At 38.9% G+C, this 60948-nt stretch overlaps 2 protein-coding genes across 4 annotated transcripts; one reads left to right on the forward strand and one right to left on the reverse strand.

Moving 5' to 3' along the window:
• The first annotated feature begins 1164 nt into the window (after positions 1-1164).
• SERPINE3 (serpin family E member 3) lies at positions 1165-16178 on the forward strand. Its single transcript, XM_030947061.1, has 8 exons — positions 1165-1290; positions 2122-2416; positions 5084-5311; positions 5969-6166; positions 10581-10779; positions 11820-11920; positions 13986-14072; positions 16045-16178. The coding sequence occupies exons 1-8, from the start codon at positions 1165-1167 to the stop codon at positions 16176-16178; spliced, it is 1368 nt and encodes a 455-aa protein (XP_030802921.1).
• Positions 16179-19684: 3506 nt separating this feature from the next.
• On the reverse strand, positions 19685-58023 carry INTS6 (integrator complex subunit 6). Of its 3 annotated transcripts, XM_030969388.1 has the most exons (19): positions 57969-58023; positions 57494-57654; positions 57163-57240; positions 56291-56440; positions 41710-41799; positions 34603-34786; positions 33519-33644; positions 32549-32703; positions 29606-29758; positions 29337-29469; positions 28750-28844; positions 28236-28346; positions 26462-26677; positions 26227-26353; positions 24876-25018; positions 24071-24305; positions 22970-23341; positions 22434-22527; positions 19729-20311 (listed from the first exon to the last, which is right to left on the reverse strand). In XM_030969388.1, the coding sequence occupies exons 2-19, from the start codon at positions 57602-57604 to the stop codon at positions 20218-20220; spliced, it is 2667 nt and encodes an 888-aa protein (XP_030825248.1). In that variant the 5' UTR covers positions 57605-57654; positions 57969-58023; the 3' UTR covers positions 19729-20217. The 3 variants fall into 3 exon arrangements, with proteins under 3 accessions (XP_030825316.1, XP_030825248.1, XP_030825393.1); XM_030969456.1 differs by lacking the exons at positions 26462-26677; positions 57969-58023 and having other exon boundaries at positions 19685-20311; positions 57494-57928; XM_030969533.1 differs by lacking the exons at positions 19729-20311; positions 22434-22527; positions 22970-23341; ... (11 more) ...; positions 41710-41799; positions 57969-58023 and adding an exon at positions 47912-53996 and having other exon boundaries at positions 57494-57928.
• Positions 58024-60948: the final 2925 nt, after the last annotated feature.

Below are 60948 nucleotides of genomic sequence, written 5' to 3' on the forward strand. Positions count from 1 at the left end.
AGAGGTCCTCATTCAGCCAAACCCCTAAGCCCAAATGTAATTTTCAGCCTGAAGATACTGCCATTGAAATCTGTGGCAAAATTACGTTTCTGCCTGTTTTATCAGACTGTGACAGACCAAGCTCTTGCACTTCTGCAGTCCTTGCAGGAATGTGCTCTAAATCCCAGGATCCTGAAACAGACCCCAGTGCCTGCATCTGTTCTGGCACATTCTCCAAACAGCAGAGAGAGAGGAGCAGCACAAGAACAGAATAAGAGAGGCCCACTGCTTCATTCCCACTTGGGCTCTAATTCCATTGTGTGGCTGCTCCTTCCCTGCTAAGAGTGAAGCAGTAGCACCTGAATTATTGCTGGATTGTAATGGCCTTTTCCCCAATGTCTTCTTTCCCACTTGCAACAAGAATGAATGTATATTGTGAAATGGCCAAGTGTATAACACCAAACTCTGAAGATCAATAAGCTGCAGTTGTATGTTAATTTTTAAGTCAAATCTTGCTTCTCTTAGGTGGCATTGTGAAGCTGTGAGGCTGAACCTGTGACTATGATGAGCAGGATTTGATCTCATCACACAAAGGAAGGCATGAACAACTGCAACTGCTTTTAAAGCAGTCACAACCACAGCTCTTCTGCTTCTGGTCCATTCAAAGTGGCCCCTTCCTCATTTTCTCTCCTTCAAGTGCAGCACTTTGTTGTTTCTTTCCTTCTGGAAACTAAAGAGTGAAAGAAAATCTTGCTATTTCAGATAGCATTAATTAAAAAAAAAGGGAAATAAAGACATTTTAATTGCACAGGATTTCTGAATAAGGTTTCAAAGTGGGGGTAAAAAAATTAGCTGTGTGCCTGGTACACAGAGAGCCCTTTCTCTTCCCCTTTGTGGCAGAGGAATCAATGGAATTCATATAAAAGAAGGAGGGGGGTGGGAAGAGAGATAGGAGATGCCTTGCTCGGTACCAGCAGGTCACAAGCCTCATGAGGCTCGAGCAGGGCTTGCAAGGAAGTTGCTGGCTCTATGTCCATGTGTACCTTTTTGTTCCTTGCCTTGGATTTGCTGGTCAGTGGCATGCTGCTTTGCCTGGCTCTCCACAGAGCTTGTAGCCTACAGGAATTTGGACAGAGTGGTACAGACATCGCCGACAGAGACTCTGATCACTGACTATCCCTTTAAATGCAGTCTCATGACTTAGTCTTTGCTCCACTACCTATTAAAGAAGGAGACAAGACCTTCGTAGGCAGCTTCCATTCAGGCACCCAGAAGGACACAGAAAGGCAAGACAATTTAACAGAGCTAACTGTGAGTAAATACGAAGCATTAGAGGTGCTCTCTAGAGCAAAGGGCATGGAGAAAGATTTGTAGGAAATCCTGAGGTGAAAGAAGGTGCAGTAATTTTAAAAATATACTTGTATACAATCTTCCAATGTGGAATTCTGTAAGAAAAGCTATTCTCTCATTTTAACATTATTCCTTTAAATATGAATCTAAGTGTCTCTTAATAGAACATTGACCAGTGCTTGATTTCCCATAAAAATCTGATGTGGTGATTTTGTGCTGCAAGCACTGGAGCCTTTTGCAAATACCACCTTGTCCTTCACTGGCATAAATTTCACAGAAGGAATATCTGGGGGGAAAATTTGAAGCCAGCCTTTTGCAAACTTGGATCCAAAGCCCAGCCTGGAGCCTCCAATTAGATTTCTGCACTTCACAAGGGGTGGCCTCTTCCTTCTGGCAGTGCTGGGTGTGACCCCCTTTCTGCTGAGGACAGAAAGGAGCTCTGGGTGCTCAGCAGCATGGAGATTGCACTGGCGTGTCCCATCATTTGTGCAGGTAGCTAATTTTTAACCAAGAGACCATGTGTCTCTATGCTCTGTAATGGAATACCATCTTACATGCTACAGCATTCTGGAGAATTCAGTTCTTGTTAGTCAACAGAGTCATCAGCATGTCCAGACATATGAATTTTTTTTTTTTTTTTTTTTTTTAAATGACAGTAGCTACTGAGTAGACCTGGACAAGTATTTTAAGAGTAATCATTACTATTGCAAGTGATATCTCAACACTGATGGAAAGTTCCTCTGCCAGCTCAGCCTATTGCTTTTCTAAATATATCCATGTCATTAATTGCAGGTATTAGCTGGTGGAGACTGTTCCCAGCTCGTCTTCATGTTGCCCATTTTATTCTCTGCATTTATCCTGTCTGCTTGCTGCACAACCAAGGGGAACTGCATCTCCTATGATGAGCTGAGAGAGCTGAAGACTGAATTTGCCATCAGCCTCTACCAGCAGGTGTCTGAAGCAGAGAACAGGACCAATCTGGTAGTCTCTCCAGCAAGTGTGGCTGTTTCTTTGGAGCTGCTGCAGTTTGGAGCTCAAGGAAATACCTTTACAGAGCTGCAAGATGCCCTAGGATATAGCATTCATGGTAATGTACTTTGAAAAAATCCTTATTGTCTTACTTTTTGTAATAAATTCACAAGTTTAAAAAGGTGACAGGAATTGCACACATCATATTAAACTTCTGCTTTCTCTCTCACTGCAAGATGTAGTTTTCTCTGTCTTTGAAAGCCAGGTATCAGATGGACAAAGGAAACTCAAGGGAGTAGTTGACAAACAGGTTATTTTTCCTATTTTTTCTGAATCAGTACTTACTCTCTTATGACACAAAATACAGCTACATCTAGAAAAGCTACTTCTCTGAGCAGCAGAATTACTCCAGGCTTGCCAGAGGTCCATGGTGCCCACTCTGTCCTGGTCTCCTTTTTGTGCTCTGCAAAGAACTGCCAGGCAGAGAAGAGTGGTTTTCTCTCCCATCCCACTAAAATATTTTATGAAACTCGTAGAAGCTGAATTATATTTAAGACATTTCTAATGCTATTACAACTGGCCAAAAAGATTAATGCTATCAGAAGGAGACTGGCAGACAGAGATATGCATTGACAGATGAATGGTGCAATTGCATCTTTCCCTGAAAGCAGGCTAAAATACAAAACTCACTGGGAATTTGGAAGGGATATGGGAAAGACAGATGTCTTTAAATCCAGCATTAAGTCAGCTGAATTTAAGGATGCTGTTTTCATTTCAGGTCTGGATTATCCTACCATCTCAAATCACATGTCAAAAACTATTTTACATTATGGGCAGAATGTTTATGAAAAGCAGATGACTGCCTCATCTTCAAAATTTGCAGCTTACATACAATGCTTATGTGTAGAGATAACACTGCTATTTCTCAGCATAAAATTTACCTTCAGGGTATGAAGACTAAAACCCACAGAAATTTCATTGTCCTGTGGTGCAACCAGCCTCAGCCACCACCACCATTCTGGGCAGCATTGATATTCAACCCCAGCACAGCAGTAAGAGCTGGCTCTGGCTGATCCATACAGATACAGCTGCATGTACTGACACAGAGACAGTGCATCTAAATTATGAGCAGCTGATATAACAAAGTCTTGCCTACAGGACTCCTATTTCTGTAAGTTCAATTCCTAAACAACATTAATGCATACAAGGATTATACCTTGCTTGACACTTCTGGTCATTAGGGGCTGAGTTATTATGAAAGGACCTTACAGAATAACATTTCAAAGTGAAATTCAAGCACAGATCTTCACAGAAAATTTAACAGAGAAGTGCAGATGTTGTTAATGACCTGCTAGCTCTTTTATGCTCTCTTCTTCTCATGTGGCACATCATGGCAAGCAGACATTTTATCTCCATTTTAGCTGTCTGTGGCATAAACCACATGAGGTTTGGCTTTCAGCAATATTAATGCATGAATGTGAAAATAAAGTAGGATGGGATCTATTGTTATTGGTATACAGCATATTTCCAGTAACGGGGAAGGAAACCACTTCCTCAAATGGTCTAAATCAAATAAATAAATTAAATGCTTAGATGAAATTTCCTATAAGATGATTAAACTCAAATTGTGTGTGCATGCATATATGAAAAAATTCCTTTCTTCCAGTAGATGTTTGCATTAATGTTTATGTTGGTCTGCCCTAACCAATTATGAAGGATATGGTTAAAACCTTAGCAGGCTGAAAACATTGTTGGTCATTCACGGCTCACAGAGAATCTGCTCCTAGATGCACTTGTAAACTTCTCTCAATGTTTGGAAAATTTGTTCACCTTTATTCTAGTACTAACAAAAACAATGTATAATGGAATGTATCTCTAGGTAGCACAGACAAAATTACATGCTTTAAAATTATCTCTCCTTGCTGTTTAATCAAAGCAATTTTGAGCTGTTTTCAAAGTAAGAATTCGGGACTTTGGTTAGCTAAGAACATCAATGAAGTCACAAGCTTGGGATACCACTCCTCACATTCATCTCTGCTTCTAATTTACCATCTTTGACTTCTCACATCTTCCAGAGAGCTCACCAAGTGCTCCCATACTAATGCAAGACACACAAGAACAATATGTTATACCTCAGAACATGTCAGTTTTCTTAAAACAAAGAAAAAAGCCCACTGTTGTGGACTGTATAAATAAAGGAGTCACTTGAAACATATGAAACAACTTATCAGCTTGGTTTAGCCAGGGCTCATCAGCCATCCTGGGGCAGTTTGGGACACCATCCTTCAAGAAATCAAACAACACCTAAGGGCCAAGGGTAGCAGAGGTGCTGTCAGAGAAATGCCTTTCCTGGGATAGGTAGATAACATCAGGAGAAGGAGATAGCAGTGTTGTGGCATTGGCAGCTCAGCCAGTCATAGCCAGAGGCACTAGACCTCACTGGTGGGAACTCAGAGAGTGACTAAGAAAGAATAACTACCTTATGAACTGTAAAGAACTGTGTCTGCATAGAACTGTGAGCCTGGCATGAGATCAGCCACTTGACACATCCGCACTGGAGTGATTTCCACAGAGGACAGCTTTCCAGCCCCCAGTGCATCACTGCCTGTGGCAGCAGTGCTTGACAGGAATACTCCACAAAGTCAAGGGTGCTCCAGTTGTTATGGGGCTTTAACAGTCAGAGGACACCGGTGTCAGCACTGGACCTGAGAGCTGCAGAGCCCTGGGGCAACCCCTGCTGTCCTTAGCCTCAGCAAAATTGTTATTTCTTTCTTTTGCCTGGCAGATCAAAGTGTGCAGGATTTCATGCACACGGTGGAAGAAGCAGAGACTGACTCCAGCCAAGGCACAGTGGTCCAGCTGGGATGTTCCCTCCTTGTGGATGCAGGCGTGCAGCTCTCGCCCGACTTTGCCGAGCGTGCCATGCGCTGGGCCAATGGCAGCCTGCTCCAAACCAACCTCACCGACCCCAACACCACCCACGCACAGCAATGGATCACCTCTGACCTTGCAGGTACCATAGGGACCCACAGGAATGGCTGCACATGAATGAAATGTAAAATAAGAGTAATGGGAGAAATAGATTTTAACCAAGCATAAAGATTTTTGCCACGTTCCATGTTGCCCAAACCAAGGCTGAAAGTCAGGAAACCTAATTCTTGTGTTAACACTCATCTGTAATGTGAAGGAAGAGCTAGAATAGGTCTGAATCTGTAAGCAGTGTTGTCAAGCTGCTAACCACTTTGCCTTGTTCCCTTAATTTTTAAAAAGGCAATCATTTGCAGTGTTCTCAGTTTTAATTAGGAACAGCTAAATTCCCCTTGGACCATATTCATGGCCCTAAATGCTTCCATGGTGGTACAGGGGATACACAGGGGCATAAGCTCAGCAGTCAGACTCTGAGTTTAAAAAGTCAAAATGGGGAGTAAAAGCACTGGCCAGCTCAATCTCAGCTCTGGGGAGAGCATGGACCAACAGGCAGCTCCAGTGAGGTGCATGTGTAAGTGGGGAGGGGAAGGTTGAGGGTGAGCAGTGCCTTGTGAGTTGTGCCTCTTGGCCTTAGGGATAGAGGGTGATCTCAGCTGGCTTTATTTAGTCACATGGACCTGGCCTTTAGGCCTGGGCATGTAGGACTGCATGTGTCCCCCTCCCTTTTCTCTTTTCCATGCAGATGGGGATATGCATGGGATGACACTGGAGAGCGCTGGGTCATCACTCAGCCAGGTCACCCTAGTGAGCACCCTGTACTTCAGAAGCACATGGCAAAAGAAGTTTTCCTTTATGGATTCCCAGATGTTGCCTTTTACAACGCCAGAGGGCTCAACCCTGAAAGTGCCTACCATGCACCACACAGCTGAAGTTAACTATGGTAACTGTCCTTGATCTATATTTGATCTACTGTGCAATATGGAACAGATTTATTTCATTTCCACAGATACCACACTAAGATGTGTTGTTTTCCCAGCTTGGAGAGTGTCTCAGAAGAAGTCCCATCAAATTAAAAGACCACCCAGGTGACCAAATTGACTCCTCATAATTCCAGGCAATCATAAAACGGATCCTGGATTCAAAATGGTTTCTAAAATATCTACTGTCCCTGTCCCATCCCTCATAGACCAACAGCTCCCAGTACTCCACAACAAACTTGTCAGCTGTAGGAAATAGTCAAAAGGAACCAATACATTGTCCCAGGAGAAAGATGAGAGACTGAGGGATGACTGACTGATGACTGAGGTGACTGACTGATACACTGCAATATATAAAGTCCTTTACAACAGCATGGAGCTGGTTAAATAAAGCTGGCTAGGAAGGGGCTACAGTAGGAATCACATCTGACCCCACAACAGAGGGGCAATTAAGACTAAAATTATATCAAGCCCCTACCAACTTGATTTGCTGGGTAAGAAATTTCCTGGCTCCTCAGCCAAATCACTGCCCCTTGAATGTGTAAGCACCAGAGGGAGCAGAGTGTAACCAGGAGCACCAGCACTGCAGGCTTGCAGATGTGGTCACAGCCTGTCTCCAAGTCTTCAGGGAAAAACTGCAGATCTTGAGGGACAAATTCTAGAAAAAGAAAATAAATTCTTATGTCATGTATACCAAATCAGTGGATGATCTCAGCATGGGCTTAAACCAGTATAAATATAGGTCAAACTTTTATTTGTATAATATATGAATACAGTGTAGGCTACTTTCAAAGACTTGATGTATGTGGGCTGCTGACAGAAGGACTCATGCTGCAGGCTTAATTTTCTGCCACCAGGAATTATGCCAGTTAGCTACACAATCTCTTTCAAAGTATAAAAAGCTCTTTTCCCTCCTACTCTAAATTTCAGAACTGCACTTGGGTAAAAACTGTCCAAATTCCAAATTTAATTTTTTTCAAGACAGATTTATATCTCTTAAGATCCTGACTGATTTATCCTTTAAGTTAAATAGCTTCTCCTCAGCTTTGATATTTACTCCCAAATGTAATTGCAAGCCACCAAGTTTTCTCTCAATTTCCTAATAGCTAAGATGAAGATGCCAGGCTCTTCTAAACTATTCAAAAACCAAATACTCCAAATTCTCTACTAGTTCTATTTTTGAACTTTTCCAATTTAAATTAATTTTTCTTGAAAATTACCAGAAATATACATAAAACTCTCAATGAGGGCATACACATTCTTGATAAAATGCTTTCACAGTTTCTATTCTTGATAAAAATACCTCATGTAGTGTATCGCAGAACTGGCTCAGGGTGGTTACACAAGGCTGGCCACACCTGGGCCTTTTTCCTTTTGGAATTTTTTTCCTAGGTAAATCAGGGGGAGGGAAATATCCAGGGGTATATAAATTCTTTGTGTGTTTTTGACCCACCATTTTGTTTCCACCACTCCAGCCTTCATGGCAATCTCACTGTTTGTCTTTGATAAAATCTTGAGCGTTGACAATACTTTGGAAAGTGACCCTTTTCAACCTCTTGTACCTTTGCTCATTGTAGTTTCCCCTTCAAGTGGCTGCTTGCTGCCTTGCCTTTCTGGTTCTAAGTGCCACCATTTCTACCTGTAAATAGTGGCACAGTGAAACAATATTTAATGTTTCACCTAAAATTAGATGGCTGGATCTATGCCTTTTTATCAAATTAGTTAACAAGTCATAAAAGTTTATAGCTTTGTTTGCCAGTCTACATCATATTGCAATTTATTTCACTTTCTATTTCTCTCTGTGACCTGATTATTCTTTTCTCCAGAATGTCCTAAAACTTCTCAAAGACAGACCTAAAGTTTCCCAGATTGCCTTCTTTTTCTTACAAATGTACTCCTGTTCCCTAGTCATGGGGAAAAAAACTGAATTATCAGGCTGTTAAAAATCTTTGCTGACTCATTTGCAATTCCCCATCCAAGTTCTTCTCATATTCTGTGGTGGTCATTAAGGCCCCAGATTATTAAATGACAGAAGGCAGGATGCTGCTGTTGCTTGTACAAGCAGAGATCTCAGGTAAAGCCAATTACCAGGAGTTCCACAGCTGAGCTGCATTCTCTGACCATATATTTGCTCCAGAGTCCTTGCAAAGTTGGTGTGAAATCATTTGTTGTGCTCTTTTGACCACTTGCCAAAGCACAAGGTACTCCAGCCTATCATCCTAAAGTAGGTAGCTAGAGCACTACATTTTTGCACAGAAAAGGAAAGACAAAGTATTTTGATTACCTTTCATCCGGGTTGAAATGTGTGAGCTCTTTGCAGCTGGAAAGACTTTTGAGCAAAGCTGAAATAGAAGGGATCATTTAAAATTTGCTGGTTGTCAGATTTGATTGGGCCAATTCAATCTTTGTCACTAAAAAATCCAGTAACATTTCTAACAAATCAGTTTAAAATTAATGCAAAAGACTGGCTCGGTACAACTAAAGAGAGGACTGAGATGACTGTCCTTCATTCTTAAATGATAGCAGCTCTGTACCACCAGGATCCAAAACACAGAGTGAGAAAGATAAGCTGTGGCCTGCTATCAATTGCAGCATTTACAACATTGTTTATCCTTTTAACACTGCCATGCAGAACAAACCAGCCTGGGGACAAGTAAGACTGCTCTAAGAAAATGTCAACATTACTGTTCACATACACTTCTTAAACACCACAACTATTTTACATATTCATTTTTCCAAGCAATTTGTTAACGACGTTTGAATTCTAATTTAGCATATGTGTAATCCTTATGGGATGCTCAAAATTACTTCAAGCAACAAACACTAAATGTTCTGACTCAATGATCTAAAGTCTTTGATTTTCTTTCTAATTAATAAATAAGGACTGTATAACTTTTGTGCAGAATGTGCTGACTTCAAAATATCAGCATGCCAACAAATTATACCACTCATGCCCAATGCACTGCAAATATAAATCTTCCTTGCCTGGCCATTAGAAACCAGAACATCTTTACCCAGCAATGATCCACATGCTGGGAGTTTGTTTTAACAGAGCAATTCTCTCTCCAGATTGCAAGGCAGGAGGGCTAAGAGCCTAAAATTTAATCTAGCAGAACAGTCAATACTTAATGAATCCAATCTAGCCCATATCTGCAAAACTAACAAACACTGTACACAAAATATTTGAGACACCCTATAGCTATGTATTTATTGACAAATATTTAGGTATTATGGACATGAGCTATCTATACACAGTTATTTACAACCACTGACTCAAATAGTGTGAGCATCTACCCTTGAAGATACAACTGCTACAGCTGAGTGAAGGAGGTGTAGATTCAATATTTTGGATGGCCTGCAGTAAAGGCAGTAAGACTTTCACTTGTGCCTTGTACTTAAGTTGTACTCAACTCCTGGCCTGCTAACTATTGCTGAGTGTTCCTGAAATGCTACTTACTGGATTCTCAGATGAAAAAATAAGGAAGCAAAATTTGGACAGCAAAATCTGTTCTATTGTATAACAGAATCCATTAGAAATGCCTGGATAAATTTGGTTTCTTTTTAGTATGGGATGAAAATGGTACATTTAAATGGCTGTTACAAATCGCTGTAAAACTAATTGCAAGTTTGGAAGCTCTCCAGCTTTTCTCTCTCTTTTACTTTTGAGACTACTTTTTATGACCTTCATCTGACTGTGATAAGTCTCTGTGCCTAGATTTTAAAAAATTATAAATTTGGTGCTTAAATAAAAATAGTTAATGCTTAAATAAGCATATACTAGCTCTTGTTTAATAGAACTATTTTTTATTGAAATAAGATTAAATTTGATTTTTAAAAGTAGTAAAGATGGAAACATGAGCCAAAGTAGGCCTCAATTAATCAGCTTAGACACTCTGCATTTTCTTTTTGTAATTCCTATCTGTTGTAGTAAAATTTTAGTGAAAAATATGATCAAATTGTAAGTTTATTCAAAGAACATACATTGTGGGAAGAGTCATTATAGTCGCTGTCATTGCCTTGGTAGTCTTGGGTTTTTTGTCCCCAAACTGAGCAAGGAGGACAGCTGTTATATGGAAAAGAAATAAAACATTTCTTTTTTATAAAAGAATTTTTTCTATAAAAATGCTCTGTTGAGGTGGTTCTTCAGGTGCTATCAGTGGCATTGGCACTGCTCTGCCAAGATATCTGTGTCTCTGATACACTCAGGATGAGTTCACAGCAGCCTGAGCTGCCTACAGGAGCCCAAGAGCTGGAGACCACTCCCTACATCCCACCACAGCTGCTCTGAACTGCCTGCTGACCACAGCATGGGTTATGGGCTCAGGGTTTTCTTCCCACTTGAATGATGAAATAAGATCTCTCTTTGCCCACCCACAGGCCAGTTCCAGACTGCAGCTCTGGAGGCTTTCAGCGTGGTCGAGTTACCCTACCTGGGAGAGAAACTCAGCATGTTCCTAGTGCTTCCCAGCCACAAAAGAACACCTTTGTCCCAGATTGAGTCTCACCTTTCTGCCAAAACCATAACCCTCTGGGCCAGCAGCTTGAAGAGAACAAAGATGGACATTTTTCTGCCTAGGTAAGCAATGTTAGCACAATGGATTCACTACTTTAACTGTCGGAATTCCATGTGACCAGTGCTGACACAAGCAGTGTGTGAGCAAAATCAAATTACATGCTTTTGGTTTCATTATTCATCACATGATCAGAGATGCTCTAACCCTTTCTTAAACCACAAAGAGGTGAGCCAGGAATGACAAGACTTTCTGGTCACACTCTGTACTGTTTTAAAAAACCTAAGCATTTCAGTTGATCCTACAGCTTTTATTTAAAATTTGTTTGAGGTATAAATCCTTTAATGATCTAAACCACAGAAATGTTACTAGACCTTTCCCACACTCATTTTTCTCTTTGTTTAAGGAAGAACAAACATATAGCCTCCTAAAGACACACTATTTTGTCTTTCTTAAACTTGCCAGAGTAGTAAAAAGGCATGGGACAAAGAGCTTGGCTCCCCTCCAGCAGCCATAACCATCTTGCCATGCACAAAGCAGGTTTCACTCATCCATGTTCCACTTTAGTCAGCTGTTGTTTTAGCAAACACCTATGCTGGAGGTATTTTCTATCATCTACTCCAGTGAAATTGCATAGCAGGAGGAATTAGGCACAGAAGGCTTTATGAGGCTGTATCCATTGTATGGGTTAGTATGGAAGGGCTTCATTACACGTCCTACAACATATTCATTCACATTAACAGAGCACTGAAAACCAGTGTGTACATTAATATTTGTTTTCTTCAAGCTAATTTTTGGGAAACATTTCCAAGGGCCATTTGCTATAGCCAAAAATAATATTAGAAAGAGAACACTTCGTGAAAATGCAGAATTCACATGTCAAGAAGACTTAGTAGCAATCTGATTGCAACAGAGGGATTCCTTCTGTTAATGGCTTCAGGTGAAGGTGAGCTACTTTTCTGCAAATACACAATCAGACAATGCACTGGGCTCATACAGGAAGAGATGGATGAAATCAAAGGTTTGAAATAAATTGTATCTGTTAATGCCTTTTAATTCTACAAAACTCTACAAATTTAAATAAAGTCTATCATATTAATTTCAGGTTCAGTATTCAAAGCCTTTTTGACCTAAAGACGGTTCTTTCTGCCTTGGGAATTAGAGATGCATTTGATCCCATCACTGCTAATTTTAAAGGCATTTCAGGTAAGAGGCTTGACTGAATACAAAATGATCCTTGACCCAATAGTTGTAGAATCTTACATTTGAGTGATTTGTTAGACCTGAGTCTCCTGAATTGATTGTACTTCTTTATCTGTGAGACTCCAAAGCACAATTCACACTCAACTGCAATTGTATTTTGAGCTGTTTTGTAGGAAAGAGAAACCTGAAAAGGACAGATTTGGTTTTCGTCTTGAACTTACTTTTTTCTTGTCTATATGATTAAACTCTCAAGACAGTGTAGGCCTGGGAAAATGGTTATTTATTCAGAAATTTAGGACGCTTTAGTAAAACTTGCATTCTTGTTTGTGTTTTCAAATAGTTATTTAACAGTGAGGGATGCTGGTCTAACAAGTGTATATTCCAACTCCTGACACTGCAAACAATACTGGTTTATGCCCAGGATATATTGTCTTGCTAATCCAGTAATCAGGATACAAAGTTATACTTTCCCTAAGCATAACTAAAATACTGTTGTTATGATTAAATTCTTGGGTTTGGAACACTGAAATCCTTCTGCTCCTTGGAAAATTTGTCCCCATTTAATGTTAAATGAAAAATAAAGAATCCACATTATTTATTCTTTTTGACTCCTTCCGGCAACAAAATATTTCAACTTAAGTAATTTCTGCTCACAGAAAAGACTTGGGAGTGGTAGCTGCCCAGCAAGCAGCTCACATTCTTGTGCATGTGAGTGAATAAATGAAATTGCTCCAACTCAGACAAACCTGCTTTTACAGAAAAGTTGCTTTCCTGGGATGAACCTCAGAAGGCACATTTCTCATGGCGTTTTTTATGCTGCTCTGAAAATTGAACATAGCAATGTTCCATTGCAAAACAGATCTCAGACTGCACAGAGATGAACATTAAAATAATTTGTTACTGCTCACTGCTGCTTTGCTTATTGCAAACAAATATTAATATACTGATAAATTACACAAGGATGTATTTTATAAAGTTAATATCTATTTAAATAAGATAAACACTTTGGGGAAATGAATTCCATAAACAATATAATTTAGTAGCTTCCCTTTGGCTTTTGGCATACAGGATAAGGCTTGTAGAAGTATTTGATCCTGCCCTGGCAGGGTTATGGAACAAAGGATATGTTGAGACCCTTTTTAGTTCTAGTCTTACACCACTGTGTCATAGCAGTAGGGTTCTATGTTGTCTGAGAGTTATATAAGGCAGAGTTCACAAGGAAAATGTAGCTTTTACTTAACCAATAGACAGTTGAGGAAAAAAAAAATAGGTAAGTTTTCACAGGTAAGTTTTCATTTCCTCTTCTGTATGAAGCAGAAGGATAAGCTTCAAAATATTTAGTCTCAGATCACATTTAGCAAACAAATGTGTTACTTCATTTCAGACCTGAAATAGTTTTTTTGGACTTGAAAGCTTGTATTTTTTTCCCCTCAACAATGTGTAAGATTTATCTACTTTTTAAAATTCTTCCTCTCCCTAGTTTTGTCCTGCTTGATTCCCTCCCAGTTTTTCTGACTAGACCAAATTAAGACAGAAATAGATAAAATTCTCTTTTAGCATTTATTTGATTTGACCTACATGTTGGACTTGATCCTTGAATTCAGACAAGAAAGAAAAAACTCCTCAACCTTTCCTGCTTTCTGCTTTTGCAGGCAGCTGGAGAAAAGCAGACTTGTAACACTCTCTTCAGTGTTTTTCTGAAATTAATTCTTTTCCAATATTCATTTTTATGTCACAGTTCTATTATATCTTCCTGAAGAATATTTTTTCTACATTTTCCCTTCCGAGGGTTCTTCAGTTATTTCATTGCCCTCACTCTGTTAAAAGTTTCTATTTTCACTAAGTAACCTTGCCTTCCACCACAAAGTGGAGACCTCTCAAACTAGTAACTCCATTCAGCATTCAATCCACTGTTGTCCATATAGTGGGAGAACAGTCAAAGGCTGAAGTACATAACAGTTATGTGATCCTAAGATTCTGCATGACAGTAAAGGCAAAAGCATTCTGATTATTTTTAAAAAATGTTTGTAATACAGAAAATAACTTATTAATTTTGGGGGTTTTGCAGAGCAAGATAGTCTCTATATTTCAGAAGCTATTCACAAAGCAGAGATTGAAGTAACAGAAGATGGTACAAAGGCATCAGGAGCTACAGGTAAACCAAATATTCAGACAAACTTCTCACTTCTGGAGCTTTCCACTGTAAAACCAACTACTAGTCTTTTATTTAAAACAAAGCAAACAAGCATGGTAGATTTTACATGTATGCCTAACAAACTTTTGTGTTTAACACACTTCCATTTTACCTTTGTAATTGTTCATAAGAAACTTTAATTTTTGATGTCCGACTAAGGTGTAATGGCTCAAATGAAAAAATCAACTTTGCCAGTCCGGGGAAAATTCAGTTTGAGAAAATATATCACTTATTTTTCTGCTGGTTAAATATCTATTTGCTCAGATTGTCTAACAAAAAATGAAAAAGGGTTAGTAATATTTTATCTATAGCTCCTGAACTGTTATGTGATTTGAGGATTATCTCTTTGATAGCTTTAGTGGTAATGATGGGCAAGTTTTATGCAGACAAACTTGATCCTTACACACTTTGAAGTGTGACCTTCATGCGCAGTAGCCCTGCTAACAGATCACTTCCACGTGAGCAGATGGGACTGGGTGAGTGGGAGACTCAGAGCAAAGTCCCAGCTATGGACTACCCAGTCAGTACATGACTCATTCACCATTAACCACATGTCACCTTCCTGCTTCCCTGGGCTGTACCAAGGATAAATGTGCTCCATATCACAAGTGCTGTGCATCCTTGGCTGGACACCAGGGCACTACCACTTCTCCTCCTTGCTCCCAGGAAGGAATTCAAGAGGCATGTAGAGAGCATGGCAGTGCATGTCACTGTGGTGCCCAACCTGTTGCACATCCCTCACTCCAACATCCCACAGCTGCAATGCCAAAAAGGAACCTGAGCACACCTGAATCGATGTATTCAGTATTCCTCTAGAAACAACCCTGAATAAGGCACACATGTACATACAGGGGTGTGCAGAGCACATCTGGCATAACTAAGTTAAAACTGTACAGCTCTGCAGAAAGGTTAAGTTTTGTAAGAGTTTTAATCTCTATCAGAGCAGTAATATTTTTAATAACTTTGTGGTAAGGCCCATACAAAAGTAAAGATTTTAGGTGACTTCAATTACATACCAGACTAAGAGGAAAATACCTTTATCCCCTTGAAACCAATGCCAAAACATCCCTTAACTCCAGTTAGACCAAGCTGACAAGCAGATTTTAAAAACTGCAATTACATTTATTGTTTACTTAAAAAGTTTTGGATCTAGTCACATGATGACTTGACGCTAGGCATTTTGTTTTTTTACAAGCACCAAAATAGTGCCTTCTCAAACTAGTTTTATTGTCTTACTTGAATTTTCAAATTAATTCCATTGTTTTAACTGTTCAAAAATAATCCAGATCTGGTGGGTTTAGTGATGGGGTTTTTGACATTGTATTCTTAATATTATATAGCTAAAAGGAATAATTTATTTAAACAAGATGTATTTTAATAATAGCTCAGCCATCATAATTTTTTAAAAATCTTTATTTAATTGAATAATTAACCCACAACAGAAAGGAAAGACAGTCATAAATTGAGTTGAGGATACTTGAGATATTGTTGAGAGTTCTGATAAGAGAAATTCCAGGATGACGTAGGTATTTCTCTGCTGCTTGTCTCCCAATTGGATAAGGAACTACATTCATGCCTTGCTTATCTTTTTCACCAGAACAGCATAGCTAGGAACTGGCTAACAGGTGAGACAATAGGTATGACTTCAGCAGAGTTAGGAATGTGATGACAACAAAAATTACCTTTGAGATCCAGTGCCAGGCAGACACCCTTCAGCACTGAAATATGCACGAATCACTGGCATGTAGTCTCACAACTCCTGACTTGTTAATTTTGCCAGACTGATCTCACTGTTGGATAAAATTGTTGTTTTAGTCTTAAAGCAGAGGAGCAACTCAAAAGTCAAGGTACTAACCAGAGCTTGAGGGTACTGTATGGAAGATGGAACTAAAAAAGGATGTATTTTACTGATGTTTTCTTTGTTGCATTACAGCAATGGTCTTACTGAAAAGATCTCGAACACCTATTTTCAAAGCAGATCGACCTTTCATATTTTTCCTGAGACAAGCTAATACAGGTATGCATGCTCTGCCGTCCAGGAGCAGAATCCCACGCAGGTGGCACTGAAATCAATACAAATAGCACGCCATTCCTCAGTCCAGGAAACTTCAAACAACCACAGAAACAGTGGGGTCTGGGGTTTTAAACCATAGATTTTCATTTCCTTAAAAAAATGTATAATAGTCAAAGAAGTCTAGGAAGCCAGACTAGCCTCTTCTTTGGACATGCAGTATATGCTCGAAAAATTTCCATCAAAATTATAGGCACTAGAGAGATCTCACAGATGCTGAACATTCCAGCATCAGAAACTGATCTCTACAGAGCAATTCAAGTTACAAACGGGCTGGACCAGCTGAATTAACATCTGAAGTAGTTAAAATAGAAATCTTTCCCTATAAAGGAAACCTATCCATGCCCATACTGATAGCAAACAGACTTCTGCCAAAAAATGTTTCTTTGCAACTGTTAACTCTTTTCTTGCAAATAACCTCCCCTAGCCACCAAACAAACACCACCCAAAACCCCAAACAGAACTGCAGAGCATGCCTTAGAGTGCAGCATCACAGTGCTCCTTTAGCTTCAGTAGCAGATTATAAATCTCATTTCAGATATCCAATCACATTAAGTTACTCCTGCCAGAATAAAACACCCTTTAGCTTGTTGGCAATAATAAAGAACTGCATTATTCACCATTTAGCAGGTATTTGCTACTCTGAAGCATCAGGCCAATATCCAACAACTCTTATCATTCTGAACAATGCAGTAATTTTGCACCTGAAGTATTTTCCTACAAATCGTTCAAAAAACCACATTTCTCTCATAACTGGGGTCACAGCCATTTAGACCTTCAAAGAACATACAGACATTTACAGGGTTCAGTAAAACATTGGGGCCTAGCACAAAGGCAGAAATAATTTCCCTTGTCTGCTTCCAAGCAACAAACATTGTTCTCTTAAGTCAGTGAATAGCTATGTATGTAACATTTTGTTTTAAAAACCCATATCATGGATTTTGACCACAGTGCAAGCACACAAGGAGAAAATTACTGCCTTGGTTGGAATTTTGTTTTATATATGCTTTGGCAATCATTGCCAGTCAATGAATAAAAAGTATTTTACTTGGCAAATACAGAATTTTAAAATAAAAAGGCATTAATAAGCTCACCTGTGAAACATGAGCCACAGACTCTTCAGGATCAAGAACAAACTTACTTTGGTGAATAAAACGGTCAGTTTACAACATATATATAAATTATATAAAGAGGAAGGAAATCTGATTTTAAAACAGGATTTTTATGTGAAGCATGAACTACATACCTTCCAAACAACTCAAAATCAAAAATAATTTCTGTAATTCAAGCTTTTTAATGCAAGAAGTGAAAACATTCAGTCATTTCATTTGCTCAGACTTAATGATTCAAGTTTTTGAGGTATGGAAAACTTGAACAGGTAAACAAGGTCTATTTTTCATCCACCTGTCTAAAAGTGCTTAAAACTTCTATGCCCATAAAGTTCTTAATGAATCTTTATGTAGACCAAAAGTATTCATTGCATCAATTTTCTAGTAATAGTAGAAATATGTTTCCAATACTTAAAATAGCATAGTTCTGCTCAAAATAATTGAAAAATGTTAGCGTTTTTTAATCTGAATTTCAGGTTTAAGCACATTCCCTTTGAAGGACAGGCAAGGTAACATTACAAATAACCAAACAAATCCAGTCAATCTGAAGCAGTCATTTCATTCTCTTCTGTAACTAAAATATGGACACAAAGCAATGAACTTAGGTTCTGTTTTGCTCAGTGTAAGTTTCAGATTTCGGCAGGTTCCTGGTTTAGGCTACCAATTATTTGGAAAGGTGTTTTTAATACAGAAATGTTTAGATTATTTTAAGACAAGCATGCAATTGCAGTCAGTTTTTCCATCAGTGAACAATTCTATGATCTGCTAGCTCCATGCCTAACTTATGTATTTAAACTGTACAGCACCTAGAAAATGTGGCCCCAAACTGAAATAATGTTAATATTGTTTTCATTTACAGGTTCAGTACTTTTTATAGGAAGAGTTACAAATCCTTCATCATGAGCACTAAATGCATATACTGACTTCTGCTCCTCCTGTGATGAGGATTCCTCCAATGAAATTAAAGGCTACATTGTATGTATTTATTAAAACACAGTTTGAAGCATATCACTTTGCCAAGAATCTCCACTACCCTATTACATTGTAGACACTGTTGAAACTTACAGCTGTCTAGGATCATCAGCACCACAACTACAGCAAAGACAGTGTCCAAATAAACATTTGCAAAAAAATGGAACAGGTTCAGCCTCCTAAATGTTTAACAATATGAACCAACACCTTCTCTTCCACTTTATCATGGCTAAAGTCAGCTTGACTGTTGCTGAGTATGTAGGTGATTTGAATGAAAACAACCCACAAGAAAGCTTTGTGGTGTTATTTTTCAAGCACAATTTCATTTCCCTGTCCCGAAGTCCAAAGCTTAAGAATAAAACTGAAATTCAGTCTGACCTCAGCTGATATAGACTGATATAGCTGATATATATAACCCAGCTGATATAGAAGGTAACAAGCAAGCAGCAAAATGCTGTGAAAAGAAAACCAAGTTGAAAGGCATTTTCAAAACTGACACAGAATCAAGGAACCATTATGGTTGAAAATACTTCTTAGATTATAGAGTCCAACCATTAACTCAACACTGCTAAGTCCGCCACTAAACCAAGTCCCTAAACACCACACCTATACACTTTTTGAACACTTCCAGGGATGGTGATTCTACCACGTGCCAGGGCAACCTGCTCCAGATAGAGCAGGAAAGAAGCAGAAATACTCAGTGACCAAACAAATACTGCCAAAAGAGGCAGCAGCACTACCTCTACTGCCTTTGAATTTTACACAATATAGAACAGACATTCCAGAAGAACACTGAATGTGACTACTGGCATCATGAAAAATGAGGGATGGTTTTCAGCATCCTGACAAAAGCTGGCATATGGCAAGTGTTCAGCAACAGTGGCATAAGCATCAGAAACCCAGGCCCATAAAGATTTTGGGTGGAGACAGCAAACCACTGACTCCCAAGAAAAGCATCAGAGAGGACTGTTTTATTCACCTCCCACTGAATCAAACAAAGCCTTGTAGATAACCCAGAGCATCCAGCAGAGCTGAAAGATGTGGCCAGTAAAGCAATCAATGATAATTTGTGTCCAGGCAGCAGCACCCTGCGGCTGTTCCCATACTTGTAAACCCCTAAAATCTTCTGACACAGAAAACCTCTGCGCACCCTTCCTCAAGGGCTACTGACCCCTGCTTTACTGCACTGTATCCCTCAATAAAACCTGAGGGTTTGTCATGGCTACACATGTGCGTACAAAGCATCACTTTGTTATGCTGGCCACCAAGAGTGCAAAATACACAAGATATCCTACTGTAGCTGCAATTCAGCATTAACTCTCTTTCACTCATTCTGATTAAGAGCAGAATATCCAGTGATACAAACCCACTCTTCCTTCTTTAATACTGATACCAGAACACAGAAGCTCTGGAAAGGGAAGGGAAAACAAATAATTTCAATAGAAACTGTAATCAAACTTACACAAAGATTAAAATAGAGATTTTATTGATGGAATAACAAAAGTGCTTTTCTTAAATATTTTTCAAAATACATTTATACAACTTACAATAATATATCCAAAATAACTGTATATACAAAACATTACCTTGTTTCATGTATGTGCTTTTTTTTTTTTTTTTGAAAATTACAAAGCAACTTTTTGGCAAAGTTCAACCTTAAGAGGTGATAGTTTTGAAGGTTAGATTGAGAAAAATAGAACCTGAGGGAAAGTGACACATGTCCATGATGAGCAAGAAGTTCTCAATTTAGTTAAATAAAAACGGTTTTGTAGTATTTTTCACATTACAAAAATAACAGAAGTGAAGAAAAAAAAGGATGATTGATATTTCTCATCATTTTATTGAGCAGCTTCTCATTCTTTCAGGTATAGGAACTTGAGATAAGAGTGCATGTCAAAAATGAATGCAAGTAGGAACAGCAGTGCCCTGCTGTGGCTCTCTCATGTGCAGTTTCTTAGTTGCTCTTGATATGGTTGACCTGATTGGATCTGCGATGGATTTCTTCCAGAAAACTCTCAAGCTGTTCTATCAGCATTCGTTTCTTAAACCTGGATTTAAAAGAAAGCATTACAATGGATGCACAAAATAATACATGAAACATCATTGACAAAACTTCAACTGAACTCTGGAAACTTCAGTTATTACTTCAGGAGCCGTGCATGATGAAGTATACACATACCTCATTTGTATACATACACTGTCTCCTAACATTCTGGTAAACCACTAACTTGCTTTTCCATTTGCTGAATAAAAAACTACATTTATGAGAGTTTATTATAGCTGAACATCACTCAGCTCTCAGAAATCCAGGAAAAAGACAGTTAAGAGTTTGTTGCTTCCAGAAGTGAAGTTCTGAAGCACGGAAATAAAATATATATCAAAAAACTAGAATCCTAAAGCTGGCCAACAGCTTTGAGGGATTATTTGCATGCCTTCATGATGCACCCAAGTTAACAAAGCTGGTACTGGTGGAGCAACAGCCATTATACAGTGCAAAAGCAGATTTCCTGACAAACAACACAACTTTAAGAAATTAAAGGAAAATACAGACATCCAAACTCCACACCTCTGGAGTCTCTGCACCTCTGTTCTACATCAGTTGCATAAATTTGATCAGTAGGCCATTCTGTCACCTCTGCTTACACCCCTACCTCAGGAAGTACAACTCCTAGCTGTTTCCGCTAACCCCTCCCCCTTGCAACATTTCTGCACTTCTGAGAAGCCACTCCTGACCAATGCTTTGGGAGCCATATGTGTGTTCAAACACAAGCAGCAATGAAAATATTTTGAACTATATGCTAAGTTCAGTCCTGTGACTTCACTAAACCCCAGCAGAAGCCTCTAGTTCCAGTCAGGCATCCTGGTCCATGCCCTTGGCTCATAGAGACATGGTACCTGCACTAATTTCCAGATCACAAACCTCCCCACAATCCCTGATGCCTCCAAGAGCAACACTCAGCCACTGCCAAATTTTGTAGAATTATCAACTAAAGATACCTGGAATAAAGAAACTGCAAGAGAAATGAGAGCTACAGGTGATCTTAAAAGCCTAATTTTACAGCACAAAAATTCCAACCCCGCTAAGGGCTGCCACAAACTCCAAGTGCAACAGTATTATTATAGTGTGCTGTAACAGTGAGGAAGAATGTATAATTTGCAACATACAGAACAACTCTGACAGGCAATGTAACAATCAAACAAAAGCACAATACAGCAATGGTTGCTATAGGAAGAGCACGTTCTACATAAATTTATACGCCTCACCAAGCTGGCAATAGAAGGCTAGAGGATCTGTAGGAATGTCCAACATCCAGTATACCTTGAGAGGCATGGTTTTCTCCTAAAATTATTTTGTTTTTAATCATGAAATTTGCTTAATGCCACAGGATGACTACTACAAAACAGATTAGAGAATAAGAAGCTGCTATTCTCTGAGGTTTCCAAAATAAACCTCAAAGTTTGGGTTATATTTACAATCCCTGTAAGATCCTGGAATTAGTCATTCCCTGCAACTCAAGCACTACTGGTTCTAATACATTTCTCCTCTCTTCCTCTCAGTAAGCATATAGAAGGCTAAGTATGGATAGTCTAAAGATACTGTAAGGAACAGTTTCTACCTGGATGAAAAACACAGGGTTTAAATCCTTATCAAGTCACTCTTCTTCAGAGAAAAGCCACCTCCTTTTCCAAAGTCTCAGACAGGACTACGCTATCTCTGAATGAAGTATGCTGAAGAGTAGAGACATATCTTTATGAGCATACCTGAATTTAAAAACTATTTTTAGGACAAGATTTTGAGCTGATGCTATTTCTGAAAGCCTAATTCCAAGTAACTGGCAGCTCCATTACATTTTCAAATTAGCAGTACACTCACCTGAACTTTAATTGGAATTATTTTTTTAAAGTTACCTTCTCTTTCTATACCATTTTCCATCTACATTTACAGGGATTTGGCAGTTACAGTTGCCAACATCTTTAAGCCAAAATCCAAGGGAAAAAGGTAAGCTTTTACAAACAACACCTCAAGAAGCTTATGCATTTCTGCTCTTTCATGGGAATTATTTACTTGCAGTGCAAAGCATTGTTTCAAACAATTGCATGATTGTCTGGCAATTATACATGGCACAACATGGTACAGTTTTGTAAGAATAATACAATCCTGTTACCTACCTTGAAGCTTCTTTTATAACATTCTGTAAAAATATCAGTCGGGTTTGTAAGCTTCCTTGCACATGCTTCAGCAAAAAGAAGATTCTTTCATATTCTTAAATGTCAAGAGAACAGAAACACCAGTTATTTAAAAGATGCCTACACAGACATCTGTTGTAATAGATTTGAGTGAAATGCAAGATTCAATGTTTGTAAACTTTTAAGCTGTATCTCCTATTAACTGTAGCAAGAACATCTTGTTTAATGAGAATAAATATTAAAAAATACATGATATTGCACCATATGATATTACCAACACCTATCAAGTTAATTCTAGTATTGATATAAAAAACATGACTTTCATGAACACAGGTATAGCAATGTTTTAATCACTCCTACAGTAAGTTTTTAGCAGAGGTTTTAAAACAAATCTTTTCAGCTTTAAATTTAATTTTGTTTCAGTCTCATGGTCCAGTACACTTCTAAAATAGTGATCTAACATGAATTCTTTGTTTAACTCTCATGCCAATTATCTGAAAGAAATTCAGTATACTTACTCCTTCCCGGTTTTCGGATCTCTTTCATAATTTGTGCTCTTAGCTCTATATTAATCTCTCTGGAACTCCTGCAGTGCACCGGTTTTTTCCCTTTGCTAGGTGAAGACATTGTCAAGTTCTCTTCTGGACTTTGCTCTTTACTACCTGATTCCTCGTGATTCTCCAAAAACCCATCAACATTCAAATTATTCCCTAAATGTTCATGGCCTACATCCTCTGTATGAGCTGTTGGTCGATCCAATGAATTGAATGGTGAAGAGGACAGTGAAAACTCTGAATCCACAGCATTTGGGAAAACATCTGATGAAAGGGGGTCTGTATTGTGATTCTCAATGACATCATCAACTCCAACTTCATTATTTGTTTCTGATGCTGAAAAAACAAAAATTACATTTGCTAGGTTCAAATTCCTTATAATTTCATACAAGTCAATGAATCAGATCAGCATTAGACTCTTAAAACTATGCCCTAGCTCATAGAGTCCACTGTACATGCCAGGCATAAGAAAACTTGTTTGTGGATTATAACACTGAGCCTGTCACTATCTCCTGGCAATGAATGATGTTAAAAAAAAAATCACAGGTATATTATTTGTATGAAAAAGGAAATTACTATGTGGACTACCAACAAAAGAAAAACCACCTGTAATGAGTGTTTTATGACATGGCGTCTTTCCCCCTTTAAATCAAACCAACCAAATTTATTTTAGTACTAACCAGTGAATAAGAGAGTTATACAGCCCCTCAGCTTTACACCCAGGAAGTGATTTCACTGCTCGAGAGCAAATTCAAACTAACTTCATGCTGTGATACTTCTAGAGTATCTAAATTTCCAGGCAAAGGAAGAAAACTCTTCTCATTGTCTACACTGTCTCCTCAGGAAAGAAGAAATACATTGTTTATACTTAGAATTTATATGGAAGACTTCCATCCAAAGGACTATACGAACTCTGTAATTAAACCCAGACACACACTAAAGTACTTTATTTTCAAGAGGGAGGGATAAAATTGCCGTATTTCACAAATTAACCAGCAGGTTTTTTTACACAAAGTTTTTTCAGATAAATTAAAAAAACTTTAAAGATTTTGAAGATTCACTTACTTTTGTGAATAGCAATGGGTTTAATAAGGTCAGGCTGTGCTTGTGCAATTGGTGTTGGGGGCCCTTTTCCTCCAATGTGGTTATTGACAACTGGAAGAGTTGGTGGTCGCCCTCTGAGCAGGGGGGACATACAACGTCGCCTTTTTGGAATCCCTTGCATATTTGGTTCTCCCGGTCTTTTATGTTTATTTTGAGGTCCTGATACGAATTCATCTGCTTCATCTATCATCATTCCCTGAAATTATTTTAACGGGAAGAATTCTTAAGCTTCACACCAAAACCACGTAACATAAGGTACAATTAATGCTCTGATATTATGAGAATGTTTAGCATGTGCAAGAGTTACATACAACATGCCATTATGTTTGGAATTCCAAATTGTCAACCAAGACCAGATAAATGTGCTTAAGGCCCTTAACCAACACTCTGCCAAGTAAGGTAAGGGTATGGGCCACCAAACTGCCTTTTCAGTAATTGTAAAGAGACTCACATATTTAACACAAGAGCTCTAAATTTTACTAGCAGTTTGGTCAATTCTAAGAGATTTGGATAAAAGGGACAGCCAAGACTCTCAAATTCTAGACAAATATTTCAGTTATAATACAATTTAGACACATAATACCGGTTTTCCAATAAAGGCTGTCCTCCATAAAATACTACTGATAGAAGAACAGCTGAGACAGTTTGCAGCCATTTCTTTTACAAGTATTTGAAAGGGTTTCTCCAATCGACTACTCAAAGAACAATGCAGGCAGTAGCAGACACACAACAGCACATTTTTTAAAAAGCTTTACAGAAAAGTCACCTTTTTGTCCAATTTGAATGGATTGCCAAATGTATGAAGCCTTCGTGGCTGATCAGGATCAAGTTCTCGGAGTGGAGAAGGTATTTGTTTTAGATACTCCTGGTAGTTTCCCATTTGTGCTATAGGTACACTGTGAACTTGATCTATCGTAACAGAGGAGTTAATTAATACACAGTACTGCTCACATTATGAGAATTTAGTCTATATCCATTTCATATCTCCAGTGTTCAGACTTATCAAATGCATTAACAAAACATCTGTACAAAGCTCACCATTTTTCTTGCCTAACTGGTATTTATAACACTTAGGAGACTTGCTGAAAGGAATCAGTACATGTCTTGGGGATTTATCATTTTGACAACAAATAAGCCAAAGGTGTCATGCACAGATGTTAGTTTTCCAATGTGTCCCAACTTTACAACAGAGGAATGGATGGCAAAACAGACTAGGAACAAATTAGAAATAAAACATTACTACAAACAGAAGATATATTAAAGCGAAGTAGGAATGTCATGCTGCACACAGCTTTGACATAACTTTGTCCAATTTTCACAACCCAAAACTTAATTGTCAAGACCAGCATTTTCCCAGAGCAAGTGTGACTTTTGATCACCATAAATCACCAAATTCTTAAAAAAACCATAGGAGCTGATTTTAAACTTGTTCTAGTTTTATTTGCCAAGCCTTGGTCCGGAAAAAAACACACAAAAAAAATCCTAACGTGAGTTAATCCTCCTCCCTGAAGAACAACTACACTGATAAAGTGATAATGTAATGTGAAATGTACAGATGTTAATCTGACCTAAGTAGCGGCAGCACAAGCTTTCACTTGCATTGCCCTTCTCACTCTACTTATTTCTACATCTTCAGTTAAATGTTACAAAGCAGTGGCAGAAGACAGAAGAAAAAAGGTAAACAAATAAATTAGCGACTACTGAACCATTTGCTCTTGGCTCAACAGGCAAAAACACTCACAGCGGCAGCACCCAGTGAGCTAGCTTACTTTTCCACTGCTCACAATCCACTTCTACTGAGAGAGATCATAACGTTCAGAACTGCCCTCTGATTTTATCAGATACATCCATGAAAGTTAGGAAAAACAGTGAACAAAGGACCTTCTGTCAAAGCCCAAGTCTCCTCATATGGTCTTAAGAATAAAGCAGTGAATCAGCAATCTTCTGCCTTCACCATTTTTTCTTCCAATAAGGTAAGGAAAAAGCATATAAAAAATCCATGCAGTTTAATGCCAAGAGCAGACATCCATCAAGTTTTAAAGAACTACATTATTTGTTACACTGTTTTTTAGCAATAATCACATCACAGACAGACAAAATATAAACTGTTATCTAACCTTCATCTTGTCCTTTGAGGAACTTGCAAGTACTCTTCAATAAATTAGATCTCATTCGTGTTAACTGATCCAAAAGATTTCTTCTGGGTATGTCATAAGCATTTCTAAATGTCTGAGGTTTCAAATCCTATGGTTCCAGTAAATGAAATTCCAATTAATGCCATGTAAGAAACAATATCTAGCATTTCAATGGAAGTATATTGAAAATAACAACATTACACACAGTGGTGCTTACCTTATTCAGCAAAGCTATTTGGAACCCAGCATACTCCTTCATATTGAGGTCTAGAGGTCTATGAGGAATTTCCCCAGTAATCCCCTGTAGCAGATGTTGAAAATCGTTCCTATGTGCCATAGACAGGTTGTGTGATCTGCTTCTGACCTTAATTCCAGTCTCTTGCGCTACCTTTTTGCCTACAGAGCCAATGACTCTATCGGACTCTATTTTGGCCTTAATTTGAAATAAATAAATAAATAAAATTGACAATATGCTCTTAAAAGGATTAGTCAGACTTATTCATTTTAAATTCCTACCTACAAGATTCAACAATGTGCTAACACACTATGACGACCATAACCAGGCTGAGTGCTTAAGGAGTGCTTAATACACAACTACTTAATGCCTACTACAGTTTTAAATATAGTGAACAGTTTTCTGCATATTTCTCCTCTGCTGCCCATTACGGTATCTAAGCACCAATATGCATGCAATGCTTTTATTTTCATAAAATGACATCATTTGACTAGTAATTCTCTGCAGATCTATCTGTACTCATATGATGTTCAGCTGTTCCTGTAGAGAACAGTCAAAACTCTCACAAGACTGATTTTCCCACAACTATAGTTGCAATCAGTCACCCAATTGTATCAACTTTTTAAAAGCTCAATATAAATAGTCACAACATTAAAAAATGTCAAATATATGAAAATAACCAACTGGGTGACCAGACAGACCTAGCCCCCAATATTATGTTAGATTTGTACCAAAATTAAATGCATTCATAAATGCCAGCTTTTTGACAGAATACAGTGAAAGAAGCCAAAAGGAATTTGGTAACACAACTGCCAATTTTGGTTTTGCAATTTCACATAAATTTATAGACTACTCAAAAATTTGAGTATGTACTGAGAATACTGAGTCTTTACTGGCAGGGCCCATCAGAAGCTACAAAAGCTTTAAGTACAATTTGCAGTGCATGCCATTACATCTTAGAGGAGCCCAAGAGCTGAGACCTCAGTTCACAGATTAGTGAGCAATATGACTATGATTTAACAGGATATGCTCTAGACTTTAAGACACTTGTTTTCTCAAATAATCACTTATGTTTTAAGAAAAAGTTGGTCCATAAAAACTCTTTACCTAAGTTACAAGTACTTGGCACTACTGTTCCTTGAGGTTTCAAGTTTACTTTTTTTATCTTGAACACAAAGCTTAACATGCACAGTTCAAAAGTGGAGGTAGCAGGGCAGAAATGCTTTAGCTGGTGCAGGAGTCTAGTCAAAGATTTGGGCACTCTTCTGAACACGGTCAGCAATTACAAACAATAACTTGACATTTCTACATCTGTATCATTATTAGATATACTGTTATGTCAGTTATCTTATTTACTGAACACTTTCCACTTCATGCCACAAGCCAAAGAAAGAACACTTTGATTCTGATGCATCAAGCACAAATCCCTATTTCCTGAAAAACGCTAACACATCTTTAAAGACAACATTGGTTTTCTTGGATAAAAGTATGTTATTCTCTGCTAAGTGAAAATGCTCCTTAAATAGAAAAAAACCCTCAACTTGTACTTCTGTATCTGTCTCTATATAGTTCAGTTTACAAAATGCTGTATTTTCCTTCAATTCAAAAAACCAAAATTATTTTTTGGTAATTGCTTCTGGGAAAGTATTAACTTGATCTTTCTGTTCTTTTTTCCCACAAAGCCACTGAACTTGAGTATTTTAAGATTATTCTGCTATTAGAATAAGTTTTTACTGTTCTTTTGCTTCAACATTACCTGCTGACTCAACTTTTTGAGATATGAAATGACACTGTAACTAAGTCCATATTCCACATTGTCAGCTATAAGGTTTGGTGCTCCCATCATTCTCACAGCTTTCTTCAAAGGCTGAAACATGGAATACATTGCATGGTCATATTTAACTTTATACGTACTTCAACTAACTGTACCCATTTCAAATAGAACCTGAGGTTCTGAAAGTTCAAAAAGAAGAACAACAACAAAAAAAAAGACACTCAGGGCCTAATTTTTGTTGTTTTAAAATAGTTCAATTTATATAGAATCAGTTAACATAAATATATATATATATATATAGTCCCAGTGTATTATGAAATTAAGAAAATTCCATAGCATACATGTCTCAGGCCTCCCACAGCACTCCAGTGAAAACACTCATTATGTATGAAGTTTAAGTATTCTCTCTTAAATTAATACTCATTCCACTTAAAATAGACTACATCCATAGTGGAAAGACAACTATAAACCAGAAATTTTAATACAGTCATCTTACCCCAAGATAATAAGGAGGCATTGTCTTCAAATAGCTTTCAAATGACTGACGCCATTTCAACGTAGGCTTTGCCTTGTGTACTTTAAACAAGTCATCTAATGGTTATAAAAAAAAGCAAAGCAACAAAATGAAAGGCATGGCTAGACAGCATTGCATCTTTTTTTTCTAAAAAATAAAATTCTAGTTAAAGAAACTCTTGAAGAAATGCAAATTCCTCCGTGATTAAATTACTATCTACAAATCAACATATATACAACTAAGCCAAGCACATACAAGATTAACGCTGCAGCCAAAAATGGAACCTGAAAAATTATCAAATTGAATTGGTATTGAGCCAACAGATTAAGAAAAATACCTCTTAATGAAAGTGAGATCAAAACATATCTACAAATGATGATTGAGTAAATCATCTTACACACTGAGTCTGAGTCACGAAGGCCAGACAATTGGAGACAAGTGAAACAAGCTACTGATTCTACCTTTCTCCAGGTGTTATTAATATTGGCATTAACTGCAGTAACTATTTAGATTATATCAGTGTTTCAATTACCTACCACATAAACAAATTTGTATAAAGTGGTATTTACCTAGCAGTGGAAGCAGGACTGGGTAATTGTAAGGCATTACAAATAAATTCACACAATTCAGCGCTGTACTAGCTTTCAAGTAACCAAAAGGATGACCAAGTTCACTGTATTTTGCACTATTGCTCACATACACCTGCAATAAAACACATTACATTGGATTTACACTCCAGGTATTCTGTTCTGAAACTTTACATTCTATTTTGATTATAGAATAAAATATATGAAAAACAGCATTCCATACACTTCAATTCAGCATGCATTCTACTTGCCTGCCAGCAGGTCTGAGGGGATTTTCTTTCCAGGATAAACTGGGTCAGTGGTGAAGGTTCTAATTCATATTTATCAAAAGGCAGTTTGTCAATGACCATCGGTTCACAGTCAGTACAGGAAAATTTCACCACAGGATGAGATGTGCGAGGTGGCTAAACAAAGTATTCCACTGTTAATAAGGCTGCACAACAATTAAAATGCATTTGTGCTATGACAACTGAAGCAGTACAGATTCTTTGAAAACACATGTATTTAAGGAACCTACTCAATACAGGATTCATTTACTGTTGAGTCCTAAGCAATTAATGATGTTACTACTGTCTTATTCTGAAGAAATCTTGTTTTCTAAATAAATGACAATTACTTCACATAGTAAATCTAGAGCAATATGCAACTAAGACTTCTTGCATTTACCCAAAAGCTGAACAAATGGGAGTAAGTCCTAATGGGGACAAAAAACATCCTCAGTGCTACTCTGAGACATGTCCATTTTCATTCCCTACAGAAGCAGGTGCTGTACTTCTGCATTTGCTGACTTTGCCAGGAGCTTTTCCTTCTTGGCAAATTTAACAGCTACAAAATTCAAACAATTATAAAGATCAAGAGTAGCGTGAATTCCGAAAAAATCAAATTTTAAAAACTCACATTTTAACTAGGTCTGAGGAAAAAAATATTTCAATTCTAAAAATTTCAGTGTTTGGATTTTTTAAATCTTTTTACTAATCACAGGAAAAACGCCTTTGTGTTTCAAGTTTCAGCTGTAAGTTAACAACTTGAAATTTCCTTTGCCAAAAGGGAGAGCCGATTTTCAGTGTGATGAAAATTGGAGCTCTACACCTTCCATTGAAGGGAGGAATACAAGCTCTTGTACTTAATCTGAGTTTTTCCCCAAGGTCACTAGAATCTGAGTAAGAGCTCAACTGGGAAGCCTCCATCCATTTACTCTATTTACAAAAAGGTAACTCACAAATACACAAGATGAAGTAGAGAAACAAAAGGTCTCTTGGACCATCATACCATTTCACCTTGAAAGCAATTCTTTTATGTCTAAGCTCTAGGCTCTTCATTTAGGATAAGCCACCCAAACAAGTCATCTGTCAAGAGAGCTGGTCTTGCTTTGAGCGCCTCCACCCCGAGGAAGGAGGGGTCTCCAACTGGACACCAAACAGGAGGCCCAAGCAAATGGACAAAGAACAGCTCTTTTCAAAGAATATGACTAATAAATAGTTGTGGTGGAGTTTCTGACCAAGCCACCAAGGTCAGACTACGAATAAAAAGGCTGCCAAAGACATTGACTACTCAGACTTGAGAAGTCCAATAATCCTTTGCTGGGCAGCAGAACTATTTTTACCTCTGAGCAGCTGAAGCAGCCATTTACATGTTGATCTGCCAGCATAATTATTAGCAGACTTTCATATAAATTAAAGAAAGCCTTGGTGATGTCATTAGCCACAGAAGACTTAAGTTCTCATGATAGGACTGTTTGAGACCACTCCACTGTGGATCAGGTAACAGGCAGGCAAAGTAAAGTATTTACCTATGAACTCCTAAGCAGACAAAATATGCTACATACATACACACTGATTACAACATATGCTGTGTTTGAACACTACTGTTAGAACAGTGCTGAAATACAGGTCTTGAAACACTACCAGCAACTTAGCTCCCCAACACTGAATGAGGAAGGTACAACTCAATTTCAGTTGATGTCAACAAGAATTCAGTACATGACAGTGCTTTATAGTTATGAGAGATATACACACTACAACAGAAAAAAAATCTCATGTTTTTGCCATTTGAGTAAGTCAACTGCAGGCTTTTCAAAGATTTCATTCAACAACTCTTCACTTGGCAAGATGTATTTTACCAATCTTGATTAAGATCTGGAGTAGCAAACTGTACAGACTACACAGGAAATGGAGGCAGATATGCTACTGACAGCAATTACAAAGAACACACAGGACCAGCTTTCCTACAGAACAGCCTTCAAATATCCACTACATAATGACATCTTGGTTTTTTTAATGACTACAGAAAATCTACTTTTATTCATATATGCTTTCAGTTCAGAAGGACATCCACATCCTTTAATCAATGTGGCCACAGATGCCAAATATATCAAAACCTGTAAATATGACTAAAATTTCATACTCAAACACTCATCAACAACCTGTATTTCAAACTACTTCATCTGTTTTCTAACCAAGAGATAAAATTTATGAGAAGTTAGAAGTTCAGGGAGTATTAGTCAGCACATCCATTTCATATCAAAAAACCCAGAAGTTAACAAAAGTCATCATGAAATGTAGGTAACCATTACACAACTGCAGGATTTCTACTTTAATGATTTCAAATATAAACAGAAACACAAAAATGCATTATACTATACTCATGACTAGTTCTCAGACAAAAAGGCAGTGGCATACATTCCTTTGTGAAAAGGAACAAACAAATTAATTCTTAATAAATTAATTTTAAAAATAAGGTTTTCTCAGTTTGGATAAACTGAAGGTGTGGCTACACTGCACAACAGCAGACAAAATTATATTCACTTCCTAGGATGAAAGCAGAACTACCACAGGGATTCAAGTTGTCAATATCATACTATCTTTTCTTAATAACCTCTATGAGGCAATAGAATTTGATAGGCTTTTACCAAGTGCCACCATTTGATATTTAACAGGGTTCAAACAAACACATACATGTTCTGGGTCAAAAATCTGTTACAGGCAGTTTCCTAATGCTTCAAAGTTACTAAAAAGAAAACCCCTTGTTATTCCCTCATCAGTAGTTTATAGGCTTGCATGCATCATTCCTTGGGTCACACTGCTTCCACATTTGCTACAATGCAACACATATGTCAAGATTTGAAAAAAAAAAAATCCGAATAGGAAATACTGGAATATTCCTGCATGCACAAACCCTTTATCTTCAGTACATACCAGTGTTGGAGAATTTTGATCGGGCCAAAAGGATTCAGGAACAGGCCAATGACCTATAGGAACCCCAGTTTTAGGGTTTGGTCTGACATAGATAAGTTTGTGACAGCTGTGCCAAGGTTGGGGTCCAAAGGGTCTGGATATCTCCACCTGCCCATCTACAGAAGAAAAAGGTTTTGAGTCAAAATAGTGTTAAAACTCAAGAAGAGTATTAAAGAATTCTGTGAAGCGTTAAAGATTTGTAAACCCAGGGAATCCCTTCCTGCAGTTAATATTATTTCTAAGAATAGCAGATAGTTGTCAGTAAGCATGTCTGCAGAAACACAAACTGAGAACCAAATAAGCATCGAATGTTTACAGGATGAAAGCCTAGAAAGGCTAGAGCCCTTCATTATAACGTTTCTTTTTCCTCCATTGTCATTAACAGAACCTTCAAATCCAAGCATTAAAGAAGTCATACATGACTAATACTACCGGAATTTTTATTGCAGCAAAGTAAAATTTTAAAAAACTCACAACCTTCTCAGTAACATCCAAAGACAGACCTAGCTAAGCCATTAAAAATGAGAATTTAATGCCACGCAGGTGTATTTGCTATTTTAACTCCTAGCCACTTTAATACACTGAAGAAAAAAGGATAAGCCCAGGTCTTTCCATATAATGTTATTTACATTTCTAACTGGTTGAAAACTGCTTTAAACATATAAATCCCTTTAACTATGCCTGACATGAAGAAAGGCATTTAAGACTACCTGAGTGGTTTGACCAAATGCAGAATGTCTGGCAGCTATAGCCAGTATTTTGAGACACTACAAAGTTTCAGACCTAACAGGTAGGTCCTTTTTGTGGTTAAGTGTTGCAAATTGCAATAGCTTCCCTTTTGACTTGACAATGACTATATTAAGTTCGCTAAGTTGCACTGATGACAGTCATCCCTGTTATTTGATACCACAGTGTAAAAAATTTCAAGTACCATCAATTGGTGAGGGATCTGGTCCGGCTTTTTCAAAATTTATTACCACTCCACTTTGCACTTTTTGCACCAATGACTCAAGACATTGATTCAGCATTCTTGGAGAGCACACACAATATGATCGACCTAGAAAAAAACAGTCAGGGTTAAAGCTCTTCAGTGTTTCTGCCCTTATTTTAACTTGGATCATTGAAAACTGTTCAACCACCACACTGATTTATGTATGGATCACTGATTTAAAGCTTTTCCTGAACACTTCCTCTTTTTTTAAGCAGCAAGGCAGCCTAGTGAAGCACTGACAAATGCCTCATTGGAAATGTTGGTATTTTAGACCTTAATGACTAAATCAAATTCTTGGTTGAATTCATGGAAAATGGGCTCCCCCTTGTGACAGACATCAACACTTAAACTGTCCACAAATTTCAGTCAAAGCACTCGCCAGTACAGCCTACATACAGTCAGAAAGCAGTGGAACCAAATCATTTTGGAATACTTTTCAAAGCCCTTTGTTTCCTCTCTATCACATCCTCTCTGATGCATTAGAAGAATATTTTTAAAATGTAATTAACTCAATGCCTGAATTTGATCTGGAATATAATTGCTAAGACATTAACAATATGATCTGTAACGGAGAAAAGTATCAATTCTGCAGAGTTATTATGCATTCTGAGAGGCATTGTGTGCTCTGGAGGGAAAAAACCTAAAACAACCCACTTCCTTCGCTTTGGCTTTTTTACACCATGGTGTGACAGGAATTAACCAAAACTGTACTGCAGAACAGACTCAATTACTACAATTTCTAATCGCAATACCAAGGTGTAGCAGAAAAAAGGAAGTTCTCTTACATAACATTTCTGAAGGAAGTAGATTCATTCTTCCAAGATAGGCTACATTTAATTGTCTGTAGCTTTAATGCTATAAGTCTCTTTAGTTTCATTTTAACAGTCTTAAGAATTTTTACAAGAACTCCAAGAACTTAGAAATCCTTATTCCATGACATGGAATCACACAATTAATTGAACTAAACTGAATTAATTTACACTTTGGAAAGCAATGACTTGTTAAAGGAAACAAGGGCACTCACCTCCTGTGACTTCACACATAGGTGTGATAGCAGAGTCATCCACAGGCACCCCTGTCATCTGTTCTGATTCTGGTGCTGTGATACCAGGCAAACGAAGAACCAACGCAAATAACCTCTGATCCCATCGAAAGGGTTCCTTAGTCAACTCACTTCCAGGTAAAGGGGAATTGAGAGGTAAATGGAGCTGGAAAGAGAGTTAAATCTGTGAATACACAGGTCTTAAAAGAAACAAAAATTCAGGTTTCATAGCAATGGCAATTCACTCTATATAGGCACATTTCTTTCCACACACATTTAATACCTCCTTAACAAAAATGAGACAACTTCCTAAAGGACAGCACAAGGCATTCAGAAGATCCTAGCTGCTCTTTTTGCATCCGGATACTTCACACAGATTAGTGAGAAAAAGAAAGCTTATCCAAATATTTAACTACAGAAGCCCTGAACAGATAGATTCGCAACAAGTAATTGCAAGTTCCAGAAATTTTGATACATCCCCGCCTGATGACACCACTGTCAGCACAAGCAAAGTCCTCATTTCACCTGGAGCACTGCAGCAACAAAAAGGGGAAAAACATCCCCAAAGCAATGACTCAAGTTGTGCAAACAGTTCCATTAGCACACCAAATTCTAGGGAGTTAAGTCCACATGTCCTCATTTTCTCTCATGCAGCTTTCAAAGAAATCCCAAAGTTCTCAGCCCTCAGCTCCAATGCTAGCAAGAAAGCACCAGTCTGTTTCAAAATTTGATGCAAATCCACACAAGCATTCATTATATATTGCCTTCATTTCTAGTTCATAGTGCACAGAGAATTTACAGAAAGCTGTTAAAAAGGTTTTTTTGTTTGCTTATTTTTAAGAGATAGCTTGAAAGCATTAAAGCCTGATTTCCAAAACCAGATCCTGCAGCTATTTCTATTTACATAATTGCAGCATCTCATACTGGGAAAAACACATACCTTATTGTTTGAAAAGCAATCAATTTATTGATACAATCTTGAAACTAGGAACAAAATTACTCAAAATGTGGCCAAGAATCAGAATATTTTGCACTTTTCAGCACACCTGATGATTTCTCTAGAATTTCTCTTTTTGCTTACGCAAGCACAGAGTACATGTAAGAACAGAACTATTTTCTCCAAAGCTTCATGTTTTACACGAAACTTGTCAAAGGGAAGGAACCCAGTGGTTTATAACTAACTGCTTGACATGCATGTCTTTCCCCTCTACACAAAGAGCCACAACGACTGCCTGACAATGGAAACTCAGTTAAAAGAAGATAAAAGCATAGCCACATTCTTAGTTAACAGCCTGGAATCCTGACTGTAAGAAGACTGATTTGCAAGCACTCCACCATCCTCACTTGAGGGTATTAAGGAATGCCATTCAAGCTTTCCTACCTAGATCTGACTGAAGATATACAATTTCCAAAGAGTACATTTGATCTGCAAACAAACCTGTTACACCTATGTAACAGCATTGTTTTCCTTCGGGCATCATATATACATATGTTTTACTATGAATATTTATATATATAAAGTACCCCATTAGATCCTGCACTAACAGTATCCTGATTTCAGTTTACCTCAAGCTACAAAATATTTCATTGGCTCAGCTAGTTATATGGAGAGAACATTTATAACAACTCTAAAACCAAAGAGTAGTCAGACACTGGCCACTGCATTATGCACATATTACTATCAGAGAAGTTTTCAAACTGTAAGACAAAATACAAAGCAATCATCATCAAGTCAAGTGCCCTCACCTTCCTTCCAAAAATTTAATTCCAGCTAAGTTTAACATCCTTTAACATTTATACTGGCGAAGTTATAGATTCAAATCACCCCATTCACAGATATTAGTAACTTGGTCATCTCCAGTTACTTTTTAAACTGGTATTGTATTACCATAGCAACTGCATACCTAGCAGAAAGTAAGATGAGCCTAGAATTCTACATCTTGCATTTCATTTCTTTCCCCACGCATATTTTAATATGAAGGCATGTACACATCTTCCTCCTTCTCAATAAACAGTATAAAAGATAAAGGCAGACTGAACTAAGGGAAGGTTATTTACCACCTGTGGTCTTCAAAACATGACCGTACATAAAGAACACGTCCTTCCAGCTTAGTACTAGAAACCAGCTGTCTTGTCTCATCACTCGTTTGTAGGAGCACACAGAAGCCCTACCATTCCCAAATGCCACAATGATAATGCTGCTACACAATCCGTGTGTGCCTTATGCCACTCTTCCTGCCTTTAAAACAACTAAAATATTCCAGAACTACGAGGGGGTGGAAGACAAGAGTGTTCTAGAAGATCTCTTCAGTACAAAGTTATTGGTGAGCAGGTTCTTTTCTTCTCAGTCCTTGCTTCTACCTACATTTATGCAATCAAGAGAAGCAGCACAGTCTAAAATCCGGGGGTGGGAATAAAAAAAGAGGATCCTAGAGACCCTAGGGTGAAAAAAGCTAGATAAGCATTAGAACACACTGCACTGGCAAGGCAGTCTGAGAAAGACAGTAATGATCTTCTGGCAATGGCTGATAGGCTCATCCACTAGAAGGGCACCAATAGGATTGCTGAAGCTTTAGTACCCAGGTAATAACAGGCAGCTCCATCTTGGGATATCTCATAAAAGGGTGTTAGCCTACTAGGCACTAAACAAAAATATGTCTACAGCCAACTTTTCTTGTACCAAAAAAAAAATCTATTGGCAAGTAACCTTCCTTGCATGTTCTTCTGGTACCCCAAAGAAGGACAAGACATCTGACATTGCAAGTAAATGCAGCCTTCCATCCCTGAAGGACCAAGGACAGGTAACCATTCATGCCCAGCTGAGAACATCAGCTCTTGACAGACTGAGAAACTCTACTTACAGTTATCAACAACATTATGTTTTCCCATCTTTTTCCATCCAATCCTATGCAGTTATAATAGACACAAATTGTTCTCCCATGGGAGACAACTCAAGGAGATCCCAAAGACATCAAGGTCAACGGACACACCATGTCAATACATGATATACTTGGCCATTCCAAAGTCAGCATTAGCCATCACCAAGTATTCAGTGAGTTGATAGTTGCACATTAAGAATTTACACATTAAGAGCTTTGGAGCTCAGTGTCAAGTGCTGTGAACCCAAAAACTGCTGCTAACAGGAATAATAAAGAAAAGAAAGAATGGGGACATACATTTAATGATATTTGCCATATATTTCTTGCAGAATTTCTTTAGAAATCAAAACTGGAGGAACTATGATAAAAAAACATAATAGAGCATTTAGAGTTCCTGATTATTCTTGACAGAAAGCAGAACCTTGCTGTGACACTTGTCACAGCTGCTACAAGTGCAATGCAAGGTGATCAGCTCTGGGAAGGATCAATGTGACAATGCCAAACAGCTGTGGGATGAAGTCACATGAAAATCACAGATTCTTCCTATAAGTCTCACGTAGCTGGGAGATCAGAGGAATGGCAACATACAGAAACCAAGCAGCATTGCTCATGGTTTTTTTGCTTGTATAATAATTTATCAGAATGTATCAATATGCTAATAACTCCATTTCAGTCTTGCAGACAAGTTTAGTGCTACTTAGAGGGTATGTTGAGGGAGGACAAGGGAACATAGCTCAGCAATCGTAAGACTCAAAAAATGTTATTTCATAATATGAAGAGGAATAAGAAATCCTTTCAAGCATTTAAACATCTGCTTAACAAAAGATGAAGAAATGCTAAGACTGAACTTGAGGGATCAGGCCAGAAGAGAAAGCCACTCCACAAGGAATCCATAACATGAGACCAACTAATTAATGATGGCTTGCCAACAGTATGAGCCCATCCCCTCAAGTTCCGACTCAAACTAGTGAGTCCAGGGAAGAGTCTGGTCAACAAGCCATGCAGAACATAGAACTGATGCTGGCACTTTTCAGTGCATTGGCACTGATGCATTAAAAAGCAGTGCCAGAAGGGACAGAACGGCAAGTGTTACTGACTTGTGCACGTGGAGAAAACTGCACAGACAATATAATTTCTGTTTTCAGTCTGAATGACCACACCCGAGAGACAAAGCAGCACTCACTGAATGTCAAGGCTCTATCTGCAACATCCATTTTAAAATCCACAAAGGAACAGGACATCTGAAGAATTCAGCAAGAGCTCTGAAAGAGGGTTTAAGCTTGACTGCTTCACACTAAGGCAAATGACAGTGTTCCCATAGTGATAAACTGATTTCATTGGTAAGAATGCAAATGTTCATCTGAATGATAAAGCTTTGAGAAAACTTGCCTCCAGGTCCCATGCTGGCTTCACAGGCTTTCCCAAAAAAACCCCAACAAAACACCAAAGCCCATCACTGTTGGTTATCTTGTACATATGCCTTAAAAGAACTAAAAATACACTGCCTCAGTCAATGCTAGGAAGTAAAAACATTGTTGTCATAGCCAGCGGGATATGATCACTTCCAACACCAACTCTGAAAAGCTTCCCCGAAGTCAAACCCAAAGAGCAGAACAGACATTTCAAAGTGACTGAAAAAGCTTTGTTAGTGAACCAAAGAGGAGCAATCAACTTCTGTATCTCCAGGGTGGTGTTCCTGTACTAATTCCAGCTCATTTCTGTATGTCCAACTTGAGAGGTAACTGTAAAGGACACTCAAGGTAGACTAAGAAGAATTCTGATCAAGAGGACCCACAGTGACAACAGCAAAAGATCATCCCTGAAAGACAGTAGTAGCACCCTTCAATGCTTCATTCCTCTTCTCTTTGATAGTGTTAAGAATGTTTCTACCAGTACACCTATGGCCAAAAAAGGGAAAAAAATCACATCCTTTGCTGAGTATGAAACACATACCCAGTACACACATATGGCAAAGCATTCAAACTTGTTTGCATTCAAATTTTGTCTTGCAGGAAGAACAGTGGTCACTTCACCTTCTGGAGGAATGGAACACCTTTACATTGGTTTATTAATAATAAAAAAAACCCCACATTAATTCACTATTATTAGAGCAAATTCTGCATTTCTAGAATGCAATTTAACAATCACAAAATTGTAACACCGGGCCTGATTTGACATCATCACAGCACAAACTCTGGTTGTAGCACACACTTATCAGTCAGCACTGCTCAGGAGCCAAGCCTAAAATTAGTAGATTTATGCAGCCACCAGAAAACCCCTTGTCTCAACCTAAGTTACAACAGTTTAAAAGATGTGACTGTATGACCAAACGGTTGCCTGACTCCAGGAAAACGTCTTCTTGTGAAGACTTAAGATGAAGAAGTTGTACACACATTAAAAAGAAAAGAAACAAAAAAACCCCAAAACTGGATGGCTCTTAAAGTCCTGATTCTTGTTGTAAAAGAAAGAGCTTAACTACTAATGCAGCTTTCTTACCTAAATCATTTTGAGTAACAAAGATGAAAGGAAATGTAACACAGAATCATAGCACTGCGTACACCAGAAGGAACACACCACAGTTAAACAGCCCAGAGGCCTTTGACTGCTCAGAGCCTTGTCCAATGCAGCTTTTACCATCTCCACAACCACTGGACAACATGTTCAGCATTTGATCATACACACAGTTAAAGATTTTCCTGATATCTCATCAGAATTTCCCATGGGACAACTTGCAGCTGTTGCCTCTTATCTCAGCCCGGGTACCTCCAGGAAAAGACAAGCTCCCTGTCCCATTCAGTTGCAGAGGGTGGTAAAGCAGTCCCCAGTCTTCTCTTCTGAAGACTGAACAAACCCAGTTCTCAGCCTCTACCCAGAGGTTATGAGTTTCACCCTCATGAGCACCTTGGTACTCCTCATTCCAGTATGTCAAGTGCCAGATTTTACAGGTCATCTGACAACAGAGATTCTTCTTCACAGCTAAAAGATTACCCAAAACTGTATTCTGCTGCTAACAGCACTGTATGTTGCAGAAGACTCAAAGCGTCACACTACTCAGTATTTTGGACTGCACACATTCAATCACAGAATTCATCTGAAAATAAGTTAATGGATAAAAAAAGTATGATGGAAGTGAGATTTCATACAGGTAACTTACTTGTTACCATGGATAAAGGAATTCCCTTTCAGTTACTAGCTATGCTTGTTAGGAGTCCACACAGAATTATACAATCATTCAACTCTCTTCAAGTCAGATATATTACAAAAACCACTCAAATACCACTTTTCATACATACAAATTCTGTAAGTGCCGTAACAATGCAATATAATACATTATTAGCAGAAATCTGAGTAACTAATGAACAGCAAAGTGCAACAAGTTAATCTGTACAGTCAAATGTGGTGCAGCACAGGCAAGTCTGTATTCTCCTCTTAAGTTTTAAAATGGACATTTGGATATTAACCTTTTCCCTGAAAAGGGAATGAATTTAGGGATTTGTTATAGCTTGTTTTGGTTGGGCACTGAGTTGGCCAGACCAATCCTACCATTTCCATCTTTTTAAGGAAAGAATTCAAAACGGCCAATAAGTTAAAAGAGTTCAGTGCCTCAGCATTTGCCATACCTCTGAGTTAGCCAGATGTCTGAGTACTCCATATATCAAGATCTTGATTTTAAACTGCTCTACAGATTTAACTTGGAACATATTTCTTCAGTTCTTACCTTGAATTATAAAGACTACTCATTTGATTATAATCTTTTTAAGAACTCAGTGTGAGAGTAGTACATGTTTCACATACTCCCTAGTGGCAACATCCTTTGGGAAATCATTACTTTAACTTGGGTTTATACAAAAAGAACTTCTATCAAGACCAATTAAGGACACATATGCTTTATAGAAGTCAATTTCTTCTGCTAACATATTTTAAAACCATGAACTCCTTAGACAGAGTGAACTCATTCTATTAAACAGACCAACAATTGCACCACAGGTTTCTGTTACTTGAAGGAAAAAGAGTTATTTGGTTTTTCATAGTATTATTGCATAAAATTACTTGAAATTAAAATACATTACTTGAAATTAATAAAGACACAAGCAAATTTAAGCTATTAATGAGCATTCTTCTGAGGAGCCACTTATGCTCCTACTGTAAACAGTATTAATGTTTAAACAATATTTAGTACACATTACTGTAACCAGAGGTTAGATCTTACCTCTTCCTGTATCCCACTGGTAGTAGTTAATTTACTTCCATCAGTAACTGTTATAATTATTGCTGGCTCCAGAAAAAAAGGGTTTCGTCCCTAAGAGGAAAAAAACCAGTTACTTAAAATCATGTAACAAACTCTGTTAGGTCGTTAAATAGCCACTGATATCAAGTAACAAAACAACAAAACTTGAGGTATTTATTCTCATGTACCACATATTGCAGCACAATGGGTTTCTGAGCCTTTTTACACTCAGACCACAGAGTGCCAGACACTTAGCATGTCTGTATTCAATGAATGCACACAGAAGCAGCAAAAATGGTTAACATAGGACTTCAAGGATAAGGCTTGCAACGTATTCTGACAAACTAGCAGCTGTTTAGAGAAGCAACCAGCTCCTCCAAAGGTACTTCCAATTCTCCCTATTCCAGGGTGAATTTTGTGTGATTTAATTACTCTGTGTCCAAGTAAAATATTCACATAGTATCTTGTGATCATGACCCCTGCGCTGGAACTACTACTCTATGTATTAAGACTGATATAATTAGCACCCATTCCATTCTGATCAAAGTGGTTCAACATGCATACACAAAATCTACTTCAGAAAAAAATACTTGAAAAATAGATAACCTTTCTATACGTATCATTTAAGACAAACATATACAAGGCAAGATATTCTAGGATCCCAAGAAGACAGGCAGCTAGCCTAGCTGTAGCAAAAACTTGAGGTCAGTTATTCGTATTCCTTTATCTACTGCCAGTATTCTAGGAGCTTTCTATGCCTTCTGAAAAAGAATTCCAAAGTATTCCACAGATACATCAACTCCAAGCTTAAGCAACACATTTCACTCTACCTAGGGTTAATAATGGACTGAATAAAAGTCACCACAAGATTTTGTTTAGTAGGCCCTGTTCTTCTCTTGCTAATATCAAGGCCTTGTTTTTCTTCCTCAGGAAATAAAGAAAAATGTAACTAAACCTGCAGCCTAGTTCTGCTTATGAAAAAAAAATTATTTCATGAATGGTTGAAATTTACTCTAAAAACATGGAGAGAGACCTAACAGGTTTTAAAAGACCTTTTAAATCCATTTTTAGAACCCATTAAATATAAAAGATCATCTACGGATTTTGTGCTTCAAACAGAGCTACCATTAAACAATCTCATATATTTGGTGAAGGGTATCCAGTTTGACTACTGTGGCAGCACCACATTAATAGTGGTCAATATTTTCTCAAACCTTAGCGCACCGCATTAATAGTGGTCAATATTTTCTCAAACCTTAGTGAAAAAAAAAGATTAAAGATTTCTTTTCTAATAGCATACCATTACTACAAAAAAATAAGCAAAAATCAAATTAAAATGAAGATCAATCTCTCCCATTAAAGCCAAGCTACTTCATAATTTAATTTAAACAATTACTCAAAAGGATTTAAGGACCCTCAAAACACTCCTTTTTAATTAAAATAATTTCCTAAGAATATTCTTAACAGTTACAGTATGTTATTCTGCCAGTAGTTTACCACAACTGCAAAACATCAACTGGAAGCTAATTACATTGCACTGAAATAATACAGAAAGTAGGGTTTGTAACTCGATATTTCTCATGAATACTAACCATAAAAATACTTGAATTCTATTGCTAATAAATCATTGTAAAATGAATTGACAACTGATAAAAATAACAGATTTATAATGTCATAACCAATGCTAAGTTAAAATTCTGGTGCAATTTCAAATACAAGTATTAAAATTTCCATCTCTGACAACACCTTTTATCTGGATATCCTCATCATCTTGAAAAACTTTTTTATTCCTTAACTATACTTTGTCTCAATTTTTTCCTATCTAAAGTTTAAGCCTTAAACAGCTGGTGTTAGAATGATAATGAAATTATAAGGAAGGAAACAACAGTTGCTACGCTTGAGCTCCCTACGAAACGTGTCTGAGGGAGAAATGCCTTCATCCTCAGGCTACTCTCTGTAATTTCACAAGCATTTTACATATACAAAGGATAGTCACTCACACACTAAGAATCAATTGTTTTCAGAAAGATAATTAAAATGTATCATGGAAGAACTGCGGTAAAAAAGCCTATTACTGACATTTACTAGTTTTGACTAAAAATTTCCATGTCATTACTTTTTAAAGACCACCACTGACTCTTCTGACCCTGCTCCTCACCTTAATTATAAAAAGGCATTCAAAACCAGTGTTAAGTCAAGTATTCCTCCAACAAAACCCCCTCATTTATGTAAGCTCTCAACAGTCAGACATCATAAAATTGAATTCCAAAAGACTTACCAATTCTTTTTACTAAACTGCAGCACTTCTGTCAACAATTGGTTGAGAACTTTATTTCTATCTAATTAATCTAATTCTACAGCAATCAAATTACTTTCTATTTCTCTTCCTCTAGAAATACACTTAAAAAAAAAACCCCAGCATTTACAAGTCTTGGAAACATCATTCTTCAAAATACTGGCATCAACAGTCATTGACTGTAAATGCATAGGTAATTAATTCAGTCCAGCCCAATTATTTTGGCTGTGCAGAGGAACACTGAGTGACAATGTACACTACCATCTCTTTGGCAGCTTACAGGTATGCTGCAATGCACTGGGGAAAGTATCTCAGGGTAACAAGGTATAAGAAGTCTGCTTACAACTTACTCTGATAACTAGCTAACCAGCATGAGGCTTTATTTATTTCAGAAGCAAATTCTTTTCAACACACTGCTTTTCCTTCTTAAAGTTTGTAGAAGTGGTGAAAAAAGGAAGAACCACCTACGGTTTTAATGGCTGACCACCCTCTAACAAGGTACAAGGAGGATTTTTTCATTCACAATCTACATTTTCAAGGACAGATGCGCATCAAGATAACAAAAAGCCGTACAGACTTCTTTTGGAAACAAAGTTACTTAAAACAGCATCAACACCAGGGAAAGTTTGCTCGATTAAAAAGGAACAAGCAAGAGATTCAAAGCCTTAAAACAAACTTACATTACACAACACTTCCATTTGAACAATTTGACAGCTTCATGACTGCTCCAAAACACAAAGCAATTCAGCTGCATTGGTTGCCTTTCCCTTCGTCTCTGGCTGAAGCAGTTGTGTGCTCAGATAACACACAAATACAGAGCACCACTGAGCTCCACACCACTCACAAGGGGTCACAGGAAGAGGCATCCCACGTCACACCAGCTTGTGTGATGCTCTCAGAGGGAGCCTCACATCAAGCCAGAAAGTGTATCAAACTATCAAGACGCATTATTGCCTGGCTAAGGCTCTCACAACTAAGAATTCACTCCCACTGGTAAGTAAGCTTAGCATCAAATTTCAGCATGACTAATTAATACACACATGATTTTCTTCCTTCTTCCAAGTGTAGAGGCAAAGCAGTTCAAGACCTATTGTGACCTTTACATATGCAATTATACAATATTATACATGCAGGAAGAGAAGATAAAGACTACTGTTATCTCAAAGCACACATTTAAATATTAATTTCAGAGTCAGAAGTGTTGCAGAACTGAAGAAATGGATGAGGTAGAAATGTGACCAAACCACACCAAATCAGAGACTAAAAATGACACAATAAGCAACTACTACAAAAATAAGTTTTTAGTAGTACAGAAACTTGAAGCTCAAGAAAGGCTGGAAGCTGAAAATAGACATGAACAGAACTTAAGTGTATATTTTTTAATAGAACATATCACTAGGAACTGGAGACTTTCCCCTTCATTGCTAAAGGCAGAACATTATCAGTCAAGTACACAGAGGTATTAACAATTGTTCTGATCATCAGTTACATAATAACTGCAGCATCTTGTGCAACTTCTTACTTGTCCCACTCGCATTTTCAGCAGCTTTGGCTATTTTCCATTATCCCCACAGAATTAATCTCCTTAGTTGGCAAGTCCTATAGAACCAAGTGTATTTTATGCTTTTGCACAATTGTTTCCCAAGTCACAAGCACAGCTGAATACACTGGCATCACAGCAGTATTTCAGTCAATTTACAGCTGGCAATTAAACGCTACAAAAATTACTTTGCCTTTAAGGATTTTCAAATGTATGTATGTAGACACACACCACAACCATGCATATACATACAATACACTACTAGGGAAAGAATATGCTTTCAACTTTGGTAGATCAGTAAATTCTTTCCTATTACTTGATAAGAAGCAAAATGTCTTTAAGTTGAAGTTTTCCCAGATGAAGCCACTCTATCACCTAATGTTTAATGTGAAACTTTGACCTATCTAAACACAAGGAAGAACATGCTACAGGTGGAGGAGTGCAAAAAGGGCAGTCCAATTCTACTACAACATTTGCATCGATAAATCTGGCCACCATAGGAGCACCATAATTCTGTGGCCAGACCGAAAAATATAGCAGCTCTAAATTCTGTCACAGTGTTATCTAATTGACTGAACCTGCATGATAAAAATAACTTTGCAATTGTATTTATTTACTATGTCTGTCTTAGAACTGAAATTGATTCTTTGAAGCGGACGCATCTCAGTGTCAGAGAAACTTCTGTGCTTTCAGCCTGAGTAAGAGCTGAAGAACATACAAATTCTGTACAGGCTTAAGATCTGACAAGGATGGACTTCACGCACAAAGAAAGTTGCTAACTCATCTATCTTGCTGTCCACAAAGATTTCAATATGTTCCCTTGATGCTTTTGCTTATTCAAAATATAATACAGTTTTGCAATGGTAGCAGTTCTGTCTTAGTAGAAGATCAGATATTTGTACAGCAGATGTATTTCAAAATCACTTTCAGAAGTCACAGAAGTAAGTTCAACAAGAGTTACAACAACCAGTTTGAGTTTTACACAGGATGAGTGTTTTGAAATATGTTAAGATTTCAAGCCATAAAAGAAATTTTAATACAAACTCGAAATCTCCCTAATGCCTAATTAATGACAAAGGCAACAACACCAGTCACAAAGAAGAATCTTATGAAATAACCTAATGAAAGCCTCATTCCAGAAATTACACTATCTCCAAGAAAAAATGCCCAGTGTTTTTCTGAAAGGGCTGGTGGACAGCAGGATGACTCTTTCTATTACAGCTAATCCACACACACATCCCTGCAGTATGGACAAGCATCCTCTGTCATAATATTGACATCTTTAGCTCTCCCTGCAGTACCCAAGATGGGAGGACTTGTGCTCTGCCTTTTGTTCACACTAGGCAGCTGGGAATGCTACCTCACCAACAGACAGGTTTCAGAAAGAACACAGGATAACAACTGCTATCAGAAAAGCAGGTGATAGTAGCAGGTTTTAGAAGACCAAAGTGTGGTCCCAAAAACCATTAAGATCTAGCTCCTCTGTATATATAACAATATACACACCCAGGGTGAATAAAAAGATCACACTTCTTCAACTCAGGGATGAGGGAAAGAAACAGGTTTGACAAATGCTTAAGGAGTCTTGACTGAGGCCAAAACAGTAACTGTACTGTGAAAACATCAACTCTCAGCATTACCACAGATTCTCCCAAATTCTCCCACGGGTTTTGCCGTAGTTCCAGCTGCATAAAAGCAACACTTACAAATTGCTATTTAGCCAAAACAGCCTATCAGAGAGTACCTCACCTACGTAAACTTGTGTTTTACTTTGTAATTAGAACACCAGCCAGCAGAGGGGGCACAAGTTAATAAAATCTATCCTCATAGGAGGTGTTTTGAGTAACAAGATAAACCTGAGGCATGCTCTAGTTGCATACTACCTAAAACACACAGGAACAGGTTAATACCTTCTATCTAAATCCATGTATCTAAAACTCCTAAATATTCTTGTATAAGTACAAACAAGAAGTAATCCCTTAGTGAACTCTAACTTCTTAACATATGTTTCATCCAACAGCTGGTTCATGGTTTCTAGACACAATGGAAGCACATAGTATCATTCTACTACTTACTTTTTTTGCTGCAGACTGCCCATCTTTGGAAAGCTCAGCCACAAACACTGAACTGTATTATGGACATATTCCCTTTACTTTTGAAGCTAACCTTCCCCCCTCCCCCAGTATTCTAACTCAAATTATTTTGACTTTTGGAGAAGACCTTAAAAATAGAGTTTTAAGAAGGCACAGTAGACTTTATCAAGGTCTGAACCCATGCTTCCATTAACACACCATCGCCCTCCGCCCCAAAAAAATGGAAAATACTTTTCAAGCAGTAATGATTTCTCCTGCACTCATACTCCAAAAGCCAACAAAACTGCAACAATTTTACAGTAAGGATAGCTACCAAAGAATATCTTTCCTCCATGAGGCAAGACTACAAAACCTAAATTCAGCTGTCCTCCTCCATAGACTACAGTAAAGTTACTGTAGGCAAATTAATTTCCCATGTTGTAGACAATTCTTTAGTTAACTACTTAACAAATACCTAAGAGTTACTTCAATGCCCAAGACATGGCTAGTCACTGTTTCTTAACTGGAATACTTATGTAGGATTACAGAGCAGTTACATGGTTTCAGTTTCATTTCTTACTAGCATTACAGATTAGGAGTAAATGAAATAATTTTTGTTCACACAGTGTTTGTACATATCACTGTTTGGTGGCATGAAGCTTTCTGCATTTCAGGCAACCAGGAAAAAAATAAGTTATAGACTTAAATAAAAAGAAATTTAAAGAAAAATCAGTTAGCAAAAGGCTTTCAAAGCCAAACACAATTGTAACAGCAGATTTTCCTAAGGCTGAGCCAGAGATCAAACTCCTCAGCATATCAGTTACAGAATTAGAGGAAAATTCTTGAAACAACCATTATGTCCATAACACAGGCTACCTAAGTTCTATTTAAGAAAAGCAAATTTAAGGTATTGAGGAAAATAAATGGAAAGAAAGCAAGTCATTTGCTCCTTGGTATTTTGGACCTGGGCATTATCTCCAAAAATCTTTTTTAAAATAGCCATTTATGACTTCAATTGATTACTGAACCTCCAAACACATCACCTTAAACTAGCCATGTCCAGTCAAAGCTGAACAGCAAAAACCAAAGATCCAGTCAGATATCACTTCTATAACTAGGAATGCTAGAGACAAAACACCTATCTGAATTGCACAAGAGACAGCAAACCCATTTCCAAAAACAAAGTCACAGAAATATATCTAAGCATATCAACTGCTTGCTTTGCTAAAGATTGCAAGTTTGTCTTCTATAGGCAATGATTTCATTGCATATCCATCCTGAAACATGCCACGAGAAAATTCTCTGTGCTTAGTATCATTTTCATAGATGATCATAACTTTACACATTGAGTTTCCAAGTCTGGCATTGAATGAACTGCTTAAAGACTATTTAGTTGCACAACTTCAGCCATTTTGGAACTCCCTCATAAAGTTTATGCCAAGAACAAAACCAAACCTAACAGCAAGAAAACAAAAGAGGCAACTCAAAGCAGCCTGAAAATGATTTTCAATGCAAGAACAGATCATTTTGGAATACACAATCTCCATACTAAATAATAAACACATGAAAACAGAAGGCATGTGTTAAGGAAGCAGTTTAAGGCTCTGTTTGTGTTGAACAATAAAGGAATGATGAATACATTAGATTTACTAAGACCTCAAGCTTAAAACCTCAAGATACTTTCATGTGCCTAAATCAGAGAAGTCCCAACATTAGTAAGTCACGGAGTTTCAAAAACCACAGGTTAATATATATGTTTGCCCTCTTTCTTTCATTTAAGAACAGATCTAATTGAGTTTTAAATATCACATTATATAAGTGATAATTTCTTGATTAACTAGTAAGTGTTCCAATTTAGATTAGGTCCTTAGTAAGTTTCAAAAACAATTCAAGTCCTTCAATCTTTCACAATTACATCACAGTTAAAAAAAAACATGCATAGAACAGGGATTTTATATACAATGAATTCCAGCAAGTAACTAAGCAATGAAAAATCACATTAAAATGAAACACAAAATGCCACTAGCATTTGAAACACTTAAGTACTGATGTGACAGATGTATAATGCCAGAAGGGGAAGAACTTTTTCTTAAATGAAATTAAATTATTTACCTAAGCAGCAAAATCAACTGCAATCACAACTTGTATCTTATTTTTAAGGTAACTTATAGAAAAAGATGCACCTTATCAGTTAGTTACAGATTAATAAATGCATCACTACTGGAATCATCTGAAATTGGATAATCAGCCAATAAGTTACAGGAGTTTTTGAAGTTATTTGCGTGAGCATAGTAAATGTGAGCTGCTAAAAATAGGTTCTATTTGAGCCTTTATAAACTTTTTCTAAGAAAAATAAATTAACACAATCCATACCAAACATAACTTTAAAGTCAGTTCCAATGACTCTGAGTTTAAGATGATTTTGGTTTTATTTCCTAAAAATATTTCTGAATGTTTTATTCCAAAAATAACTGACCTTGCCAAGCCCTGGATCAAGTCCCTAATTACAGAAGCCTCTCTGCTTCACAGCAATGACCTTACACAGCTGGTTCTGGCTCAGTCAGTGCAATTCACAGACTAAGCCAGGCCTCTGCTCTCCATATGCTAGAGAAGGGTAACAAGTCCTACAGCTGCCCACACACTAGTTAGAGGGGAAAAAACCTAACCAAAATACACACCACCAAGAAGAAGAGACAGACTTGTTTACAAAAATCTCCCCACAAATTAGGGGGTTAATAATCCAGAGTACTGATAAACTGACTAAAAGTAGCTTATTGACCTATGAACACAGAGCAATTCTTCAGAATAACTTCCCAACGACTCCCCCACAATTCCTTCCTGGAGTTTACCACCACAACAGCAGGAGCAACTTGGCTGTTCTAAACCAATTCTGAACCACCACAGTTCAGTCCAGTTTATTAATGTCACTGATCAATCACTGATTTATTTTACTACATGAAGTCACACAACTTGAAGCAAAGTTAGTGCAACTATGAACCCATGAGAGGCCGCGAGTTCCAGAGCAGTGATCTAGGCTGAGTGTGCCTAACAGAAGATGCACACAATCAAGTTGGGATTCTGGGATTCAAAGATAGGAGGGCAGAACTGTTGCAATGGAGATGACCACTTTTCACTCATTCTGTATACTGAGCATCAGAAAACACCATCAGTGCCCTATGTGAGTCCAGTGACATATTCTGTATTTGTTCAATATAACTGGACAAAATGCAGAGTATGCAAATAAATTATGAATGAACATGTTACGGCACTGCCCCTTCCAAATCAAATTTGTTGATCCTTGAAATTTGAAAATCCTCTTTCTGCTACTGGAACAGATTGATGAAAATGTTTGCATTGGAAAAAATTAAATACTTCATGAAAGTTTCAAATTCTTTAAAAACATACTGGATTGGAACTAGACAAGTGATTTTAAAAACATTTAAGACTTTGGCTGAACTCTGTTGTGCTGTGAGTGTTAAAGGGCAAGCAGTTCCACATCACAATGTGAGAAAAAAACCTTAACAATGCCTGCTGTAGCTCTCACTAGAGGGTATTCTAAAACAAGGACAGCATGTTTAAATGTTATGGTCTAAAAGGCGTAAGTTCAAACCAATATGCTTAATTTCACCACACAGCAGATGAGAATGATTTTTACCAGCACTTCACATACAGATCTTTGACATCAGCAGGCATACAGGTTCATGTTAAATCTATTGCCATTCCACAGAAAATATGAGACTGCGAGAAAGCCTCTCATATTTCTGCCATTATTACACTTACACTTGTGATGTTTTTTACTACTGTCTGAAATTCTCCTATTTTGTTTTCTTGGGGGAGGGGGGCAAAAAAAAGAGACCAGGAGAGCTACTCTAGAAGTGTAAATCTCTGCCTCTACTAACATGAGAAGCAAACTGCATGTGCAACTGTGCCAGCATGACAAAGCAGGAAATGCTAACCTAAACTTTGGTTCCAAATTTGGAGGCACATGCAGCACAGGCCATTTCAGTGCAGTGCATTATGATCCCAAAATACCAAGACAAAAGCCATACTTCAAAGGATTTTGACTTTTGAGAGTAACAAAATCCAGTAACAAGCCTCAAAAGTCTCTTGGGAAAATAAAACTGCTCCACAATTTAAAGAAAACAGAACATATCACTGCAGAAGCATAATGTAGTCCATGTTAGGGAACAGCATTTCTTTCACATGTGATTTTTGTGATTTTATAAGCTCAGGAGATCCTAGACAAGCATATAAGCAAGCAGTCAGCCTAGAATGTGTGACTTAGAGCTGTCTTGTGTCTACAAGTATGATTAGACATTATCTGCTAGTTACACTGTTTACCTGTATTTGGAATACTACAGTATTTATGCCATTGTGGCAAAGGACCCTGAACTCTACAGACCAATGCCAAGTTTTACTGGGAGAACACATCAGCAGTTATGCTACTGTAGCTATAAATAGGTCTAAACCTATACTCAGAAAGAACTGTCAAGCAGCAGTTAACCTAAGACTGTGTTGTTTGATGGCCATACATGGCATGACAAAAACACTTGGAAAAAACTTATTTAACAATGCCATCATATGCAGGATACTTTGCAACTGCCAGCTCTGAGTGTATTCTTATTTGGATTTTAGTTTTTTCTTCAAAAGATTCTAGTTATGCTTCTGCTCATATGTGATATACACTACAGAATAAAAGGCTTTCACCAGGACGGTACACAGCCTGGTAAGCCACCCAAACCGTGTTTCTTGTGCTAATCTAAATCCAGGCAGCATCTTATTCATCACTGTGAATGAAAAATATCTAGTCTAAATCCATTTGTATTAGACACATTAGTTGACTTTTCTGTTTCAGAGCAACAAAGTTAGCATGTGCTTTTGTTACATTAGATTAGTTTAAAAGCCAAACTCATCTCATAGCAGTAGTAATGCTGCTGAAAAATGTGCAAGATACTCTAGTGAGATTTTAAAAACTCATAAAAAGCTTGTATTATTGAAAAGCACTTTCTATATGCAGTATTAAAGCAATTTCACCCTGAAAAAATATTAAAAATACTTTGAAATCCATTCAGTTAAGTGTATTTTATCCTCTCAAACCTTATTCTATGCTATACTGCTGAAAAAACAGTAAGAGACTTTCAGCATTTCACAAATAACAGGCAACATGAAACACATAGGGTATCAATAAATCAGAGTTTTAACAATTTCAAACATCCATCAGATTCCATCTTTGGTAGAGCTATGCTGGTCGTTGGCACGCGAGTATCAAAACACCATTGATACATATTTTACCTGCCTTAGATTCAGTGCTTAGGCTTAGAAACCTCACTACAAACTGCAAGTAATTGAAGCTGATGGTTTATTTCAACCACTTGTTTACATTTTCACTCTACCATAACAGCAGCTACATTTTGAATGCTTTCTGTTTCCACAGAAACATCTATCAGTATTTAAATTTTCTATGAACTATAACAAGCTGCACATTTGCTATACTGAAAACTATTTGGTTAAACCATGACTACTCATATCCTGCTGAACAAGCCATAGTTGCAAGAGCTAAGAGTGTACTTCAAGAGGACAAAAAACCTGCCAGTAAAAGGCTGGGTATTTCAGACTACCTGAAATAATGGAAAAGCTGAACTGGAGAAAATAAGGAGTCAATTATCTAAGTGTAAACTGGGCTAATGAAGTACAATATTTTGTGTGATGCGACAAACTTATTGAATTTAGTGTGTTTAAACTGATTTCTTCCTGGAGACATCCAAATGCTGTATTTTTTTCCCTAAGCTCTCCACAAAAATGCAGGAGGTGAAAAGGATCACTATTTTTAGTAAATGCTAAAAGCTGACACCCTATTTGAAGGTTTATTCTTCTGCTGTAATCACCACAAAGCATATTAAAGGAGAAGAAAGCTATTAGATCCAAGCAGTAAAACACTGGAATTATCAATCTGAACATGCTGCAAAAGGAACAGCCACCTTAAAATGTGTACTTTTCAAAACCTTTTTTTTTTTCAAAAACCTCCAAAAACAATCGGATCTAGCAACTCCTCAGTAAGACAAAATATTTATAGAGCCCTATCATAGCATTTATATCAGAACTAGCTTATGAAAAAATCTTCCAGGCTCTTGACAATTGAAGTGTGTTGACAGTGTCCTTTAAGATCTAAATGTGAGATCCTGTGATCAGCTGATCACATGGTAACTCAATCATTGCATATGCAATATGATAAAGACTCATAATAAAAATCCAAACATTAAAGTAGCAAGAAAATATGAAGCAGATTTTCCCCAACTCCAGAATGACCCTTCAGCCATCATTCTTGTTCAGAAGGTCAGCTGATGGAGAACTCTGATCAACTCTGAAAGAAATGGAGTATACTGAGTCACTCTGCCGTTTAAACCAACAGTTTGCACTCAGCAGGGGTACAAGGTATCACTGGTGGAGACACAACCAGACAATCCCATCAGGCTTGTATCATGTCTTGTCATTAGCATGTGTAAGAAGAGTCTGGTTTACAATTAGTTTTTGTGTAACAAGTGGATCTTGGCAAATAACTTAGAAGTTTGTCAATACACCAAAATACAAGCATGACAGTCAAAAGATGTTTAGCCAGAGCAATTTCCCACAGAAGATTAATAAGTTTGGATTTTATTGTGTCACATAATACCACACCTAAGATGGTCTGTATGTTGCTATTTTTTGTAAGATTATCTTCTCTTACTATGATATAATCAACTATCTGCCTGCTAAATTTCAGCTAACTACTCTTTTATAGTGTTAATATTGGTAGCTGCTTTAGAAAAACAGTTAAGCAGCAATTTATGTTCTGAGTGAAAACTATTTAAAATGCAACTGAGCATTCTGACCACTTTTATTTTCCTGGATTTTTAAGTTTCTCATACTAAGTATGGTTAAACACTGATTTGTCTGGACTAAATTTTAGGTGGTAGTAGGACAATGACAGGCTATCAAACCATAGTTTTAAAGACCAATGTGAAGATGAAGACAATTAGCTGCCCTAGAACTCATCCTGCAAATGCTGAAGGATCAGTTAAATGTTGTAGAATTTGATTTTTTTTTAATTGCTATTTTGGTTAGAAGAGCCAAAATGGGAACCTTTGACTTCAGCAGCAGATGACCAGCCACTTGCAACAGAGTAATCTATTTTTGCAGATGCTAAAAAGAGTTAGAATTTCTATTTAGTCACCTGACTGCACATTGTGAATACCTCTTCAACGGCCAGCTCCACACATGGAATGGAGCAAAAACGTGCTTAAGTGACAGTGGGTTCAAGCCCAGACAGACAGACAACCCAAACAGATCAGACAAAGAAAAAGTCACTGCTTCACAGGCAAAAGAGCAGCTATTGCAGTAATGAACACTACGAGTGAGTCAAAATAATAATGGCAACTCAACTGCCCACTTGAGTAGTTGAGCACAACTGGCTCACTTAGAGCAAATTATTTGACATGGGTTTAATTAGAATAATTATCAGTAGCAATGGGAAAGAACAATATTTTGTGTATGGGCCTACAGGGGTTAAGTGTTCAAGAATATAGCTCCTGTAACTAAACAAAAATATCAGAAAAATGGGAAAATCACACACAGCTGTATGAGGACATCAGATGGCCACAGGAAAAAACCTCATGTGTGGAACTAGCCCTTTTTTAAAGTTTCATCACTAAACAAGCATTTTAAAAACGTTTAGGCTCACTTGACCATTGCATGGTAAAGCCATACAATGCAGCATGATGAATTTCCTTCAAAAACACATGTGGCATGTTATCACAAACTCTGCTTAGACTGGGAAATAGCGGGGGAAGAAGAGGGACTTATGTTCACAATCACATACCCATGTTAAATACTGTACTAAGTACTAATCCTCAGATAGTGGACACAGAATTACATGAGAATAACAAACAAAAAGGGGAGATTCAAGTTGGTATGCCCCAGAAAAGTATTAGTAGCATCCTTCATGTGAAACAAATCCAAGCTTTGATCCAGCAGCAGAAAGAACTCTGAGTCCTAAGGCACACACTTAACCTACAATGTCTGTATTTTAGCAGCTCACACTAATGAGCATGAGAATGCTGGCCCACACCAAAAACTCCTGCTTTAAAGGGATAGTTGAAATAGAGAAATTAAAAAAGCACAGCTTCTCAATGCTCTGATACACTTCAGGCTCATAAAAATACATGTATTCAGAGAATTGTTGTGGTAAACTCACTGGAAAGAAAGTGTTTTGAAAAAGTGCCCCTTCCAGTACTTTTGGACATGCAGTGTTGTTAGAAAAATGGCTCATCTCCCAAACTGTTCAGCACTGTACAGAGAAAACAAAGTTTTCATAACCCTATCAGGCTCACCAGCTAAGGTACTGAACACAGACTCAACAAGAAAAGGAAAAATTTGAACTGAAAAGGTCAACTTGGAGGCTGTATCATAGCTTAAAAACTGAGACACGATTGAAATTAAAGAACAAAAAAGTAACTCAAACTCACTGGCTGTATTTCTTCAAGCTAGCCGAGCTCTGCTTACATTTTGAAGCCCCTATATTGAATATTCCATGAAGATGCCACTTTGGACAACTAGCTAATTGCTGTCTCTGGGAAGTTTGTGTTTTAATATTTTTCCACCTAGTAACAGCCAACCTACCTGCCCATAGTTGTCTATGCCAGTTACTAATCTATTTAAGTTTAATAAATCAAAAGCTGTCCTTAGGGACTGGCCAAGAGTCGTAAGTCCTTCAGCCTGAAGGTTTTTCAGTTCATTCATAAACGTTGCATGGTTTTCCTTCCAGCCAGCCTGCAAAGGGAAATGTGAAAAGATTTATTCTGCAGATACGAGTTTTGCTTTCCTGTTAGGCTACAAAGAGCCTCCCCTGCTGCACGCAGCTCACTACAAACGATAATGAAATACTTCAGAAGTTAGTATTTGATGTTGCTCCAAAAAGCCTGAAATTGTGAACTTCTCTTAATCCTTAGAACTCCCCATTTACCAAACGAGCATTTTTGCTTAGTTCCACGGGACAAATTTCTTAGAGGACACGGGTGCCCAAACCTTAGAGTTATTTACATCACCCTCCCAGAGCCCTGCCCAGATGGAAGCCAACTGCGCTGTGAAGCGACCTCCAACAGGTTCACCGTCCTGTGTCATGTGGACCCCCCGCCCCCTTCCCCCGCGCGGTGCGTCCCCCCCCCGCCGCGGCGGGGCCAGGGAAGTGCCGTCCCCTTCCGAGTCCGGGGCTCTCCAGGCTGAAGTCGGTCCTTCCCCCGGCTCGCCCCTTCCCAGCCGAACTCTCCTTGGAGTTGCTGTCACTTCTCCCAAGTTGAATAAATATCCCCCACAGTTCATTGCTGCTCGCACACACCGCACAGGGGAAAAGCGTCGGCCATGTTGATGTCAGCGCCGCCGCCGGAGCCCGTGTGTGCCGCGCTCCCCGGACCGCCGGCAGCCGGGGCGAGGCGGGCAGGGGGCGGACGGGCCGGAAGGAGCCCAGGGAGGAAGGGGGGGTGAGCGGGGGTTACCTTGATAGCGTAGGGAGGCTCCTCGAAAGTGACCAGCATGTACCTGTCTCCCCTGCTGGCCGGGTCCCGGGCTCGGAGCTGCGGCGCGGGGGACAAAGCAGAGGGTGAGCCGAGAGGCGGCGCCGCCGCCGGAGCCCCCCGGCTCGGCCGTCCCCTCCCCTCCCCTCCCTCCCCGCACACACACGCACTCTCTCTCTCGCTCGCTCCCGCCCGCCCTCGCCCCGCGCCCCCGGCCCAGGCAGCCCCCCGCTCCCTGCCGCCCCCTCCCCTCCCCGCGCAGCCACTCTCGCTCGCTTTCTCTTGCCTCCTCTCGCAAGGCAGAGCCCGGTACCTTCATGAAAGTCTCTACAGCGCCTTTGGCTATGTCCAGATAGGTGGTGCCCAGATGGGTGCGCTGGTTCATGGAGGCGGACGTGTCTATCAGGAAGAGTAAGATGGGCATAGTGCGGAGGGGCCGGCGGCCGGACGGCTACATGGACAGCGGGCGGGGGGCTGAGGGGAGAACCGTGGGGGGAGGTGAGGGGAAGGGGAGGAGAGAGAGAAGACGGGGGACGGGAGAGGAGTAAGTGGCTGTGAGTGCTATGCACGGGGAAGGGCGCCTCCCCGCTGCCCCTCTGCCGAGGCGGGGGGGAAGGGGGGGCAGCCCTGCCTGCCCTGCCCTCCTTTGTGTGAGGGGCCTGCTCAGCCCAACACAGGCTGGTTTATGAGGGAGAGGCGGATAGGGCTGCGCTGCTGGCTAACCTTCCCCCCACCGCCACCTTCCTCCTCCACCGCCGCCCGCCCTCCCCTCCCCCTGTTGATGTTACTCAGAAGTTTCAGGCGGAGCAGCCGCAGCCCCACTACCCCGGCACTTTCTCGCTCTGACTGAGGCGCTTCCTCGCTCGCCTCCCGTTTTTAAGGCAGCCTGGGTAGGTCGGCCCTGCCCCTCAAGGACACGTCCCCGTCCCACGTGACTGGCTCTTGGCTCCACCATAGGGCCCCGGTAACCGCTTCTTAGCATATTCAAATCGATGGGGCGGAGCGGCCGCAGCGGGCGCGGGCGGCGGGGGCGCGCAGGCGCAGGCAGGGCGGGGGGGCAGCCGGGGGACACGGGGCAGGGCGGGGAGCGCCGGCGCTGGCAGGGACGCGCCCCGGGGGTGCGCTCCAGGCCCCGGGGTGCGGAGGGGTAGCGCGGGAGGGACGGATGGGGTGAGAGATCTGAGGCCGCCGCCCCTCTCGCTGAGCTATTTTGAGGGCTGCGGGTGACGCGTCCCTCAGGGGCAGTGCCCTGCCTGACCCGCCCGCTCGGGGAGGGCGGGGGGCGGCCCCTGGGGAGCGCCGGGCCGGGCCGGGCCGGGGCGGTAGCTCCGGCGCTGGCGGCTTGTCGCCGCCGGGAGCGGCGGGTGAGTCACGGGGGTGGGAAGGAAGGAAGGAGGGAGGGAAGAGGGCGGGCGCTACCCCCCGCCCCGTCTCCGGGCGCCGCCGCTCTCCTTGAGGCTGCGGGCAGATCCCCACCTGCCCCCGCAGCGGGTGCTGTCCCCTGGCCGCGACGAGGGCCGTGCTTAGGGGCTCCGGGTGACCTGTGCAGAAGCCAGAGAGGTGCCCGCGGAGCCCCTCCGGCCCTGGTGACGAGAGAGCGGGGGGATCGCTCCTCAAGGGAACTTCGGCTCCTGGCAGACAGCTCAGGGGTCGCCTGTCTTGCCCCCTGGGTTTAGGATGGAGAAGACGGTCCGGTACCGTTTTGATGATGAATTCCCAGAGACATGGTCTGGCCTTTCACTCGGTCCTTAGGGGGAAAAAAAACTGGCTAGCCTTAGCTGTGACCTTTTCCCTTCCATACGAGCAGTGATTAATACTAAGGTTTCTGTCATCCATGCAAAGGCACTCCAAATTTACTTCTTATAAATCTTATGATTATGGGCTGTTCCTAAGCAATTAATAATGAAGATCTCTTGGGTTTTGGGTGTTTTTTTGGTTTTGTTTTGGTTTGGTTTTTTTTCCCCAGCAATTGAGTCTGCTGTTTCTGCTCACAGCCTTGGAGCAGTAACTCCAGAGCCATTTCTTAGCATAATCTGTTCAGGAGAATGCTCCGTTTCCTATCTGACTGATTTTTTTTTCTCCCTGATCCAGCTGATGTGCTCCCACAGCTACTGATCTAGAAGGTTTAAAATCACTGTGCTCCTTCCTCCTCCCAAGATAAAATTGGCAGTGTTCTGGCTTGATTCATCTTGGTCTTGCAGGCAAGATTTGTGTCTTGTTGGACAAGAGCTTGATTCGGCTTTTTTGCTATTTTTTTCCTTTTTTAAGACTAATGGAAGATTAGCATTTCTAGGAAGAGAGGGGGATAGAATCACATTTCCATTGCAAATTGGATGCATTTCTATGCCTTCAAGCAGCTTATTTTGGCTTTCCTGTTGGTGCTGCACCTGTGACCTGTGCCGGCTTTGGGGTGAAATCAAGGACACTTCCTTTCAGCCCAGTTTACCATTCAAGGCCATTAAAATATCTCCAATCTTAAGGACCCTGGGAGAGCTGGGAAGGAATCTTTGGAGTTGGTGCAGTCCAAAATACAGCAACTTTGGCAGTAATTTCTTTTACTATGATTATTCCTCTCTGTGGATTGTGCTGCTGTTGGTGAGAAGTGACCAAGCTCATGTGTACCCAGTGGCTCTTGAGCAGCTTGTATCTTTCCAGCAGTTCAGTATTAGAGCTCTAGCAGTGGCACTGGGTCTCATGACCTGCAGCAAGGCTGTTCTGGTACAGGTTCTACTGTTTAGTCTGAATCCCTCCTGTGAGAGGGAGATAACTTGCAGGTCCCACAGAGGCCATATTGCTGGGTTACCCTGGAATCAAGCAGCATGCTAGTCCCTGTTACCCAGTAAAACATTTGAACTATCAGTGAGGCTTGGTTCACAGTCATTTTCTCTCCACAGAGGTATTTTGGGACACCTTCTGTCCCCTCAGGTCCCCAAAGAAATTTAAAAGTACCTTATGCAGCTCCTAAGGTAAGCAAGACTGGCTGCTGGAAGAGTAGTCTCCCTAAGGTGGTGGGATTCAAGTTGTGGGCTGCAGTGCTGCTTAAGCAAATCACACCTTAGGATTAGTAATTTCATTTGGGAGTAATGTTGACTGAGTGTATCATTATGTCCTTTAATTGGCTTCCTTTTAAGTTTCTGAGATAGGCACATTGTTCAGACATGCCATAGTCTCTCTGTTTGTGTGTTGCTGATATTCCACTGACCATCCTAATAAAATCATCATCACTTTTATGTGTAAAACATCATGCATCTTCTTGGGGAACATCTGAAAAATGGGAAACTTCTGGAGTGGTTTGTTCTCCAAAGTGCTGGAAAAGAGGCATTTTAGAATCCTTGTCATACCAAGAAAATGTCATGGTGAGAGGCAACCGGAACCATGAAGACGTTGCATGAATCCGGGAAGGCCATTTGGAATTTTTATGTTTTGTTGCCAGTAAATGAAGAGAGATCAGCGAAAAAGCCACGTTCATTCATGGTGGTAGAATCAGTTATAAGCCAGTATGGATTCTGAGTCAACTTTGAAAATTGCAAGCTGTAGGCATGCTGTAACTGTCTTACCCATGCAAGAGGAAAGTGAGACTGAAGCAGCTGGCCCCACTCTACATCTTGTTCCCTCAGCCCTGGTAATTATCACTGGTGGAAGAATCACACAGAAAAAAACTTATACACAGTTCCAATGGTATTTATACAAAGAAACTAATTTATTATACTTTTCTGTATGCTTTATGCTGTTATCTTTGAGGCCATTTGGAGCATTCAGTCCTTCCTG

Source organism: Camarhynchus parvulus, chromosome 1 (assembly GCF_901933205.1).
Source record: "Camarhynchus parvulus chromosome 1, STF_HiC, whole genome shotgun sequence".
NCBI classification, from domain to species: domain Eukaryota; kingdom Metazoa; phylum Chordata; class Aves; order Passeriformes; family Thraupidae; genus Camarhynchus; species Camarhynchus parvulus.

What these genes read in the sequence shown, in the direction of transcription:
- SERPINE3 (XM_030947061.1), top strand. Translation starts at nt 1,165, where the DNA reads ATGCAGTCTCATGACTTAGTCTTTGCTCCACTACCTATTAAAGAAGGA. An exon ending in ATGGACATTTTTCTGCCTAG is followed by an intron (nt 10,780 to 11,819) that starts GTAAGCAATGTT and finishes TATTAATTTCAG; the next exon opens with GTTCAGTATTCAAAGCCTTT. An exon ending in TAATTTTAAAGGCATTTCAG is followed by an intron (nt 11,921 to 13,985) that starts GTAAGAGGCTTG and finishes GGGGTTTTGCAG; the next exon opens with AGCAAGATAGTCTCTATATT.
- INTS6 (XM_030969388.1), bottom strand. Translation starts at nt 57,604, where the DNA reads ATGCCCATCTTACTCTTCCTGATAGACACGTCCGCCTCCATGAACCAG. An exon ending in ATCAAAATTCTCCAACACTG is followed by an intron (nt 29,759 to 32,548) that starts GTATGTACTGAA and finishes TACTTTGTTTAG; the next exon opens with CCACCTCGCACATCTCATCC. An exon ending in CATTCAAATTGGACAAAAAG is followed by an intron (nt 24,306 to 24,875) that starts GTGACTTTTCTG and finishes AAATAATTTCAG; the next exon opens with GGAATGATGATAGATGAAGC.